General features: G+C 36.7%; 2 protein-coding genes across 2 annotated transcripts; one reads left to right on the top strand and one right to left on the bottom strand.

Moving 5' to 3' along the window:
• Positions 1-30,125: 30,125 nt before the first annotated feature.
• LOC580612 (cytochrome P450 2U1) lies at positions 30,126-43,975 on the bottom strand. The gene is made up of 8 exons (XM_780660.5): positions 43,621-43,975; positions 42,725-42,899; positions 41,084-41,280; positions 39,309-39,457; positions 38,489-38,630; positions 35,474-35,673; positions 31,495-31,960; positions 30,126-30,559 (listed from the first exon to the last, which is right to left on the bottom strand). Exons 2-8 carry the CDS (start codon positions 42,889-42,891, stop codon positions 30,378-30,380), a joined length of 1,503 nt encoding a protein of 500 aa, XP_785753.4. The 5' UTR covers positions 42,892-42,899; positions 43,621-43,975; the 3' UTR covers positions 30,126-30,377.
• An 11,030-nt stretch (positions 43,976-55,005) lies between these two features.
• Positions 55,006-56,352, top strand: LOC580668 (QRFP-like peptide receptor). The gene has a single exon (XM_030980140.1). The coding sequence runs from the start codon at positions 55,201-55,203 to the stop codon at positions 56,350-56,352; it is 1,152 nt and encodes a 383-aa protein (XP_030836000.1). The 5' UTR covers positions 55,006-55,200.
• The last annotated feature ends 15,737 nt before the right edge of the window (positions 56,353-72,089 follow it).

The following is a 72,089-nucleotide window of genomic DNA, read 5'->3' as shown; positions in this document are numbered from 1 at the left end:
TGATGGTACATTATATAAAATGAAGAAATTTATGCCAATTTAGTTTGGGCCACCAGGGCCAAAAACTAAAATCAAATCTATTTGCTTATTGCAAAAGAAAGCCCGTTGTATATGGTTCACCATATTTATCTCACGCAAGTCCATAATTTTAAAAACCGAAAAACCTAACAGTATTCGACATAAATTCGCTACAAAGTTTATGCAGTGCTCATGTGTCAGTATTTCAATAATATGTCCCCTAGCTCTTTCATTTCAAACTTTTACATTACAAACAAAGCCGTTCTCTCTAACCCTACGCATAATGCCTCAAATTGTTCATGTCTACAGTGACAGTCCTCCTTCTGCAAAAAACAATTGTATAATGTTTGATGAAATTTAGTATTTATGATAGTGTATTAACTCGTTTTTTAAATTAACAATTGTTATCTATTTGTGCTTGTTTATAAATCACTGTCATCAAAATGCTTATTGTATTTTATCTTGCAATCTTCATCGAAAAACTATGTACTTATAATAAATGCAGAAGAAAATCAAATCAAATTAAATCGCAAATTCTTCTATTTCCAAAGTTTTATGAAACAGTTAATAATTTTTTGAACCGTATCGTTCATCAAGTAATACCTGATGCATACTCTTACAAAACCCGAGCTTGGGAGAGGCTTGTCAACTACGATTGGCTTCAAATTCGACATATTTATACATTAAGTATTATTGTAAACATGAAATCTTGCTGTTTTACTCCAGGTGTAGTGTCTTACAGGATTATTCCTTAAACTGCAAAGTGCGCTGACAAAATTTACTAGAGATGCATATAAAGAAAAATCAAAAGCTCTCTGAAAGCGCATATATATATATACATATGTGTGTGTATATCTTCGAGCGAATTGCCGGCGAATCTTTCCGCCTCGCTCAGTACAACTTAACTTATCATGATGTGATATACGCTTTACAATAATGGAATTTCATTACTATAATTAAGTACTTTATATTTACATACGCTTTCAACTTACATTATATTGTACCATTTGAATTAAACAATCATGGGTTATAACTCTGTAATAAGTGCATCATAAGTCATCTAATGCATTAACTACGGTACCATAAACATAGATGTATGCCTATACATTCCTTCTTAATCAGCCAATCGAACCCCGGCTTTTGTTATTGAAGCAGAACAGGGAATGTTGAACACCCAATCACAGGATTCACTGGAATACACGCTCAGCTCGGTGGTTTGAATAGGCGACGGATCACGTGCAACCAGGAAAGGTGTGGTGGCACCGGCCAAACCAATCTGGTAGACGCCATTCTTGAAGTCAATCCAGAAGGCATTGCACGAAGAGGACCTGCAGGGAATTCCTCCCTTGGCCATGAGTTTACTTGGCCTTGGTTTAACGTAATCAAATATCCATACGACGCGAGGGTGAATAACTTTAGAGAGAGCGAGAGGGAGAGAAGGGGAAGAAGAAGGAGGAAATACGATAAAGATGTATTTAATTGAATCATTTTCATTGAAAACACAATCGCAAAGACTTTGAATTTTGATAAGCCTTCTCCATCACCTCATTGAATATGCGAACAGACAAACATTACAATGATATATCCATGCTATGAACGATAGCGCATTGACGTGGTTTCTTGAAAGTATATCTGCAGTGTTTGATGAAGCCGTCATACGTACAAGTTCACCGTCAAACCCTTTAACGAGTGTATTATTAAAAGACAGACGTAGATATAGGTGAACAATACTTGTACTTGTTTCATGAAACGATGACTTGGTGTATGAAGGGCATTGGACTCAGGTACTGGAAAAGATGATAGAAATGTACATTTTATACTGTGCTCTAGTTACAGTGTGATTTACTCTACTCTACAACCAATAATTGTAAACGAATGTTAACTAACACACCTAACTAGTTCTTACTACTTTCTGAAACCGTCCTAGGAAATCGGAAAACGGGTTGTGATCGGGGTAGAACGTGTAAAATAATGTCTATAATACGACCCTAGTTCGTCTCTATCCCGTCCACAGTCATTTCATATCAAATTCAGATCGGGTAAATTTGCTATTTCCAGGCAGTCCAAGCCAGTCCGTAGTCAATTTAAACCCGTTATTAAGTAGTTCTTCCTCGTTCCAAATATGTCCAAACCCATTCTAACCAGTTTGCAACTTGCTCTTACTAGCTTGTAACCCGACCAGCTCAATCAAAGAAAGTTTAACTCGTCCTCATCTCGTTCTTAGTGCGTTCGAACGCGCTCCTGGAGCGTGTGCAATACCGTCCTGGCTCGGGGGCTATAAAAGCCCAGCGCGTTCTTGCCATTCCTCATTCAGACATTCAAGATAGGCACCCGTCATACCAAAATAGTTCTCACTACGTTTTTGTAAATGTTGCCGAAAGGGTCCAAACTGTGTGCGAACGGATTTGAACGTAATAGCAAATGTTTACGATCTGTTTAAGAACTTCATGGACGGGCTCAGACTAGATATATGGGAGAGTATTCTGGAACCTAGATCTTGTTCAAAATTGTCTCCTTTTCTGCAATTAGACCGAGTGATAACGTACTTAAAACGATGAAGACGTACTACAAACTGACTGATTGCCGTACGTGTTACAACGTGCTGTGGTCGAGCATATTAGCAGCAGCTAAAGCCCCCATCACACCAAACTAGTTCTCACTACGTTCTGGAACCGTCCTAGAAAATCGTAAAACGGTTTGTGGTTGGGGCAGAATGTGTATATAAAAAAAAGAAGTCTATAATTCGATCCTAGTTCGTTTGTAAACAATCCTCAATACGTCCATCTCGTTTGTTCCCCGTCCACATCCAATTCATATTAAGTTTAGATCGGGTAGATTAGGCAGTCCAAGCCAGTTCGTAGTCAGTTTAAACCCATTATTAACTAGTTCTACCTCGTTCCCAATACGTCCAAACCCATTCTAACTAGTTCGCAACTTGTTCTAACTAGTTTTTAACCCGACCACCCCTTGCAAAGGCAGTTCAACTCTTGCTTATCTCGTTCTAAGTGCGTTCGAACGCGCTCCTAGAGCGTGTGCAATGCCGTCCTGACTCGGGAGTTATAAAAACCCAGAGCGTTCTCGCCATTCATCATTCCCGTTCAGCTTCAACGTTTTAGGCTTTGCAGATCAAGACGTTCAAGTAAAGCACCTATCACACAAAACTAGTTCTCACTACGTTCTGGAAAATGTTGCCAAACGGGCTCAAACTATGTGTGAACGGAGTGATCGTATTAGCAGCTATTTACGATCTGTTTAAGGACTTCATGGGCGGGCTCGGACTGGCTTGGACGGGAAGGGTGGTCTAGAACTTTGAGCCTGTTCAAAATTCTCCCCGTTCTGCAATTGGACGGAGTGACAACGTATTTAAAACGAGATGGACGTACTAAGAACGGAATTGCCGTACTATGAACGGAATTGCCGTAATTCGATCCTTCTAGGAACGTGTTACCACGTAATGTGGTCGAGCATCAATGAAGAAGAACGCGCTGGGTTTGTATAGCCCTCGAACCAGGACGGGATTGCAAAGCACGATAGAAGCGCGCTCGAACGCACTAAGAACAAGATGAGGACGAGTTGAACTGTCTCTGAACGGGGTGGTTGGGTTATAAACTAATTAGGGGACACACAGCGTCTCGCCGACAGCATATCCCACTCATGGATTCGACGTCCGCAGCCCGGTGACTTGAGCTCACGCACGCCAGCTATTCTCAACTCCTGACGACGGATAGTCAACCAGTTCGAAACGACGAGCCACTCCCGCCACTCATCCTCTCCAAGCGCTATATTCTCCTTAGAACTATAGGCTAAGAAAGCTAACCAACGTCTTTTTCAAGACTATACCAAGAGTCCTTTTCCGGACTACAAAACCCTCAAAAAAGATTACCGAGAGTCCTTTTCAGAACTCCTCAATCCTCCCTCTCTCTCACACATGGTGCTCCTGCAAGCATACTGTATAGTTAGAACAAGTTCCGAACTAGTAAAAATGGTTTGGACTGCTTGGAAATATCATATTTATCTGATCTGAACTTGCTATGCAATGACTGAGGACGGGTACAAACGAGTTGGACGTTAATGAACGGACTAGGATCGTATTAGAGACATTACTCCAGTCCGAGCCCGTTCATAAAGTCCTTAAATAGGTCGCAAACAGATGCTATTACGTTCAACTCCGTTCACACACAGCTTGAGCCCGTTTGGCAACATTTCCGAGAACGTAGTGATAACTAGCCCCCATAACTAGCCCCCATTCCGAAGATCCTTTATCCCCAACTCCATTCATCTTTTCAATTCCAAAGCAAAACGTGTTTGATTACTATGAACCTACCATGTAATGTATCAATATAAATGTATATGCCATGAATACTGCATCCAACTATTTACTAACGTTTGAACCAGTAGCTACAATTTTTGTGTCATCAATAAACTTAACAATAATAACGATGCCGGTATTAATTATACTACTGAAAATGGTAATCGATACTAATAATAATAATAATAATAATAACAATAATAATAATAATAATAATAATAATAATAATAATAATAATAATAATAATAATAATAATAATTTATGTATTTATTATCATTTTAAGACTTATTATGGAATAATCAATTAATATTAAATAATTTAGCTTCATATTTTGTAAAAATAGAATATTTTACCTCTATAATACCTCGATATTACCTCTATAACCACCATATATACCCTAGCTTACTGACATATTATCTCATTCATTCTTTATCATAATGTTTATGTTTATCACTGTCCTGTAATATTTCATTTATATATTTGTATTGTAATACTCTGTAACCAGAGGAAAACAAATTTCCTGTAAAGGACAATAAAATTATTATACTTATACTTATACTTAATTCACCGTGTGGTAAATTTCCGGGGGTGATTGCCAAGGGGGTAATTTTCCGAAAACTATACTCACCAAACAACACCCCGTGCGTCCTTTCGTGAAATAAAACATGGAACCAATCAGAAGTTTGAGCTTGGAAAGACAACCAAGTTAAGCCTTTGGGTATCTCTACGGCTCTGTACCAGAGATAGTATGAGCCTTTTGGTGTATGAAACACGCACTCTGCATCATTAGAATTGTACAAACATAAAAGAGAAAGAGAGAGAGAGAGAGAGAGAGAGAGAGAGAGAGAGAGAAAGAGATTAATAGATTAATGACCCCCTAATATACGAGAGGTCTCGGGTTCGGGCATTGCTCGATGCTTTCATTTTTTTGACAAGTTGAATTTTATGCCCACAGTCCTTCCTCTCGACTTGTGTTTCCAGAGGCTAGTAATTCCGAAAAACAAATTTCTCCTACCAGAGTATTAATAATTTCAAAAATGATATAGCGCTTATGATTAAGAAAATGAATTACGGATTAATCCGAAGGTTCGTTATTCCGGGAAAAAATTATACAGGTTCAATGTCGTTTTCAGTAAAAATGAAATCTAGGAAAACATGTACCCATTTGGGAATTACGAACCCTATTTCATTTCCAAAATTTTGAGCCCTATGTTTTCCTTCAGAAATACGAACTTTCGGAAAAACGACATGTAACAGTTGTATGGATATAGAATGTCATGTAACCATACTGAAAAACATAATGGCGTACTTGAGAACTAAAATAATTTACTTAAAGAGGAGATTGATTTCTGGGAAGAGGTGAAAAATAATTTGTGAGCGTTATCATTGTTATTATGCAAGTGTGGAAAAACATCAGATAAAACATGTTCTGTGAAAAGCATGGCTCTTCAAATGCCATCATATTCTAAATATGTCATGTAACATCGTACAAATCGGGACGGATTTTTACGCCACGTGTTCGTGTAGTTCCATATACATCTTTCTGTGTACAGTGTTTGTAACTTTACCGAGACTTTGCCAAATTTCTTATCATTTTGATGATTTCAGAACCTTGCAATACACACGAATACTTATATACTACCAGATGATCAACCGTTTCTGGTCGTTTCCATCCCGTTTCTTTCACAATGCAATCGCATGACCAGAACTCAACTTCATCTTTAAGGCAAGATTTCTGTTCTTCCTATTATTAAAGGGATCCGGTAACTTTGTCTCAGATTCTGAAAAAAAAATCCTGGATTTAGCGCATGTTGCAATGATAATAATAAATCTTTAGGTCAGTCAGGAACCCCATGACTTTTACAGGCCGATCGCTTGTCTGATCAAGATATTTATGATTCGAAATCGAAGCCAAATTTTGCGTTTTCCTAACGGTTTTCATATTTCTACAGTCTATTGGGAAAAACGAGTATTGTAAAACCGGTCACTCAAAGAATATTACTTTTTGGTGGCACTTCTTGTTTATTTTGAAGAGCAATTTGTGTATGGGCTTCAAAATTACACCATATCACATACACTGCTAACACGTAGGGCTGTGCATATCAGATTTAACATTGTTAAACGATGCCTTTAAAGCTCAATACTTTGAGGAGGGGGACCTCTGTTGCTCATGCAGGGTCTTAGCTGTGTAATGCTCTACCTCGAGAGTTTCGTAATAGCAGATCAGCTTAAAGGTATAGACCAGTACTGGTCATGCGATTGCACTGTGAAAGAAACGGTGTGGAATCGATCAGAAAAGGTTGATCATTTAGCATATAGGTATTGGTGTGTACTGCAAGGTTCTGGAATCATCAAAATAATACGAAATTTGGCCCAGTCTTAGTAAAGTTACAAGCACTGTACACAGAAAGATGTATATGGGACTACGGGATATCTATCCAGTCCGGATAGATATGAATATTTACCAAATATATCAATTAGTAGGCGGTTTCCCTGCAAAATCTGTATCATCACGTATTGGTCAAAACATATTCTTTCACATGATTGGTAATTAGAGCTTCCACTTCATTGTTTGAGAGGGCGCGTTTCCAAAACTGGTCTATACCTTTAAGTATTCAAAAATTATCTTAAAACATATCGATTTAATTCAGCATGTAATGAATTTTTCTTTCATTTTCGTACGTTCTTTCTGACTCATGTTCCCTTTTGTTATAATGCATATGCTTTTATTTTTTTCTCCATAAGTGCACCTTGAACATTAAACCCTAATAAGGCAGGGGGCCATAATTGCCCCCCCCCCCCCCTCCACAATTGTTCTGATTGTTCGGGAACGCATATGGATGGCGCCCCGCCGCTCGCGGACTTTTTTCTTTCGAGTCTTGCGCATCTTTTACTACAATTTTTTTTCCAAAATCGGACCTACAGTTACAAGGTCATGTGACCTTTTGTCTTTGCATGTCAGCCCGAAAACCGCTCATTTTCATGATTTGTGTACAAAACATATGGAAATGTCATTTTTCCAAAAAATAGATCAAATATTGGTTATTGGGTCTTGTTTAAAGTTTAGGTGGTTGTTTTGGGAGACAAAATAGTGGAATTGTAGTTAGAAATGAAATAAAACAACAAAAACAATAAAATACATAAGTAATAGACAACGAAATACATAAGAAATTATCAAAACAAGAGATAACATAAGGAATAAGCTGGCTCTTTCAAATTTTGTTGTCGTATTTTTGTTCTCCAGATGGTCTAAATAAATATATGTAGTGAAAAAGAATGCTTAAATATGAACAACATATTATTTATGGGTAAAAATTATCATAGTCTACACTTCACTTGACATGCGTGCAAATTTTCGCGCAGATCGGCTGTTTGACGGCCGAGATCTTAAGGGGGGCATAATGCCCCCCTCCCCCTCCCCTAGCCGTACTAAGACCTCAAATAGCTCGGCCTTTTAAGGTTAAATTCAAGTTGCATCTTATAAAAAGATAACAAATCTGTACGTGTTACTCGCCTGCTGGGACGCAGGCGGTGACCACAGAAGAGCTATCGAGTGGCGTCGCCATACTACGGGGTGATACTGGGGTCACATTTTGCAGAGTGTAGGTTTGAACGCCGCCATGATAACCGATGCCACGTTGACATTCGAATTTCAGTTTACTTGAAGTACATGGGCTGTAAGGGACTTTATGGAAAAAAGACAAAATGAGAGAGCTGGAGGGAGGGGCAGAGATATCAGGGAAGGATTAGCAAAGGGATAAAGCCGTCTTTGACCGTTGGTAAACGGAAAGTATTTCCAGAGAGTGAACAAAAACAATATCTGTCTCTCGAATAAGAATATAAAGATGTATAGCCGACCTGCATTCAGAATATATGTAGTATGTTGTAAGACGTACATGTATCATAATATAGTTTAGGCCAACGTTAGGGTAACAAATTGCAACACATACGCACATCAACCACTTACCTTTTTCCTTAACTGTTTATTTTGGTTTCATTCTGCTCAGTGGCTGCCGGGCTCACGATCAATTGGGCAAAAAGAATTTCCGTTTCGGTTTAATAAAATTTGGAGTGGACTATTAGGCTATTATTATTATTATTATTATTATTATTACTATTATAAAAAAAAACCTAATAATTATACAAAATAAACAAACACGAACTCAATCAAACCCATTCACTCAAAATGACCTACCTATTAGCAGCGTCGATATAATGAAAAGAAATCCCATCATGAAAATCCTGTCAAAAACAAAGATTAGATTCCATCAATTTAAAGCTGAGGATTTCAAAAAAAAGTGTCAAGTTTTAATGCTAAGACAAATTGTCTGATGTGTCATTAAATAGGTTTGCAAAGATAATGTTAATAGTAATAGAAAAAATAATGATTATGATTATACTAGTAATAATCTTAACAATGATTACGATAACACTACTTATAATAACAATAATGGAGGTAATAATAACAATAACTTTATGAGGCATTCACATTAACAAGTATAGCCTGTATGTAAGGACTATGGATAATCACAGTTACAACAACAACCACTATAATGACAATAATGATAATGAAACAAGAACGATGATTACAACAATCATAGAAATAATAAAAATGATAATAAAGATGATAATAATAATACAAATAGCATTAATGATAATAATAATGATGTTAAGAAAAATCACAATATGAATAGGGATGATAGTGATAATATTAATAATAATAACAATAAGAAGGAGAAGAATAAGAAGTGAAATAATTGCTACATTTCTTTTGTACACATATTAATCACAGGGAATTATCAAGGCGCAAACAAAGTACTATTATTACCCTGGCTTTAGCACCGCTGCCCTAACATGCATAAGGTGTTGAAATCATTCAAGCAATAAGTTTCTGCCATTGGTAGAAATGGATTAACGTATTCCCAAAGGTCTTTAGTGTCGCTCCGGGACTCGAAACGCGAAACATGTCATACATTTAATCCACAGCACAGTGACTTATCCACTAGACCACAACAACTCAATATGGAGATATGCAGAGAATATTTCCTTAGAACTTACCTTCATATGAAATTCTATAGCATGACCAGCAACATTGGCAGCTGACTTAATATTAAGACTTGGCTGTCAGACCCGAATCCACTTCAACAATGTTTGAGGATTCATCGTTGTATAAGAAATGAACAAAAAGGAAAAAAAATCCCATATAAAGTAAGAAGTTTTACATCGCTATCAAAATAGTTGCAAGTGGACTATTGGTAAAATTGCCATAAAGTAGAAAGAAGATTATCACTTAGGTCGCCTAATTGCCTTTAAAATTCGCATTTATTGAGAAGTAACCTGAGCTAATGGTAATAACTAAAGCAATAATGGATTTTGCACTTCGGCCTTAAAGTTTAAATGGCAAGTCGAATAGAGGGAAATGCACGTCTTAACGCTCGGTTTTAAATAAGATTATTTGACTAGATTATTGTACAATTTTTCTTATGCGTATCACTTTAATTATTAGTATTATTATCACTATTCTTATTAGTTTCATTATTTTTATTGTTATTATTATTAACATTATTATAATTAAATATTATTTCATGATGTGCCAATGGGTCTATTTTATGGTCAAACTAAAAACTAATCCACGCTATTTTCCAGGCAATGGTTCTTGGAAGATAGGCGGGGAGTAAAGATTAGACTGACTGTTTATGTTAAGAGGGTCCACTGAACATTGTTAAAAAAGTATAGTTTTTATACATTTTATACATTAGTTAAAGGTATTACAAAGTTTTGGTATGGGGTCATGCATTTGATTCAAATGAACATATTGGAAATATGGAACATATATGTGATCCTACAATATTCAGTGGTCGATGTCGCGGTTAAAATCGAGTCTAAAGTAATGAAATTGTAAATAATGAACTCTTTTCGTAGTATAGTTCCCTCTCAAGGTCAAGATTTTAATTTAGCTATAAAACAATGTTTCTTGACTAAAATCGACAGATTGGCTTTTCCGATATGAAAATTACATATCACAACTACATATTCTGATATTTTGATAGTCGCAGCTACCATTTTATGGCCCGTAGACGCTATTTGAAAATGATCGACATTTACCGGGAGCACCAGTAAATTTTGATATTCAATTTTCTCGAAAGCAGAAGTGTTTTAGGGGCTTATTTGTATAATACATCCTCACCGGCATCCAAATATTTCAAAATGGTAAAGAATCTTTACCCAGCCAATTTTCAAAATTTCTCAAAACCTTGTATTACCTTTAATATGATTGACTGTAAGGTGTGGTCATTTTTATAATATTTGTGTATTTCTACACGCCAAAAAAAGTATTGCCCTCACGCAAGCTATGTTTTGAAGACATGTTAAACTAATTTCAATGGCCCCACCTCTTCAAAAATTCAACCTTATACTTCATTATAGTTGCTCGTGATGTAACTGACGTTATTTGTGATTATCTTGGTCAGGAATGGTCTTAGATTAATTGCATGCGGTGCTGATGATGAATTTCCGTCTTTGCTATTAATTGCGTCCTTCTGGAAATGAGGGGAAAAAATCCTCTCGTATGCGCCACTCATACTAATCATCTTTACGCAAAGTATGTTTTGAGACATGTGACCTAATTCCTATGACCTCATCTTTTCAAGAAGTCAACCTTATACTTCTTTATATTTGCTCGTGATGTAACAGACGTTATTTGTGATTATCTTGGTCAAGAATGGTCTTAGATTAATTGCATGCGGCGCTGATGATGAATTAACCGTCTCTCCAATTAATTGCGTCCTTCTGGAAATGGAAGGGAAACAAATCCTCTCGTAACGTCACGCATACCAATATTATCCTCACGGAAGCCATATTTGGGAGAAATGTTGACCTAATTCCTATGGCCTCATCTTTTCTAAAGTTTAACTTTATACTTCATTATATTTGCTCGTGATTTAACAGACGTTATTTGTGATTATCTTGGTCAGGAATGGTCTTAGATTAATTGCATGCGGTGCTGATGATGAATTAACCGTCTGTGATATCAATTGTGTCCTTCTGAACAAGCAACAAAAAATAAATCCTTTCGTAACGTCACTCACACTAAAATATCATCATATATGCTATGTTTAGGAGACGTATTGTTTTTACTGCACTTTTATTTTCTACAGTAGCAAGGTTGTATACATTTCTATCTATCAAAGTATCTTCTCCCGGTTCGGAGGTTGATTACAACATCTTTTGTCATTCTCGTGCACTCTTGCAGTTTTAGTCCACTCCAGTTCTTGACATTCTCTTCCCAGTTGATTCTTGGTCTCCCTCTAGGTCTACTCCCTTTCACTCTTCCTGCCAGTACATCCTTTAAGAGGCTTTGGTGTCTTTTAACATGACCAAAGTATTTGATTTATACATTTCGTGTATGATAAAGGGCACGAAGGAGCTACAGTTCAGATACGGTTCAGTTCTCCTATTTCCGCTTTTTTTGTAATTGAATAGATATGACTTTGTTATCTAAGTACAACCTTTGATATCCCAGTGTGTTTTATAAAAATCATGAGCTGCCGGTCTTTAATAGACTACCAATATCTTGGGCAATTTTTCGTAGTCTGTCAATATTGTGCGCTGATAGTCTCACGAGCTGTCTGTCTCGTGGGCTGTTAATATCCTTGGCTGATAATTTCAATAGATGTCTGTCTCGTGGGCTGTCAATATCCTCGGCTGATCATTTCAGTAGCTAATTGTCTCGTGGGCTGATACTCTGATACGTAGGGAGTGTCGTGGTCGAGTGGTTTAAGGCTCTTGACTGGAGATGCGAAGGTCGAGGGTTCGAATGCCGACACGGCACTAATATTAGGTATAGCACACCAAAAATAAGTACAACAAACACATGTTATTTGACGATTGCAAATGATCAAGCTTAATGAAAGCTTCAAAAAACAAAAAAACAGAATTGAAATCGGTCAATGCGTTGTGATTTTATACCATTTTTTTGATATCGCAAAAGTACCGAAAAACCTGCCAGAAATGATCGAATTGGCAAAAATGGCAAAATTCGACAAAGTTGACAAATTAATTCATCACTTTCTTGGACACAAATAATAAATTAAATTATCAGACAATCAAATCAAAACCGAAAATGATACATCAGTGAAACCTATGTATACCAGACAGGTATTGAAATATATTTTTTTTTAAAGAAAAAAAAATCATGAATATTCATCAAATATGCAAATGAGGTCATTTCAGTTAATTAAATATATAGGAAAGTCAAACTGTATATTTGGTTGGTATTTTTTAAAATCATATTACATCATATTTACACCAAACATTAACATTAAATTCCAAATATTTTTGCAATGCCAATAAAATATGGCGATGGAAATCACTTGGATCACTGTTACAGCTATTTCCTCATATGTTTCACAAATTATTCAGAAAAACCGAACAAATGATAAGAATTCGGACTTTCAGCTACATCACAGTATAGTTTTTTTTTTTTAAATGTCAGATTTGAGGATTTATGACGATTTTCCGAGAAACCATTCAATTCAACAGGCCATAACATTCCATAAAGACTGAATTTCAGAGAAAACCAAAATTTGGTGCCCCAAGAATAGTTGTGGCTTCCTTGAGTGTAAAAAACAAATTGATTCAATGAGTGAAAAATATGAGGATATTGCATTTTTGTAGGGAAGTTTTATACATTGAAGTGCATTTTCACCACGCAGAATAACAGCCAATGGGCGATCAGCGGGCCATGTCACACATGGCTGAAAAGACAATATTCTAATTAATAATTTAACATATTTCCCACATGCCTATAACAATGAAACTACACATAATTGTAGTTAAAGGTATGCTTGAAAGATATGTGAAATAAAAATTAAAAATATTGTTTAGTTTTTGTTTAATAAATTTACGAAAATTGCTATTTCTACCAACTGACTGCTGTTGTGTGTGTGTGTATGTGCATGGGGCAGACTGTGTGCACAGGTAGTGCGATCACCCTACTAATATCCTTTGGCAAGATATTAACCTGCACTTGCTACTCTTCACCCAGGTGTCAAATGAGTACTCGGTAGGATGCGGCCGTCATTGTTGGTCAAACAGCTTGTGAGCGTCAAGTAACGCCCGGCTGGAATGCTCCAGGAAGTGCAGATAGTGCACACCAGTGTGTGTGGGCAGGGACTGAATCAAATGACCGGGGTAATAGTATATTTGTAAAGCGCTTAGAGACATTTCCATTAAGCGCTATCTAAAAATTAAATATTATTATTATTATTATTATTATACTCTCAATGCCGTCAGTCTCAGGGGATGTTGGTCTACTGGGATGTTTATTTCATCGATCGTTTATTCTACCTTCTTCGTCTTCTTCTTTTTCCTCTTCTTCTTCTTCTTCTTCTTCTTCTTCATCTTCTTCTTCTTTTTCTTCTTCACCTTCTTCTTCATCTTCCTGCAAAAAGTGTGTATGAGTGTGGGTGATTTTGTGGGCGTGTGTGTGTGTGTGTGTGCGTGAGTGGGTGTTTGTGTGGGCGTGTGTGTGTATGTGGGAGCATATCCGTCCCTAAAAGTCATGAATTTATAAATTGAAATTGAAGCATCTCAAATCCTTCCTTAATCTGTCTCTATTACACTCATAATAAATATTGCATTTTATCCCATTCATTAGAATTTCATGCGGGTTGAATTCAAGGTCTGGAAAATCATTATCTTGTTTGTTAATACAAGTATATATATATATATACATATCTCTCTCTCTCTCTCTCTCTCTCTCTATTTCTCTCTCTTTATCTCTCTTTCTCTCTTACTCACCCTCCATATCTCTCTCTCTCTCGTTTTTTGTTCACTGTCTCTTATCATAATTTTCTCTACTATCATTATTTATAATTATAAGTTGTATTTGTTGTTATCTTCATTATTATCATCATTTTCTTCTTTTGTTCTCTCTCTTCTCCTTTTTATTTTTCCCGGTCTTTTTTCTTCTTCTTTTTCATAGTTTGTTCTAATCATTATTGTTGTAGTTGTTGTAGTGTTGTTGTTATTATCACCATTATTAATATCATTTTTTTCATTATCATTGTTCGAATCATTATTGTTGTTGTTGTTGTTGTTGTTGTAGTCTTGTTGTTATTATCACCATTATCAATATCATTTTTTCATTATCATTAATAACGTTACAGAGCGGCGGTTGTTGCTTTCATAAAATCGTTCTCTGCAGCACACAGCTCCATTGGCTTTACGTGACAATTTGATCATAGCATAAACTGCTATTAAAAGTTCTTAAATATTTCGAATGTTCCGCTCTCCCTTGCACTGAATTTAACGCACAAAGCCCGTCCAACTATACGAGGCTGACACATCGCGCCTCATAATCGGGTATTGATGCGGCCTATATATTTTTATTTTATATCTGGGCTACATTTTATAAAATCCGTTACCTGCCAAAATTCTATGGCGAATCCCAATCCGATTTTCATCGTTTAAACATATTGAAAATCGATATACTTCCCCCCCCCCCTCGCTGTGTTCACGAGTTCATTGAAGTGCAACCATACTTACACTTTCATTGTTCATTGTAGTTAACATTTTGTTTTGCTTTACTTTTAAAGGGACTTGGTAACATTATTCAGATAAGAGAAAATGGTGCTAAGATAGTAACTTCAAAGCTAGATGTACAGTTACAGATAATTTTGCGAATGATTTTATCGAATATACAACTGTTAAAAAACGTGTCATCAATGATAATAACATTGCCAAATTTTGTGAAATGATAATAGAAATAAATTGGGATATGCATACATATAAAACGGATGTTGACAGTGAATTTTATTGTTTTATGAGTATCTTGAATGACAACTATAATACATTGTTTCCGTTTGTAAATACCCAACGTAAGAATAAATCTATTTCCAAGCCTTGGTTTACCTGCGAACTTAAAAAACTGTGCAAAAAGAAGAATATAATGTATCGGATATATAGCAAAAATCCAAGCATATACCGAAAATCAGTATATATTTCAATAAGAAATAATGTCACCTGTGCAATAAGTAAATGCAAAAGGAATTACTACTGTAAAAAAATTGGGGATGTTCGAAATAATACTAAAGCGACTTGGAAAATCATCAATGAATTACTCTCTTCAGTTCGCGGAAAGGTACAAATGGATTATATTGAAAATCATGTAATATGTATCGATGACGGTCAGGAAATAGTCAATACATTTAATGTATATTTTAGTCGTGTTGCATCTGATATTGTAAGCACTTTACCTGTTACTTCTGCACATTTCTCAAATTTTCTACCTGGTCAAGTTAATTCTCAAACTATGTACATTAATCCGATTAAACCTTTTGAAATTCTATAAATTGTTCATAATATGGATAGCAGTAAAAGTCCCGGTTACGATGATATAATCACACGTGTTTTAAAAAAGATGATTGTTCTTTTGGCACAGCCTTCATGTAATATTTGTAATATGTCTATTCAAGCAGGTTTATTTCCCAGTAGTATGAAAATCGCTAAAATTGTACCAGTTTTTAAGAAAGGGAAGAAAGAGCTTTTGACGAATTATCGACCAATATCAGTACTATCTATTTTCTCCAAAATATTCGAAAAGTTAATGTACAGTCGTTTGGTAAATTTCTTGCATAAACATGATATTTTATATTCCAAGCAATTCGGATTTAGAAAAGGTTTTTCATCATATATGGCTTTACTTGAACTCACAAATAATATCTCTAAAGCTTTTGAAAATGAGAAGTGTATAGGTTTATTCTTGGATTTGTCGAAAGCATTCGATTGTGTTGATCATCAAATTTTAATTCAAAAATGAAACGCTATGGTGTTCGTGGTACAGCTTTAAAATGGTTCGAGAGTTACTCACATGACAGAGTGCAATATGTTTCTATTAATAATAAATCCTCCGTTACCAAGTATGTAAACATCGGTGTTCCACAAGGGTCTGTGTTAGGGCCTTTACTTTTTATTCTATACATAAATGATGTACAGTTTGAGAGCAAAATTTTACATGCAATTATTTACGCCGATGATACTAGCTTATTTTTACCAGGAGATAATGTTGATTATTCATGTAATACTCTGCACACTGAGCTCAAAAAGTTTTCTGGTTGTTTCGCATCTAACAAATTGAAACATGTTGTATGCTTTTTCAACCCAAGAATAAAAATATAAAAATAACTGATATAAATGTACTCATTGGGAATTGCAAAATTCCTTTGGTACATTTTACTAATTTCTTAGGGATTGTTTTGGATGATAATTTAAGTTGGAAAAATCATATTGCTGAGACGGCATGTAAAATTTCAAAAGTCATTGGGGCGTTAAATCGTTTAAAGAAGGTTTAACCTCACCATATTCTAATTGCTATTTATCGGTCTATGATTGTACCTCATTTGACATATTGTAACATTATTTGGGGTAGTTGCGCGTCAACCCATCTTAATAGAATTATAATTTTACAGAAAAGAGCAATACGAATTATGACGTCTCACGTTGTAGTCAAAGCTGTCGACGTGTAAATCTATAAGTCCCTAATGCCGCTCTGGGACTCGAACCGCAAAACATGTCATCCACAGTCTAGTGACTTATCCACTAGACCACGACAACTCAAAATAAAGACAAGCAAATAAATTGTCCTTAAAACCTACCTTCATATGAACGACTATAGCATAACAAGCAACACCACATTGGCAGCTGACTTCATACTGTATTAGTATTACGAAGACTTAGCTGCCAAACCCAAATCCACTCCCAACAATTATTGAGAAATATATAGGAAATGAAAGAAACAAAAGTTATCGATATAACGTAAGAAGTTTAACATCGCGATCAAAATAATTGCAAGAGGAAGGATGGTAAAAAAAAAAAAAAACATTAGCAAGAAAGGAGATGAACACTATGTGTAATTATAAGGCGCCAAAATGTCAAGGAAAGCCGCATTAACTTGAGCTAATGGTAATAACAAAAGCGGTACGTGATTTTGCACTTTGTTCTAACAGTTATAATGGCAAGTCGAATAGAGGAAATTGCAATGCTTAACGATCGGCATTAAATAAGATTTAAAAAGCCATGGAAAGCCGCTTTTAATCAGAAGAAACTTGAACTAATGGTAATAAAAAGCCATACGTGATTTTGCACTTTAGTCTAACAGTTATTTTTGTAACAGGTCTACTTGAAACTTAGTGCCCAAATGCCATAACACTTCACCATAATCAAAATGTGGCATACTTGCGGCGTTATATACAAGCAATTCGAATAGGGGGGGGGGGGATAAAGGTGAGTTCTGCTTTTAAAAAAAAAAAGAATTCTCACAGAATCAAACGAAACTTACAATGAATGTTCAAGATTACAAATAAATGTCATTTGCCAAACAATTTTGGTAGAAAATGTATACTGGCTGAGTAATGAGCATAGAAAGATTAGGAAACCAAGGTTAGAGGTCCCGACACCATTTGTTTAGTCCAATATACATCTTTCTGTGTACAGTGCTTGTTACTTTACCAAGACTGGGCCAAATTTGTATGAGTTTGATGACTCCAGAACTTTGCAGTAGACACCAATACTTACATGCTACATGATCAACTTTTTCTGATCCATTCCACACCTTTTCTTTTACAATGCAATCGGATAACCAGAACTCACCTTTTTTTTTAACAATCGGTATTAAATAAGATTTTAAAAGCCATGGAAATCCGCATTTAATGAGAAGTAACTTGAGCTAATGGTCATAACAAAAGCAATACGTGATTTTGCGCTTCCGTTTAAAAAATGCACGGCTTAACGATCGGTATTAAATAAGATTATAAGACTAAAACTAAAAGCGGTTCAGCACCCTTAGCACACACGGATCCTTTATTTGTAAAAGCTAAACAGTTGAAAGTACAAAATATACACAAGTTACAATTAGCAAGTTTTATGTTCTCATACTTGCACGGTCTGCTGCCAATGTTTTTAAATGATTGTTTTCCCGTAAATTGTTCTCTTGTACCATACTAGACAGTCCAACCACATTCGAATTCCTAAATATACACCCTCTGAGTCTGCAAAGCGGTACGTTTGCCATGTTGTTTTTGTTATGTCTTCCTGTCGTACCACTTAATTTATACTTAATTATTTATATAGTTTTGGGGACAAGCCTTTGATAGGCCTTTGGATTTTTATGTTCTGTTGTGTTATTTGTTTGAATTGACTTTGTATTGTAAATGTTTGTTATTGTGATTTTTATTAGAATGTGAAAATAAAATAAATTGAAGAAAAAAAAAATTGAATCTGAAAGTTTCAGTGAAAACAAACCATTGTTAATGATAAAAATTGGAAAAAAATTATCTGATCGATTCCTTTATTCTTCTAACTATATTATTACAATTCGGTTACATTTTAGGTGAATGTAAATCGTCACAAAGCAATGGATTGGCTGTAAAGATTTTTTAAGGCTGTCTTATGTCAAAATGGTTGGGAAAACTCCGAATGATTGGGATAATTATTTTTAGAGGGTGTCGCACAGTGACGCCTTCAAAGAAAAACATCTATATATTTGTGGTTTGAGAATGTTTTCAAGATTTTTGGCATGTTAAATGGTTAGTGCAATAGAAGGAAAATAATAAGTAACATTTCATACGAAAATTAGGCATTTTTTTCATCAACCTTCAACTATGTTACCGAGTCACTTTGAATGGTACATTCATGATTTTACTTTCATTGGGGTTTTTTAAGAGCAATAATTGATCAGGTAGAAATGACTAATTTGATTATGGTAATGAAGTTAGCTCCCTTCCTCCTCGGCAGCTTATTTATGCACTCACAAGACTACTGATACATTTATGATTTGCGTACCTTTGTACAAAATTGCGGAATTATCCTTGTGAAAAAGTGCCAATCACTAACAATAATATTTTTCAATAATTTCGTCAAACTCGTGGGTGGCGCCTGTTCAAACTGCGTCAAACCACGTGATATGACACGGTGCTTGAACATGTGACGTGAAATGGATCTGCAAGCTTCCTCAACAGATGAAAGGCGCTTTCTGTCTCACGAAGGAAAAAAAAATATATTTTTAGATCTCTCTTTTACCGGGTTCTCCACGTGGCGAACAATACTACCAGGTTTTTGGAAGAAGTGAAAAATAAAATAGTGAAATTCCGCTACACGCATGTATCCTCACGTGATTACATAGCCTCTGTTCAAGAGCCAATGACAGCGCAGTGAATAGACAGGTGCCATTGTAGAGTGATACCCGAATTTCACATGACGTGATAATGACGTCATAATGAAATGTGATATGATTCTTCATTTGAAATTCAACGTCATTAAAAAATACTAATAATATAATTGTTTAGCCTGCATGAACATGAGTATGCATGTGTTTTTTCTCCTCTATCGAACTTTTTCAAACATTCTGTTGTAAAACTTCTGATATCCACTTTAAATCACCGTTTCGTACCCCCCCCCCCCCCCCCTCCCGTTTCTTTTTAATTCCATGGTACCTTGCAGTTGGGTGAAAAATCCCTGCAAAATGAAGATTTGATAGACACTCACTAGGCCTACTCTCTTTAAAGCAAGAAACAAGTCGGCAAGTAACACGAGCGTCTTCTATAATGAAACAAATACTAGAAAGCAATAAGCCTTAGATATTTCAAGTTCCATATTTTAAGTTTATTTGTTCCACATTTTATTTAAAAAATTAGACAGACATATAAAATAGAAATTATATTTATATACATGAGCACTTCTCAATGATCCTTAATTCTAATAATAGATTATGTTGAATTTGAGGAACCTATTGAAAAGCAGTGCTTGTATATTATAGGGTCCTGATAAAATATACATTGTAGATTTTTTTTTTTAATTAAAAAGACCGGAGCAGTAGAGAAAGACTTAATTTAGAGGGGGACTTTAAAATACAATGGAATAAGGAAATGTATATAAAATTACAAATGCATTAGTAGTGAATCCCAGAGTCACCTGGTTAAAGGTATAGAACAATTCTGGTCATGCGATTGCATTTTGAAAGAAACATTGTGGAATCGGTCAGAAAAGGTTGATCATCTAGCATATAAGCATTGGTGTATACTGCAAGGTTCTGGAATCATCAAAATGATAAGAAATTTGGCCCACTCTTGGTAAAGTTGCAAGCACTGTATAAAGAAAAATGTATATGGGACTTGATCAAGTATCATCTACTTAATTTTTTTTTTTTTTTCATTTCAGAAAACAATAAATTGGTTAGATATGAAAACTGTTAATACCATACCCTTCCCGTGAAATATATTCCATTATCATTTGTGTCCAAAAACACATCGAAACACATTTTATTGACGGCAATATGATAAAGAAAGTATGGACACGAATTCGATTTAAAGGAAATTAAAGATGATTGCAATTATTTTAGAAATACGACTTATTTTGCCAGAACGCATTTCCTTAACGAATATTTTAAACAACCAGGAAAATCAAGCAAACGGAGACGATTTCCTCTTTTCACAGTCTTCATAAAAGATTTTCAAAGAGTTGGTCAAAATAATTGTCCAAATAGCAGTTTGAGAAATTTAGAATTGATGAAAAAACACCGGTGTTGGTATCGCCCACTGAAATGATTGTATTCAAGAAATCAGACTCTACTATCGGTGATTACGAGTTAGAGTGATTGGTTTATCTCAAGTCACATGTCATGGCGTATGGCCATGTCACGTGGTTGGAGAGCGTGTGTACTTTATCACCCATGACAACAGCTACAACTAAAAAAAAATGAAACAAATTTCAGAGCAATGGAGAACAACAAGAATTGTCATCCTTTCCGAAGCAATTGCACTTTGACATTTAGGAGATCAATTTTGTGGCTATTTTGCCTTACCGTTCACATAAAAGAAGAGTTTTTTGGACAGAGGGAGAGAGAGAGAGAGAGAGATAGAGAGTGGGGGATAAGGGTAAAATCTTTTAATTAGATTGCAAACAGAAATGATCAGCAGCAAGGAACACGCATGAAACAGAATGACAACACAAAGAAAACTAGAGGCGTTTTATTACGAAATAAGGGAAACATAAAAATCATTTTGATCAATATTCAGAATTAAGCTTCGAAGCAAACAACATTTATCAATCTCGAATTGGCATTACCTGAATAAACGTTATGCTTGATTGAAGAGGGGGCAGGCGCGTACGCAGGGGGGGGGGGGGGGGTTGGGGGTTAACCCCCCCCCCCTTTTGGGTTTTTTTTTATAGAAAAAAAAATATGCCAATGGCTGACCTAAAAAGAAAGTGTCCTCTTACCCCCCACCCTCCCCCCCCCCCCCCCCCCCCGCTTATTCGGCGGCGGGCTAAGTCCTGCGTACGCCACTAAGAGGGGGTATAGGGTTTCAAAGGATTAATCTAAGTTCGAGTGCATTGCCTACTAACTGTACTTATCATCCCGTGAATAAGAAAATCTTAGATTCCTTGATTTTAAAGTACTCGCTCCGAATCGACCCTGGATGGTGTCATTTCATTGCATTAAAAATTCCGTGAACGTTCGACAAAATCATGATCGGCGCATGTAAGCGCAAATCATTAGGGACTTTTAGATTTGCACGACGACAACGTGAACTGCTACTGCTACGTCCTTTTAAGGCACTGCCAGTGCCTTAAAAGGACGGCACACGTGACTGCCAGTGCCTTAAAAGGACGTCACACGTAGCAGTCCATGCAAATCTAAAAGTCCCTAATATTATTTGGTGGACCATAGAGTGGACACACGTCAGTTTCGTCCAATCACGACTAACCTTAGAGGTACAAAATGAAATGACTAGATAAATTTTGAAGAGCGTACATTTATTGGAAAAAGTCTTTAATAAAGTCTTTAATAAAGTCTTTAATAAAGACTTTCGAGAAACTAGATCATTACTAGGCATTTACTCGGCGTAAATATTCACTCCTAAATGATAAACGCCTATAAACCTGAACAACAACAACAACAACATGATGGTAGTTTTTCAAGGATTTCCACTTTTTCTCCTTATCATGTGGCATTTAAAAGCGATCACGGTATGTTAAATAAGCACAGTCTATTTAAAAAAAGTACGTTGATTGGAATGTTGAAAATAAAATAGAGTCAAACCTGTACAAGTTTCCAACTCTCTATGGCGCCTATGTATTTTGCGTCCCTTGAGAAAAAGTGCTTGCTTTAGATCCTGTTTGAAAAGCCGCCTGTCTACAGAGCTACTCTTTCTATTTCCTTCGGGTGACCTTAAAAGACAGGTTTGACTGTAAGTACGTTTTTGTATTTTTTGTATTTTTTGTATTTTTTGTATTTTTTTTTTTTTTTTAGTGATGTTTGCTTTGTATGTTTTGTTTGTTGCTTTTGCAAAAATCTGTTTGGTATACGCGACGCTTATGCAGTGGTATTTTTTAAATTTAATTGGTACATGCCCTTACGTTCATCACCTCCAAATGCAAAACAAATAACAAAAACAAGAATAAAAACGAGGGAGAAATCGCAAAGGAATGAGATCGAGGAAAGAAAAAAGATGGAGAAAAATAGAATACGAAAGGGAAATAAGACCAAGGGTTGTCTCATTCTCTACGGGGCAAACCCATCCTCTAATGAAAAGTGGACGGGTTCGATGAAGAGATATCTCGGGATGAGAGTAAACACTTGATGTGCTCCGCGAGCCAGGAAAAACCGCCTCTTGCTTTCAAGTGTAGGCCATTGAGGAATGAAAGGGCGTCCCCAGTGGTTTTAAAGGCATCGTTTAACAATGTTTCCAGTTTAAAAAATCTGAGATGCATGGCCCTACGTGTTATCAGTGTCTGTAATCGTAATATTGAAGCCCTCAAAAAAATTGTGATTCAACATGATCATGAAGTGCCTCCAAAAAGTTTTTAAATATTTAGTGACCGGTTTTACCATACTCCTCTCCCCCGATAGACTGTAGTGTTATAAAAACCGTTAGAAATTGGTTTTAAAATTTTGATTTCCAATCATAAATATCTTGATAATCAGACATGCCACCGGCTTGTAAAAGTCAAGGGATTCCTGACTGACTTACAGGTTTATAATTATGATTGGAGCATGAGCTAAATTCAGGATTTTGTTTAGAATCTGAGTTAAAGATACCCCATCCCTTTAACAGGGGGGGGGGTTAAAATATTAATATCCCCCACGATTAATCGTGTTTCTCTTTCAATTACCCCCTCCCCCTCAAAAAAGACTAATAAGATTTTTTCTTTTCTTTTTTTTGTATTAATTATGATTTTGATTATAATTATTATGATGATGATAATAATATATACTGTTATTATTATCATTATTATTATCTTATTATCACTATGATTGTCATCATCATTATCATGATCATGATCATCAACATCATTATCGGCATCACCATCATTTCTTTTTTTGTATTAATTATGATTTTGATTATAATTATTATTATGATGATGATAATAATATATACTGTTATTATTATCATTATTATTATCTTATTATCACTATGATTATCATCATCATTATCATGATCATGATCATCAACATCATTATCGGCATCACCATCATTACCATAACTATTTGTCTTAATTGCATTCTTACTTTTTTGGCGAACAGTACCGATTCAATTCTACGTTCACAGAACGATGCCACCCCCTCCCCTCCCCCACCCCCCCCCCCCCCCCCCTCCCCCGCTCTAGGCTTGAGTGTAGGGATTACGTATCATTCGTTGGGATTTTCAGATGGGTATTTTTAGATGGGGTTCGTCTCATCTTCCTGATCAACAAAGGAAGTGGTGAGCTAGGAGATCATTTCCATGCAAACGCATTCGGTTATCAACAGAGGGGAACAGAAATAGAGACAGGGGGAAATGAGATAAGAATGGATTAACATAAAGTGGGGAAATACTATAGAGCTGAAGAGAAAAAGAACAAGACAGGGGATGGAGATGGAGAGAGAGATATATACACATGTAAGTATGGTGAGGATAGAGAGAGAGAGAGAGAGCATTGGGGAGAGAGCCCAAAAAACAGAGATATAGAGAGGGGGAAAGAGAGACATAGAGACACGTGGAGACAGAGAAGCGGAGAGAGCTAGAGAGCTGTTAGAGAGGGGTTTATAGTGTGATAGCGTGAAATAATATTAATCCAGAATGCTTAGAGGGCTGACAGACAAAGATAGATTTTTGATACTCATATGGTTTCGCTTTTTTTCTTCCTTCAATTTTCATGAAAATTGGCTGGTTTTTTGTTCTACAGGCGAGACGAAGTCGTACAAAAAAAATTACATTGCAATTAGCGTATACCACACCTACCCACCCATTGTCGCACTTCCATATATTGACACACACACATAACCAACCACGCTCAATGATTACAAAGTAGAATATGGCATCAGACCTGCTTTAAGAGTTTTTCTGAGATTTTCTCCTTGTAGACATTAAAATAAACCTATAATCCTGAACTTTTCTTATGCGCAGTAATCTTTATCATCGTTGATGGTCACGATTAAAGATTTGAGGGGTTTCATTCGTCGCCTTGAAGGAAGATCAAGGATTCGTGGAAATTGGTCGTTAATTGCCCTTAACACGATCGTGCAGACGGTCAGATAACAATCAAAAGGTAATTTCAGTAGCATTGTGCGTCACTTTATGAAATGTGTAAATGTGTCAATGACATAAGGGCTCTATTTTATTTTATTATTATTTTAAATTTATCTCAGTTTTATTCAGTTTGCAGACGACACCAGCGTTATCATGTCAGACAAAGACCCCTAGGTACCCAATGAGAAATTGTGAAGTAGAGACAATAAATCTCTTCTTACTATACCAATTTCTTTCACTTACTCTTTCAATAACTCCTTCGTTAATACTTACACACTTTCTTTCACTTACTCTTTCAATTACTCCTTCTGTAATACTTACACACTTTCTTTCACTTACTCTTTCAATTACTTTCTTCGTAAATATATACTTCCTTCACTCACTATTTCAATTACTTTCCTCTTAAAAATATATTTCCTTCACTCACTCTTTCAATTACTTTCTTCTTAAATATGTATTTCCTTCACTAACTCTTTCAATTACTTTCTTGTTAAGTACATACTTCCTTCACTCACTCTTTCAATTATTTTCTTCTTACTTACATACTTTCTTCAATTAGATGCTGCTTGTAAGTTACTTTTTCACAACGCGAGATATGCGTGCTCTGTGAATGAGACGATGTGATTTGGCAACAAAATGGGCCGGGGCCAGTTTCCGACACAACAAAAATGTCGAACTTCAACAGCTGATGAGGATTTCCCCTGGTTACACACAATTTTTCATATTATTATAATCATCATCACTATTATTATTATTACTGTCATTATTAAAATAATTTTATTGTTAATATCATTGTTACTATTATTGTTATCATTATTATTATTTTTAAACTATAGCCTAACCCTAAACCAAACGTAAATGAAAACTTCGTGTGGCAACAAACACCTTGGCAACTTAATAGTTAATTATTTACATCTTGTTGATGTAGAGTGTGGGGTATCCATGGTTTCCTTGCGTGAAGGATTAAAGCCTCGACAAGTAAAATGTGAAGGCCCTCATCGAGGAAATTGTAGGTAGTAGCAATTCGGAATAATAATTGCCATATTAAATGAGAACTCCAAGCGTCGAAACCCCCGGCAACTACTGGTATAAAGAGTGTAAGCCTATTTTAAGGGGGTGGGGAGGGGGGATTTTTCCATAGAACAAGACCCGGAATAAGGAAATTGTCGAAGATTTTCTTCACTATGAAAAAGAAGTATCCTTCACGTACATTTTTCTCAAATCTTGAAGTCGACATAACTATACTTTGTGATAATGAAGACTGAAACAATCATCCTCATTATATGGCTGCATTTTGGCATTCATACGTTCAAATGAACGGCATACTCGTGATATAGGCCCCGCAACTGTTTTGAATCGATTATAATTTTATACTAGGCTTCTAACTTCAGCCAACTCACTATATATACTCGTGATCTAAGCCCCGCGCAACGGCATCGCGCGCACTTCAACACAGCAGCGGGGCCTGTATCACGACTATACTTATATACTCGTTATATAGGCCCCGCGCTACGGCATAGCGCACAATTCAACACAGCAGCGGGGCCTGTATAACGAGTATATATTAGCGAGTCTGCTATTCAACTCGCTATATATACTCGTGATAAAGGCCCCGCACAACGGCGTTGCATGTTCTACAACACGGACATGGGGCCTGTATCACGACTATACTGTATACTCGTGAACAAGGCCCCATCCTATGCATTTTCAAGACGGACAGCACGGTAGTGGGGCTTCTTTCACCGAAGTATAATTTAAGGGGTGTTTTGAGGTTTAATAAATAGAGCTAGCAAATGATTAAAAAGGGTTACATTTAAATGATTAAATTTATCTTTTAGACCCTAGACCTATTTTAATATTTTTCCTTTTTTAATATTTTACCTTCTTAAATATTTTTCCTTTTTTAATATTTTTCCTTTTTTAATATTTAAAAAAAAAAAAATATTATGGCCCCCTCTCTTTGAATTTATCTTTTATTTTTTTATTTTTTTATTTATTTATTTTTTTTTTTTTGGGGGGGGGCCCCCCCCCCCCCCCCCCCCCTCTCTTTAAATTTATCTAGTTTTAGTTAAATATTTTTCCTTTTTAATTTTTTTTTGGGGGGCCCGCCCCCCCCCCCCCCCCCCCTCCTCCTAGAATCTAATTATTATTTAAAAAAACCCCTTTTCAACCCCCTTTTTAACTCACTTTTATCTCCCTTTTATTGCTGTCCGTCATAAAAATGTTGGCTGAAGACTGATTAGAAGTCTAAGATGATTTGTAATCGATTACAAGACGGGAAAGTTGCGGGGCCTATTTCACGATATTGCCAAATGAACTTATTTACAAGTTTAGATGGCCTTTTTACCTTTAATCGAAGATGGAAGTCCATAATTTGGTTTCGAAGCTAAAAAATATTATATCTTCGTGGTCGCCATTCAACCATGGTATTCAGGCGTTACCTTGGAAGAAGTCGGAAAATGTTCGATTCTGATTGACAAAAGAAATGGCCGCCATATTGAATAGGAACGTAACACATAAATAACAATAATTAAACAAATTACATTATTTTGCAACATTTTCGTGTTCTGTGTTGGCTATAAGAAATAAAACGTCTTACGTCAGTTATAAAAATCAGTTTGACCACTTTTTTCACATGGGTATTTGGTTATTGATTATCTTTCGTTTTTCAATGTACAACAGCCAAATACATATATTCTTTATAAATGTATCATTTCCACTCGAGAGTTCTTGGTTCCCCTTAAAACCCTCCACCCTACCCCCCCCCCCATCCCCCTCTCGCTTCTCCTCTCTCTCTCTCTCTCTCTCTCTCTATTTTTCTCTCTTGTTGATACATGAATTGTCATGAATCATCCAAACAGGAAAATGCTTTAAACACTGACCTTTAAAAAATCACATATAAATCAAATAACTTAAATTCCTCAGTAAGAAAAAGGGGCGGGGATAAAATTTACTAACAATACGATGATTTCTTTGATATTAAAATAAACGGGGAAGCCAACAAAAGAGGAAGGCGCTGATGAGAAAATAATTTATCATTGATATTTGAGTACACGTCAAACGGAAAATGTTGACCATTAGTACGTCACAATCCACTAAATAAATTTCAAACTTTCATAATGTTCATATTATTTGCCCCATTACTTCAACTTAAGTCATTCTGTTTCGCTCATTTTCTGCTTTCACAAAATATGAAAATTACAAAGGCTGGAATGCCCTTTAATACATGTACTGTGCTTTGTTTAAATTTAAAAAATGTATTGGTTACATGTAAACATTAATCTGTTTATTGACCTCTGGGAGATATGGAGCGGTAAGAACATAATAAATAATACTTTTTTTCATCCTCAGAGGTCTCATCAACATCAATTCCCAGTAAGTGCCACATCCCCATTTAAACGGGTTGAGAGTGGTACGTGTTGTGAACGAATGCCTTGTCAATGGGGCACTAGTGCCGGGCTGGGATTCGAACCGTAAACCTTCGATTTAGAGTCACGTGAACGAACCACTATACCCCGACAACTCTCAGAATCAGTCTGGGAAATATAGAGCGAGAAAGTGAAATTCGTTAAGGAGTTGACTGGTACACGAGGAAAACATACCTATAATCTGTTTTCATAACTATATAGCATAATAAGGCTGGCCTGGTAAAAGAAAACATATGAGTAGTAGAACAATGTGGTAGTGTTAGGTATAGCACACCAAAAATAAGTACAACAAACACATGTTATTTGATGATTGCAAATGATCAAGCTTTATGACAGCTTCAAAAAACAAAAAACAGAATTGAAATCGGTCAATGCGTTGTGATTTTATACCATTTTTTTGATATTGCAAAATTACCGAAATACCTGCCAGAAATGGTCAAATTGGCAAATATGGCAAAATTCGACAAAGTTGACAACTTAATTCATCACTTTCTCGGACACAAATAATAAATTAAATTATCAGACACTAAAATATCATCTTTGTGGTAAAAAATACAAAAAAGAAAATTCATATATATATTACCGTTTTGAAAACAGAAGCCAACAAAATGAGTCATTTTTGCCATTTTTGCGAATCTGCAGATATGAAAAAGTTGTGAAAATAACTAAGTCCGTCTAATTAATATGCGCATATGTAATCAAATCAAAACTGAACATGATACATCAATGAAACCTATGTATATTAGACAGGTATGGAATTTTTTTATTTTTTTTTGAAGAAAAAAAATATGAATATTCATCAAATATGCAAATTAGGTTATTTCAGCTAATTATATATATAGGAAAGTCAAACTGGTCATTTTGTTGGCATTTTTTTGAAATCATATATTTATAGATCATATTTACACCAAATATTAACATTAAATTCCAAATATTTTTTGCAATGCCAATAAAATATGGCGATGGAAATTACTTGGATCTCCGTTACAGCTATTTCCTCATATGTTTCACAATTATTCAGAAAAATCGAACAAATGATAAGAATCTGCAGACTTTCAGCTACATCACAGTATAGTTTCTTTTAAAAAAATAGACAATATTCTAATTAATAATTTAACACATTTCCCACATGCCTATAACAATGAAACTACACAGCATTGTAGTTAAAGGTATGCTTAAAAGATATGTGAAATACAAATTTAAAAATATTGTTCATTTATGAAAATTGCTATTTCTACCAAGTGACTGCTGTTGTGTGTGTGCATGTGCATGGGGCAGACTGTGTGCACAGGCAGTGTGATCACCCTAGTAGTATTAGAAGTTGTATTTATTAGGTGGTATGTACTGATGTACGATATGAAAATTTATCACATAATGTTGGGGTTAGACATTTTAAATTGGAATACAGGTATGAACATAAATATAAATATGCAATGTGTTACCGATAAACAAAAATGAATAGAAAGAAATAGGAGTAGTAGTATTAGTTGTAGTAGCAGAAGTAGTAGTAATAGTAGTAGTAGTAATAGTAGTAGTAGTAGTAATAGAAGTAGAAGAAGTAGTATTAGAAGCAGTAGTAGTAGTAGTTGTTGTTGTTGTTGTAGTAGAATGTAGAATGCTAGAAAGTCAAAATGAATTCGAAGTTACTTCTACACGTCGCTGCAATTTTATCTAGCGATCATTAACTATACAAATAATGAATATGTATCATTGAAATAGAAGCAGGAGTCACGTTCCAGATGTATATATGACGAACACCCTCCCCCCCCCCCCCCCCCCCCCCCCCCCCCCCCCCCTCCCTCCCCTCCCACCCCCATCTACAAAGGTCGTTGCAGTATATGTGTAAAGACCTAATTAGGGTATGTTCGAATCGACGTATTTCCGGCGTTTAGCGATCATTAGCGGAATAATTATAATAGCGCTTTCGGAAGACGCTAAAAGGTCACACGAAGTAGGCAGCGAGGTGAAACGTCGCCCAGGAGGTCAAGCCAATCTGATTACATGACAGACAAAAGGAAATTAAAATTCTTCCTCTTGTACTGTTTCATCAGACATCTACGTTCTCGGAGACGCACATGTTATGTAATCCTGTGTGTCATAGACAAGTCCAAGCCGACCCTGGAGCGACGGAGGACGGCCGCCTGCGGGGATAGAGAAGTGGAATCGGTGGAGAAGGCTTGAGAAGAAGACAAAAATCTCTTTTCTCGCGATGGACTCTCCAATGCACACTCTCTTTCCTGTAAACAACAACAAAATAATAATTGTTTAAAAGAAATACGAGAAAGGAATAAATATCGTGTGGAATTGTAATAGTCAGAAGACAAAGAAGTTATGAATAATTAAATAAAGGGTATTAAAATAAATTTCTATTACACTTTCATTTATTTTATTTTATTTTTTTCAGTTCCGAATACATGACACAATCAGTAAACATTAAAACAAACATGCAGAAATATAAACTTAATTTCTAACAGAAATCGCCAGGGCTCCAGGCCATGCGAAGCTTGATGCGTTGTGAACCCTGACAATTAAGTACAGGCAAAAGACATAAAATTGGGGGTTCCGGGTTATGCAAAAGTACAGCAAAGACATGAGAAGAATGAAAGGTACAGACTGAAGAGAGATTGGGAGAGAAAGTTAAATAGGAAGAGAGAAAGATAGAGTGTGGATGAAGTGACAACAAGTTACAGATTAATAAATATATTGTTGCTAAGCAGACATAAAAATTCATGATTAAATAGTAGTACTTTTCACTGTTGCTTCGAATGCAAAATCTGAATGAATATTTATTTATCTTAAGGCAGGGGAGTCCATATTATTTCAAGGCCACTACGTACAATTTATTTATTGAAATTAAACAAATCCTATTTATTGAAATTAAACAATTCCTATTTATTGAAATTAAACACATCCTATTTATTGAAATTAAACAAATCCTATTTATTAATACATTGCTGCCATGACAATGAGTCACGCATCACACATAGTGACCGTAGTATTGCTCATAGGAAAATTCAGATATCATTAGTGATCTTAATACCTTTTTACAAATCTTTAATTTCTCATTCTTTGTCGGACCCGAAACTTGCACTGAATATTTGTTGTGATTTACATTTACTCCCAAGTAAGGAAGTCTTCTACTATACTACAGTACTTAAAAATGGCGTCTTACCAATACTAAATGGGATGAGTGCTTCTGGCTTAATACAATCACCACTCTCATTCAGAAACCGATCTGGCCTAAATTCATCCGGATCAGACCAGAGTCTGCTGTCCCGTGACAACCGCCAAAGGTTCGACACGACCAATGTGCCTTCTGGAATATCGTAGTCAGCCAATCTCATATCAGCGGTGCACGCATGCGGAATACTAAGCGGAAACACGTGTCCCATGCGTTGGATTTCGTGTAGCGTTGCCAAAGTGAAGGGAAGACTAGCACGATCATCTAGTTCTGGGAGCCGGTCTCGTCCCACGACACGGTCTAGTTCCTCTTGCACCTTAGTCTGGACCTCGGGGTGTATCATCATGTAGAGGATGGACCATTTGAGGGAGGCGTTTGTTGTTTCGGTGCTGGCCCCGAAAAGATCTCCGCACAACACATGAAGGTTTGTCTCGTCGAATGAAGATTCAATGCCTCCCTTGAAGGAGAAAAAAGAAGCAGAGAAATGACATGATAAAACGGTCTGGCATTGGCATTGCGTAGACACTTGGTGGTGCAATTTTTTAACGACTAATTAAACTGGTTCACACTGTAGAAATGTTCTGATTATGTTCAAAGCTGTTTTAGCAATTTCCAATCAGCTCTTAAATATGAAAATGGCAAAATTAGTCCAGGCCAAGACCGACTATCCACTACCTCAAAACAGCGTTCTATTGTTATTGCCAACGGAGCGCAATAGCATGAAACACCATGTGTATCACCAAACAAAATACGTTTTTAAGTAAATATTTTGGCCTATATTGCCTTCATATTACACATTAAATAACGAAACTGTGAACTATCTAGCCTGACGGTTTTTGTTTGTGTATTGTGCAATGTGCAATGTGCCCCCATTTTTTCAGTTATCCTCCAAAAGCCCCTTTTTACATAAGACAATTGCCCCTTTTCTTTCTAATAACTGTCCTTTGCCTCTCTTTTCATCTCTGGTGAGTACGTCTGTTTACGTGCGATAAATTCCCCTTAGTTTACACCCATGATATTTTTCCCCTTTTTTTATTTTGACCCGAGCTCCTTTTCCTTTTTAATAAGTGTATTTTTTCCTTATTAATAAGAACCCCCTTCACTTTTTCTTAAACGCCACGTTTCATCCCTGATAAGTGCCACTTTTCGACTCTGATAAGTGCAGCTTTTATTTTGTTACGTGCCACTTTTCCTTTCTAATAAGTACCATATTTCCTTCAGATAAGGTGCCCCTTTTCCTTTGTTATATGAGCCCCTCCCCCTCCCCTAAACGCCCTATCAACATCTGATAAATGCCCCTATTAAAATCTGATAGGTGCCTTTCTCCTTCAACAGATTCCTCATTTACGGTCTGACAAGTGCCTTTCCCGGTGAAAAAAGTGCCATTTTCAGGCTCTGATAATTGCCTTTTTTACCTTGACACAAGCACCTTTTCTTTTCTAATAACTGTCCTTTTCCCTTTTGATAAGTGCCTACTTTTCCTTTCTCCATAACATGAACCCCTAGTTCAAGGCGACTTAGAGCCCTTTTTCCCTAGAGCGAGCTCGCTGTGCTCGCTCGCATTTATAGATGTTATAATTATGTTACTTATAAAATAACTTTTCAGTCTTTCTTCATTAGATTGTGCTTAATACTCATCAGGTTTTTTTTTTTTTTTTTTTTTTTTTTTTTTTGGGGGGGGGGGGTTCTTTATAAGATTTTCGTTCGAAAATTAATATTCAGACCATCACACCTAACTGCAAAGTATGTTTCTTAATGATAAAACAGTATCTTGTACCACGTAAAGAAAAAAACTAATATTGATATCATCCCTGGTAGTTTAATCACAATCATAAAGATGTAGGGGTATATGTCTAAAATGGTGAAGGTTTTGTTGATGTTTCCTTTTGTAGGTGCCCCTGCTTTCCAGAACGTGCCCTTGTTTGTTGGTGACCCCTCCCTATTTTGGAAGACGCTCTGCCGCCCCTGTATTATGCTACTTAGTGGTGATAAGGATTTTGTTCTGACCCCCAAAAGCCCAAAAGTTTTTGCTCATTACGCCACTGACACTACGTCAGCGAGTGGCGCAGCCTATGATGCTAATTGTGATAGGAACGTTGTGTAGACAGCGAATGCGAAATGAGCAGAAAAAGGCATAGTGTTGAATTACCATCAACTGCACAAATTTACTTTATATCCTAGATTCATGGATTAGCGCAAGTAAAACAGCAGCCGAAGCCGAAATGAGCCCCCGGGCATTAGCTATTACTACCTAGTTGTATAATACCATGCTTTCATTTGATACATTCAATCCATTCTCTCACTCCGCTAATCCCAACATAATACATACTGAAGGCATCATTTTGGCGCAAGTCGATTTTTGCACTCTCGCAAACAATGCCACCTGTTCATCCAAGCATGAACACATACCACACAAAAATGATTTGGGATAAAACACCCTTTCATAAGATGTAATAATAATAATAATAATAACATTTATAGGGCGCTTTATACAGATGTTTCTAAGCGCACAGGTGGTACTGTCTAACTTTTAATTATTCAACATGTTTAATACCTTAAAAGCAACAAAGTAAAATGAAATATTACTAATACAATGCAATACAATACAATTGAGTTGAATGGAATTAACTACTTGTGTGCGCCTCCAGTAAACTATAACTGATTAAAAAGGTGGGTTTTGAGAAGATGTATAATAATTTACTGTTCATAGATGATTTTAAAAATAATTAGCAATTTTCTAGGTGTAAACTTTTTTTTGACTCACACGGTACAAGTAATCTTTTGGGACACAAATTAAGGCGCCCTTTACATTATTTATTAACAAATATTAAATATCTTTTTAAAGGTATAATGTCCCATTTGCAGGCCAAAAAATGAAAAGTTAAATTCCAACGGCATTTGAAAGATAATACTAATTTAGAACTTCCCTAAAAAGGTGGGGCTTGAAAATGTCTTAAAGTGGGGAAAATGACGACTATTAGTTGTCAAATCGACTTAGGAGCTATAGAGCCAATAGGAAATAGTCTTGATTTTCAGACCATTGTACCGAATGGTCATACGTTTTATGCTGCGCAAAGATTCAATCAGTTTAATTTTGGCCATCACAAGAAGTGGGTTAATTGATGTAGACAAATGCTCATGTACCCTTTACAGCTCATTTTATGTATGTTATTACCAAAGAAGAAAAAAGCCAGTCAGTCCCTCAATAGTGTCTGACAGTGAAGTCTAGCAAGTAAACGGGTTTCCTTGCATAATTTGAATATTAGGACACTGCTAATGTTTAAATTTCACAGATAGGACATACATGACGTATTCATAATTCATGCAAAGTTCTACAGAATTTGAGGTTGGCTGCAAAAGTGGCATAGTACCTTTAAACCCACTGTTATTTTAAAATATGAAAGGATACTTTCAATGCTCTCAAAAATTTACTCTGTGAACAAATTTATGCTTCTTTTGTAAAGATTAAATCTCAAAAACATGTTTTATGCCTAATTTGTTGCTTTTGTCCGCCCTGTCACGATAATTTCGCCAAGCCACCCTTCGATATAGATCTGACGAAATATAGCCCTTAGCAAACGTTAACGGAAGTACATCCGTGAGAGCTCACAGCGCTGTCTGCCGCAAGGAGAGAAGGGGTTATGACAAAGATGCACAAAAGACCCTTGTACCTCACTGAAAAAGATCAGTGGATCAGCGGATTGCATACCCCTGTCACACGCCAAAAGCAGCACCAAACGGCAATAGCCAATATATTGGCCATCGGGAAAAGGATTTTTGTTTGGTCGCACTCCGACCATTATTTTCTGGCGACGATTGCTTTAAATCATATCTATAGACTGCGGGTTAGTTATTACTATGGGTTTTCATCGTTTATGTTCGGCTTAGGGTTGGGATTCGGTTTGGTGTTTGCTCTGGTGTCTGTCCGATCAGTTTGACTGGGGGTATGCGATAAGATCAATATACGAACCTCATGATCTTCTTGTATTTTCTTCAGGTACAAATCGATGATGTCACGCGGATGATCGGGCTCGAAAACGTGTCGGTGTTCATTGACGATCTTCTTCGTGAAGTCGGTAAATCTCTTAATCCCTTGCTTGATTTTGTTGGCCGGGCTGAATGGAACCTTCGCCAAGAAAGGAATGAAGAGATAAATCCCTCCCGAGGCAGCTACGAAAAAGAACAATTGAAAGAATAAATAATATTGATAATAATAACAATAAGATTATTGCCAATAACAGAAAAAATGAACTAGGAAAGATCCAGGATTTCACAAAACTCCAGGTTTGCAAAAATTACCTATCGTCGACAATTGTAATGGGGGCCGAACATTGTTTATATTGATAATGGCTTTTTTTGTTATCCCTCTGACAATGTGTAATGTTCTTTCGGCTTCATTTCACATTATTAAACATCAAAACATATATATATATATATATATATATATATATATATATAGTATGCATATTTATAGGCCTATATATATATATTAATATATGAGCAAATGTAATAATGAATAAATAAATGGATAAATAATTAAACAAATAAATTTGGTTCACTCTTTCTATAAATTGTGCCAGAACGTTGGAATCTTCATTAATCAATTATTCAAAAGGTTGTGTCCGACCGGATCTGCAACTTTAGATCAGGTGCGAAGTTTGGTCACAAAGCCATACTTTAAACTCAAGGTAAACTTGTAAACAATATAGGAAGATAACCTTGTTGATCAAAGTTCCTGGCATAGCAAAATTGTGAGGACACAATTATATAAATATTTCAAAATGTTTACGTCTGCAGAAAAGACATGTTTTCTCATGTGACTTTACAACTCCACCTACTAAATCTTTTATGGTTTCGAAATCTTAAAAGAACACCGTGAAAGCCAATCATTTAAAGGCTCACTGCCCTACTTGTAGCTACTTGCGCCCTCTATATAACAAACCATGCCTAATCGGTGACCGTTTTTCTTATGTTAACTGAAAGCTGAGTTGATGAGATAACCACCTGTCCAGTGACCTTGCAGGGCAGTCTAATCCCTCCTGTAAACTATGGCAGATACGCTTTAAAGATATTGAACAAATGTCTAGGTTAAGCAGACATCCGGTATATAGAGAAATTTTCAGCATTTTGAGGTAAAAAAAAACCATATAGTTTATGCTTTAATAAGAGTTACTAGTCAAGCTTTCATCCATCACTCTCTATAGTCAGGGAATAGGTTACCTTGTGAATTACCTTGTGAGTTACCTTGTGAATTACGCTGTAGTATGTCAGTTGAGGTTTTTAAGAAGCATCTAAATACATACCTATTTACATTGTATTTAACTGCATTAGATTTTGTATCATAATTCATTGATTTTTTTGCTTTGAAAAGCGCTTTGATCATTTTTAAATTGGATATAGCGCTATAAAAAAAATATATTATTATATTATTATTATTATAGTCAAGTGTTTTATTTCTCGATCTGCTGCATCGAGATCACTCGATAGCATATGTCCCGGAAAATGAAAACCGAAAACAAACAGTTTATTTTGACCGTCCGTGATCTGCGGACACCCGTGAAGTTTGGTCACACCGCCATACTGCAAACTCAGAAAATCATGTTGATATACATACAGAATAATCTGATACGATGATCAAATTATCCCACGGTCAGAAATCGTTAGAACATGAAATTTCGACTAACTTTGATCTGCTTTTTGGGAAAGTTTATGTCTTCAGATTCAATGGTTTCGACAATTATCAGGATTAACGGTTAGCAATTAGAAGAATAATTGTAAGAGTTTGAGGGCGTGTAGTGCTTAAAAGGTTTCATTCAACGAGGTATTCAATGTATACTCCTCCAAGCCTTGCATGGTTTCATTGTTTCTTACACAAGAAGAAACCATAAGATTTTGACCTACTTTCAAGCGAAGACACTTTGACCCACTCCCGTGAGAAAAGGATTAAATACTTGCGCGATATGCTAAAGATAGTGGTGATGTAATTAAAAAATATCATTTATTAGAGGTTTAAAGTCATCAATGTATTAACAAATCTTTAAAAATAAGATGCATCCCTGTACGAATGTCTTTATGTTGCTGAAAATGAGATTTAATCTTTTTTTAAATAGATTTTTGGATAGATTTAATCTATCCCGAGCTCCTCTGCAAAGGTATTATGTAGTGTTCTCGCAGTGAAATTCTTAGAAATTGGCTTAATTCTGTATACGCTCGCATGTGCGTGTTCATTGTGTTTTTAACAGAAATTTTGTATTTTTCCTCGGTGAAAAGGTAGTGGTTATGTACTGTGTTTTTAGTGAAATATTGGCAAACACCGGGTAATGGAATTCGCATTTCACATTATCTACATATATAGGTGACATCGGTTGGTTAAAAAAAAGATAGTAACAAAAGTGTTTGCCAGGCTGGATCCATCACAGCTAAAACTCTGTTTTTTACGGAAATTATACGTTATGAAATGTACATTTCATACTAAATGATGCTCGGACAAAACTTCTGTCTCTAACAATTGATACAAAATAATATAATTACGGATCGGAGTGGTTCAGGAAATGTCTTTTCCAGGTGCAGATCCAAACTGGTTATTATCATTCCGAATGGTGCTACATCGGGGTCCCAGCGTCTCAGAAAAGACCGGAATAGATCTGTAAGGTTAGGTCAGTGCTAAGTCGGAAGACATGGCATTAAGGACAACTCGGACGAGGCGACAAATCAAGGATGAGTTTCCCAAGCGATTTTTAATTGAATGCATTTACTTGCATGAATTTTGCATCGAGTAATGTTTTAAAACACCCATTTTCGAGAGTATAGAATAATTATTGAAATTTTGACATTTCAAGAGGTGGAAGTGAGCAAGAAATTTTAGTTATGAGGATTATTTAGATCCCGGATGTGGCTAGCACTGACTTTTACCATTGAAACCTTCGCGCCAAGTGCCTACTGGTAACGTGAAAGGGTGTATTACTTATCTTATTAGTTATCTTACCCTCCTGAAGGTTGGTGTTGATGATTTCCTGCAACTGATTAAAGTCGTCATCAGCGTAGTTGTAGGCCTTTCCAAAGAGCATAACAGCAATGACGTTTGAAACAGCATTGTTCAAAACCTTGTGTGGATTGAATGGCTTCCGCTGTGGTAAAGGTAAAAAAAAAGTCATCACAGATTCCACAACCAATGATAAATGAGAGAGATTCGTATCGATGAATAAATTGTCTCAATAGCACAACAAATAACAATACAGTATATAGCGGGAAGACTTTCCATCTTGTTTATTTCTCCTTGAAAGAGATCGCTTCATGTAGGATGATCAACATATCTTCAAGGTACTGTATTTATGGAACGATTAGAATTCATCAACTGAAATACGTATCGTTTCTGTCAACATCTATCCAGTGTCATCAATGTAAAATCAACTGAAAAGTGTTTGTTTAATAATAGGCCTTCCATTTGTCACACATCTATTTAATGCTATCAATGTAAAATCAACTGAAAAGTGTTTGTTTAATAATAGGCCTTCCATTTGTCACACATCTATTTAATGCCCTCAATGTCAAATAGACTGAAAAGTGTTTGTTTCAATATAGATCTTCCCTTTGTCACACATCTATTTAATGCCCTAAATGTCAAATAGACTGAAAAGTGTTTGTTTCAATATAGATCTTCCCTTTGTCACACATCTATCTAATGCCCTCAATGTCAAATAGACATGACGCACAATCGACTGCGATCCCATTGAGGACAAATTGCAATATAATTATACTGTGACCTGATTGATTTACAAACTAATTTCGTAAAAAATTCTCCTTACCGACAACGTAGAGACTTCTGAAACTAGCGTCCTGGCTTCAACATGAATGATGTGATCTATGTTCTGCGGTCCGGTAGAAAAATGTCTGAACGCTGAGAAGACAAATTGCCTGTGCTCTCGCCAGACAGGCCCCGACGAACCCGCCACTCCTGCATTCAAACATTGATGATAAAAAGGCAGACATTCGTTATGAACATGGACCATAAGCGACATTGATATTATCATTGATTATCAATTGTATATTGCCCGTTGCACGCGAAGTCCGATTCAACTGATGAAGGAGCCCTGCGTCAGAGATTGTCGCGGTCCTGCCTCAGAGATTGTCACGGTCCTGTGTCAGATATTGTCGCGGTCCTGCTTCAGAGATTGTCGCAGTCCTGCGTCAGAGATTGTTGCAGTCCTTGAGGCGTCAGGAGAGTGTACAAATGGAATGCAAAATGTAGAGAGCAAACACAGCGTGGAATTATTGCCGTTTTTTCCTTCTAATCGATGTCAAATATTTGATTACTGCAGGTTACAACGCAAGTGATATGAGGTTTAGTGTGCAGCAGCCTGCCCGTTGGAGTGAAGCCCGGACATCCAACCCCCGGATAACCACCCCAGTCAACTACTCCCTAGGACACCTACTCTCTAGGGCAACCACCCTCTAGGACGACTACTCCTAGGACAACTACCCCCGAACAACTACCCCTAGACAAATACCCCCTAGGACAACCACCCCTAGGACAACTACCCACGGACAACTAACCCCTTGTCAACTACCTCCCCAACAACTACCCCCGGTTACTTCCCCATACGGCGACCATCCTCTAGGACAAGTACCCCCGGGAGAACTATCCGGTCGGGTTCTAGTGGATACGTCACGGGAATGTGGATCTCATGGTTCGCGGTTCGAGTTCCGTCTCGGCACTAATGTATATTGGCAAGATATTAATATACACTCCATACAGGTGAGGTAAATTGGTACCCGGTAGGAAGAATAATGTGATTGCAGGGCACTTAGGCAGGACAGTATTAATACTGATGATGCATACCCTGGGTAAACAAAACGTATTATTATTATCATAATTATCTCTTTTATTACTCAATAATATGTTAACCCAATGTTTGTTTCAGCGACATTTCAGCAAGATAAATTTCTTCAGAGATATATAGAGTTGGACCTTAATAAGGCAGTTTGCTTAGGTATGGTTAAGTATGGTTAGGACTAGGGTTAGGGTTAGGTATAGCTAGGGTTAGGTATAGCTGGCGTTAGAGTTGATATGCGATTGAAAGCTGTCTTTCAGCATTTTAAAGTTGAGACATCGGGTTATGAACGATATTACCCACGACTACAGGACGCGATGTACCTGCTTCAAGCCTGAATGTATTCATCTATATTAATTTATAATTTATTTAGAAAATTGCTATATTAGGTTTGATATATCTAAAACCTCTGATATATTATGGTACATTATACTATATTTACTTAATGCATTATGTGTCATGTTATTACAAGAAGAAAAAGGATTTTGTCTGCTGAATATATTTTTCTTTCTGCTTTGCTTCACTTCATTGTAAATTGATTTATATGATATATTTTTACAAACAGAATTTTGATTTGTCACATTGCATTGTAAATTGATTATAATATGATTTATATGTTTATAAACATATTATTGATGCACATCAATGAAGTTTAATAAATGTAATACATACAATACATCTGGTGTGGCTAGTTGCATGTGTTTTTGTTCGTTTGTTTGTTTGTTTTTTTGTCGGGAAATATACCGCACCTATGTTTCGACGACCAATGTAGTCTTCAATCGGTACTATCCTGGGACGGCCTTGGAGGTTGGGATGATTGTAAGCCTCTTTGATGATGTCGTAACTGCTCAGTATGACCACCTCCGTGGTCATGATACGAAGGCGCAGAATGTCCCCGTGGTCGTCGGCCAGAGCGGTCAGAAGATCGAGGGGCGGTAACTTCGACCTCCAGATGGTTAACAGAAAGGAAAGGAGATTAAATAAACTGAATATATGTACTGATAAGTAATTGGTAAAATATATCTCAAACAACTGCTGAAACAACTACTGCAAACAACATTCTGCTGCTGTTAATACTACTGTGCTGCTGATACTGCTACTAATGCGACTCTAATTACTTCTGCTACTTCTACTACAGCTGCCACTACTACTATTGAAATCATTTATATCGCTCGTACCACTCATACTTCTACTACTACTACTACTACTACTACTACTACTTCTACTACTACTACTACTACTACTACTACTACGTTCTTAAACCTCATTATATATAACAAGAGAGGGCGCTAAAGGAAATCATTTAATTATTTGAAGAGAAAACCGAAAATAAATAAATGAATATAGATTTATACACATATATATTTGTTCTTGATATTGTTCATTTTGTGTATCCCTGCTGTGTGTCATTTCATTCTTTTTATTCAATTATATTCTAAAAATATATGTAGTACTGTTAAATAACTATGTTCAAGGCTGGTATCGTCCTTCATATTAAGTAGTGCAGCTATAACAGCATCCATCCGCATTATTTTCCAATCGAGACTGTTTACGGCGGCGAACCACATTGCTTTGTAGTATTTCCTTCTCTCCACAGATTTAATATTTCAACTTTCCATGGCATATCCGCAAACGTATTTGAAACAAATTAAACGTAATGATCGTAGATGACGTATCATAGCATCAAACACAATTCCATGATTTTTTTCTTTCTTTCTGGTTAGATTTCGGTTGGTTAGAGAAAAACAATGTACAAGATCATAATAGTTTGCAAAAGAAATTACCGTCACAGAGTCACCAGTGACAGGGTCTTTATACTATCATATGCAAAGGACAGATCTAGCTAATAGTTCGTCGACTGCACATACCGACATGGAACAGATGTTCCTCATACATAATTCGTTTGCCTGTCATCATCGATCTGGCATGCTCTCAGTTGATACCCCTTTCATAACGATATCAGATGCATTGCGTTTCTAAGAAATAAGACGAAAACGGGGTGAACAGCTATAATATTTCGGACTCCGAAATACTTTCCCTCGCTCCCGAAATGCCATTATGGCTTTCTCTCCGATGACTTGGTCGAAATAGCATTCGCTTTTCAATCGCAATCATTGCTGTCAACGGTTTGACAAAAGGAGTTGGAGGAGCTTATTTCCCTTACCTTTTTCAAACATCAGGCGTTCCCCTTCTGCGACAAAAAGGTAAGCCTCACAAATGGAAAAAGATGCCCTCCCGCGAGAGATACAATGCCTCTCATTAGGTCAAATTGGTTGGTTATTACCCGATGTTCACTTGGTTTTTACCCTTTAATGCAAAAAACTCAGATGCCCTTAAAGTGCTTTTGTAAGGTTATTGACCCGTTGGTATTTCTTCTTGAGTACCCTTACCTGATCAGAAACGGTATACTCCCAACTAGAGGCCATGCAGTTGGGCCAGGAGGTAGCTTTATTTTCTTCCCATCTCTGATCCAAGAAATTAAGAACCGCAGTCCTACCATACACAGTAGCGTCACAATGAGAAGAGTACCAAGTCGATCTAGTGGAACACTGTCCATGGCAACACCTATGGTAAGAGGGGGTGGGATTAAAGTAAATAAAACTTGCAAATCACACTATATTCACTGAGGGCTCGTACTGTTCAGATAAATATGTTCTGCATCAAACAAACTTTTCCAGCTAGAATATGTATTCTAGAATGCATTAAATTACTGGTGGGTCCCTAAAGCATAAAATGTGGGCACTTTAGGCACCGATTCCCTAAAAATAAATCGGTGGCATCGTTTTCAGCATTAAATTTTACCATGGAATCCGCAATAAAATTAATGTGAACACCATTTCCATGTTGGAGCCGTTTGTGTATACGTATCTAACTATATGTATTACCAGGGAGGTGTTTTAATACCCTGGTATTTACCCTCGTCATGTTTCGCGGCGCCTCGTACATTTCTTAGCTCTGACCCGCGCTTTTCAAAATGCTCACTCATCCTTGTTAGGGCTTTAGTTCTGAGGAAGCATAGTCTATATCACAGACCCTATATTGCATAACCCCCCAAATTAATTGTTATCGCAAAATAGGGGTTTCTTCGTATTACTGGTGTCTAATATACTTACAATACATTACTGAGATAGCACAGGCACAACTAATGATCGATATTTCACTCAGGTAAGAAAAACAAATGCCTCTACAAACGCATACACAAAGGACGCTCGCTCTTGAACAGGTCAATCGCGTTTTTCAGACAAAGTTAAATAACCATAGACCTACTACAAATGATAATACGTACCCAATTCATCAACTGTGGCGGCACCGAGAAAACACTTTACAAGGACACAAACGGACACCGTAACTTGTAAACCCTGCCGTACACTACTCTGCTACTTAAAGTAGTGTTCGCATTTCTTACAACAGGTGCATGGGTGTGAATAAATATGGTGGTCACGATGAATACGATGATGATGACGATGATGATGCCGACGACAATGAAGTAGCTATGACAGTGGTTCTGACAGGAGAGAGAGAGAGAGAGAGAGCTAGAGAGAGGAAGACATGACCCGGGACATGACAGACGCCAAAATCGTATCAGCGGAGAGTGTGTAGAAAACAGGGCTCTACTAACGCCGTAGATTCCATAGTTCAGCGCATTATATTCTTCCTTAGTCTTTACTCGCAGACTCTGTATAATTCTTTTTTTGTTTTAAAAAAATACTGCGTTTAAAGAAAAATTTAAAAAAAACAATTCATTAGTCCTTTATTTCTTTCAGAGCCAAAAGGCCTTTAAAAGAAGGAGCACACTGTGTATATGCAATGGAATTTAACGATTATTAATATAAACCCTAAATATAAAAATTAGCCGTTTTACTCAGATATATATTTTTCGAAGGAACAAACTACTAGGTATTTTGTTGTTCCTTCAGCACTGTATTATGCGACACTATATGCCCTGCTCAATAAGATGGCATTTTGATCGAGTAAGCGAAGCAAGCTAATACATATATAGGTATATATATATTAGGAAAATTGAACACTGTGCCAATGGAAATTGGATTTCTTTAAGTAAGTAATATGACTAAAAAATTCCAAAGCTGAACAAAATGATATATAACATAGTATGATAAATAATTACGATATATAGCCTTTATAAGAAATTAATTTCTGCCTGTAAAATCGTAATAGTGCACTTCAAAAAAGAAGAAGATGAAACGGGGTATCATCTGAATCAACAGCAAGGTCTATAGACCACCTATATTGCATTGTTAGCTTAAGGGAAGGAAGCGAGAGCAAGTAAAATATTTTTTAAATGGGTATATCAATTTGGAAATAATGGTTTATTATTTAATTATTATTTATTATGTCAGGGAGGTTAAACTTGTGTTAATTACGCTCGTCATTAAATCTCTAATGGTTAAGTACTATATACATTTTAATTGATGAAGGTAATCGCAAATCTATCAAAAGAGTCCGTAAATACTTAATAGGGGGGTCATTTCCCCCCCCCCTCCTACGCTTATTTAGAGGGTTTGGAGATGCAAAAAGACAACCAGCAAATGGACATACACTTGAAACGATAAATGTATGTATGTATGTATGATAAACATCATAGGTACACTTAGCCGATAGAGGGGGTAATTCTACAAAGCATAGAGCACAGTCAAATCCATGAAATAGAAACGTGAGAAATAGTTTCCAGACATTAACCCCCAAAAAAGGAGCAGATCGATAACCAACAATAAGCAAACGACCACCAGAGGGGGAATTGTAGATAGCACATAAGAACAAAAGAAATCGATATTTGAGGAAATAATGTTTATCCCGTCATAATCGCTGGAGGGGGAGGAGGGCTTCGTCAACATCTGTGAATAAATGTTTATTCTTTTTTAATTATAACGAAAAGCTATAGCCTGAAACAGTATAAAAACATTGCCTTCTAAATCCATATCCATGACAGATTACATTTTTTCTTTTCTAAAATGCATTTTGAATTTTTTGAGAAGTTAGGGAAAAAGTGTTTGCCTAAAGTTAAAATCAAACTGATGTCTTACGCATGATTTATAAGCAAACTGAAAAGAAATCCGCCAACTGTGTCCCAACAAAGTGGAAGAACAGGAGAGAAGGAGAGAAAGGCAGAATTACAGAGAAAAAGAGAGAGAGGGGGAAGAGAGCACGAGTGAGAGAATGAGAGAGAGGGAGAATGGGGGAGAAAGTAGAAAGAAAGTCAGAGGCAGAAAGACAAAAGATAGAGTAAAGAGAGATAATAAAATGGAAACGGACAAATGTAATGAAAATGTAGAGTGCGGATAGAATTTGCAAAGCCTAACTATGTTCTGTATGAATATTCCATTATAATTCCACCACTAAGTTACAATTTGTAGGGGGGTGTTTTAAAGGAAGGAATTACCGGTTTGTGGAATTTAATAAATATGAGTATTCTCTTTACGACTGAATTATTGCGCCCACATCTGAAGCAGAGGCAAAGAGGGACTGCAAAAGAGGGGAGAGACAGATATAGAGATAAAGAGAGAAATTAAGGGATTCTTGTGTCACGCCTTAATCTAAAGCCTCGGGCACAAATGCCATTACGAACTGCTACGAACGCCGTTCGAACGATTTTCAGATAATGGAAATTCGGGAAGACAATGGAAAAACAGGGAGATTCGTACGAAATTATCGTTCGTACGAACGTTTGTGACCGTAGCTTAATTAGATTGTTCCCGCTTATTTGGTAAAGAATGTGATTGCATATATTTACTGAAAAAAGGCGAATGTAGGCAAGAGGAAAATGCTGAAACTATGTTAAGAGCAAGAGAGAGAGAGAGGGGGAGATAGAGAGAGAGAAAGGGGAGGGAAGAGAGAGAGAGAGAGAGAGAGAGAGAGAGAGAGAGGGGGGGAGAAGGAGAGATGGCCGGGGATAAAGAAATAAATATAAAACACGTGACAAGATGTTACGAACTGCCCTGACTCATTGTAAGACAGATCGCCCCCGCCCTTTTACCCGGACCCCCTTCATTGCTTGATCCAATGTTTTTGTCGTGACGCGAGTGATCATGAAGCCATCGAATCAATCCAGCTTGTGTTGTTGAATTACAAGTGGGTATAAAAACATCACGTGAAGTCCTTTTTTCTCAACAGGTCAATATCCGAAGATCCTCATAATATCGCTGTTCCCCATTTTAAAATTTTTAAGGACTTTACCACTCTAGAACGATCATCGAAAGCGATGAAGAAACTCAGAAAGGAAATAAATTGTATACAAATACAGAAACTAATGGACTTCAAGCATGCTAGATTTCCTCCATGTTATGCCTTGGTTTCCCCTAGGTTTTGTTTAACCTCTTTTCACCACTCAACGCCCACAGTTATCATTTTGCCTCCCAGAGCCCTTTGAACTGATTTTTCCAAACCAACTTTTCCGACAAGTTAGAGAACATCTGCAATATGGTTGTATATTTAACCCAGAAATATATGTGTTTTTGCTCTGGGTGTTTCCCCCATTGTTTCCCGTTTTCTGAATAAACGATTATCATTATTATGATCATTGTCACTGTTATCGCGATCTGTTTTCCTTCTCTTGCAGCGGTTAAAACCGGTGCGAGTGCAACTCATTAGTTTTCTTCTTCTAACGTTCATAGATTTTTAAATATAAATTTCCAAGGACGTATCTAGAGGGGACAAAGGGGGTATGTGGAGCACGAACATCCCCCTCCCCCCACCCCCCCCCCCTCCCCATCTTCACCTCCATTATCATTTAATAGTGAGGGGGTAAAGAGAGACAGGGAGGGGAAGTCAAATGGAAATGAGATTATACCCCACCCCCCCCCCCACTCGATGGCGATTGCCTTATTCTCTCGCATTCATTTAGCCCTACCGAGTAAGACGTACAAAATACTGTTGATGCATGTCTTCAATCAAACACTAAGTAGCTTGCTGTGGTAGATCAATCATCAACTAATGGGAAGTGAAAGGAGACTAATGCATAAAAGAAACGATCCGAAATTGCATGCATTTGCACAAATTACAAACAATTAGACTAATCTCACTGAGCGGCGAATACTTGCAAATGTAGCAAATTTGGGGTTTCGCCAGGGTTCGTAAAAGGTTGTACAGGTTCGTAAAAGGTTGCAATAAAGCTTGCAAACAGTTTTAATAGGTCGCAAACAGGTTTTCTTTGCGAATTTTTTTTCTTTCAAACAGTTGCAAGCGTTTGCAAAACAGTCATAAGCCTTTGCAAAACAGTCGTAAGCCTTTGCAAAACAGTCGTAAGCATTTCCAAACGGTTGTAAGACGGTGTCGCTGAAGTTCCTTTTGATTCTCCAATGCTAACTACTACGTTACCTTAAGGTTCATATATAAAATCGACCAATTGAGTACCAGGAGTTAGCAAAAGGTCCCAAACATTCACAAATAGGGGCAAAGGATTGGCAAATAGTTGCTAATCTTCGCAAAAACTGTCGCTAGCATTTGTTTACAGTCGCTGTAATAAAAACAGTCGCCAACTGCCTTTAGCAAAAAAATTGTAAACAATCGCTCAAATGTTGATAATTGTCGCTAAACGTCGTTAAAAGTAGCTAAATGTCGCAAAGGCGAACCCTGATTTTCGTCAACGTTCGTCAGAAAAGATGGCTCCTTTAATAATTGTTCATGTTTGGTCATTCCTTCAAATTGAAGACAAACCACACATACACAGATACCCATCTGATATATTTTATGATTTCCAGTTATCTCCTTGTGTTGTTTGTTGTGCACGCGTATGGTCGTAATGGCGAGGAAAATGAAATATACAATCATGATATTCATCCCGGCAAATCGTGTAATAGATTGAAAAAATTGCCTATGTAGCTGTCATTAAATAGATGGAGACTAAATCAGTTTATCATGTAAAAGTCACGCGAGATTTGATTTAATGCTAAATGTCAAGAATCATGTCTCTCAGAAGATTGATCATCTCTTAAAATGAGGGAACAACAATTTTGTATTCAGTCTGAGATGTAGATGATTGTATAAAATCTGGAACGAAAAGATCTAATGAGTCTTTAGTTTGAAATAGAAAATTAAAGAGGAAACTGTTTGCGAGTGTTTTATATTGCCATTTCTACCTAATCCATGTCTTTAGTGTTCCCTTCAATTGTATTTATAGTATTATTACTATTATTTTGTTTTGCTTAGGGGGTAGGGGAGTTGGAATTAAAACTATTTCGGAAAATTGAACAGAAAAAATAAACATGGGGATAAGACTATAACGATTCAATCCCCCCTTTATCCCCCACCCCCCCCCCTCCCCCGGCGCTCACCATTTGTTACGCTTGATTAATCTTTCTCGACACTCCATGATATGGAAGACGGAAATTGCTGTCCATACGGTGTTATTTTTTTCTCTATCAAACATTAGGGATAGTCAGTGACGTTTAACTATGCTTTTGTCTCTCCGCCACACCGACTCAAGACCAATTATAATAAAAAATATTCTGGAGTTTTATAGCGCTTTACATATATCATTACCCCGGTCATCGGATTCATTCACGCACAATGTACACCATCTCCACTCCCTGGGGAGTACTTCTACCATATGGTCACCGTGAGGGCATAAGCAATTACTAACACGAATGCTTTCGTCATACCGGGTCCCCATTTCTCTCTTGGGCATTGAGTGGCACATCTACATTAATGCCTTGCCAAATGACATTATATTATTAATCACTGGGCATGTTTGGGGTATTCATTTGTTGTTGTTTTTGTGGGAAAGGAGGATCTTAAGTCGTTTTTGTATCGGGATCATTGTTGTGACCATGGTGACTCTGGTGTAATAACTCAGTCACACTGCTAAATCAACCGTGTCTAAAACGTCTCCTCAAGGAGCGATCCTTCGCAATTCTGGGTAATGTCATCATTTGATCGGTTTATTCTCGGTCTGGTGTCGGATAATTTGGCGTGACAGGGGCATTATACCTTAGTCACACCGATAAGACTGATAACAGATCGAACGCAAATATTACATTACGTCTATGGCCACGAGTCGGTCGGTATGCAGTCGGTTCAAAGTCGGTTTGGCGGTATGAATGAATCATTAGAAATACAGTATAGCATGATATAGGACTCACATGAAACATGGTACAGATAGAGAACGAGATAGATTTCGGGGACCCCAGGTTCATGACAATGTGCATTCATGAATATTGAATCCCTTCAAACATAGACCACTGACATAAATCTTCCTGTCTGAATAAAAAGGGATTCTGTTACCCTAGATATTTTGACTATTTTTTAAAGAGAAGGTTGAGTTCTGAGAAAGGCGAAAAATCATTTGTGACTTCCTTTTATCTCTTTACGTTAGAGTGGAAGAGAATCGTAGAAAACAACTTGTTCCCTGTAAGGATGGCTCTTAAAATGTACTAATATTCTAAATTATGACAAGAAACTATACTCTATTATATCCTGCATCAAAAATGTATTGGCTTTTGATTGGTTGAGAGCTCGTCACATGACCAGAAATATATCAACTATTTTAAGGTAGCTCTAAAAAGTACTATTTGGGAGTTTTATTATATTCATTTGATTTTTTTGTCTAATCTTAATTCAATAATTTGTTTATATTTTTAATTCTTTTTTAATAAAAACTGTCATTTTTGACATTTGAAGATTTCTAAATTTCAATGAAAAAGTGTTTGGGGGTGTTTTAAATAAAATGTTGATGCAGAATATAAAACAAATATGCCATGCCTTCTTTTTGAGGTACTGGTTATTGCGCATAGTTTTAACCAGAACCTCTCAAGACAGTGTATAATGTGTATACTATACTGCTACTTCTGCTTCTACTGCATTAAACACCATAAAGTAACGGCATTTCAACTCCTCATTCTGTCGAAATTCTACAAATCTGAAGGCGTACATATTCGACAAGAAATTCATCGAAGTTTCACATAATTCTAAAATATAAATGTGCTCAAAGAACCTTGTCTTTACAATTGTATTTGTATGAATTATTTGAATGATTCTTAAAAAAAAAACGTTAAAGGCCACTATTTGACAAGGGATTTTTCCTCCTACGCATGGTTATTCTATATTCATTTTGTTTGGGGGGCAAATTGAGGAGAAAATATTAAGTTCATCTTTGGGCGAGAATTTGCTTTAATAGTATTGTGTGATGGTGTATTGATTGCGAAGGAGATGGATGAGTGATGGACTCAAGGGAGTTTGCTTCTTCTCCTTTTCGGCAAACTTGATGGAGACCGCGGGTTTGAAATGATAATTGAAATTCTAGCTGTACATAGATTTAATGAGAAAGTTTGAGATCTGGCGAAGATGATAACAAAATAATGTGACCTGCTTTTCTCATAAAATTCTTTTAAATCCCCATATGGAGAAATATCGTAGCAGCAAAGCCGCACGTAAAGGTCTTGAAACACCCTGCTTAAAAGGAGATGATTGTCAGTTTCCATGTGCAGGAGTTCATAATTCGCTGACATCAAACGTGATGAAACTTAATTGGTGTACGAAAGTCTTGCATACAGCAAAGCCGTGGCACCATCATACCCCCTAAAGTCTCTCGGAGAGTACTCGGTGAGGGAAACGTAAGATAATCCTTTTCCTATATAGGGCGATTGGTGGAAAATGCAGAGCTTTACGCAAGGCCTGTTAGTCGTGAAACCAATGGCTCATCCTGGTGACTGACAACACCTGTCATTTGGTAAACACCCGAATGGTGTCGAATTTCCCCTGAGATCCCTCTACTATACCTTTATAAATGTCACCATGTACACATGTTTGGAAGCAATTAAGAACATTGGACAAACTTTTGGTGCCACCGAATTCCCATTTTCCTATAAGCTCTATGCATTTTTCCAATCTTTGTCATTTTCGGGAGCACTCGGTAGGTACGGTACTTGTCCTCCTTTTTTATGATTCCGAAGCGTCAAAATACACGATTATTCTAAAGCCTATCAACTACTGTTCCTTTTGCAATGCAACCATGTGCCTTTATTGACCACTACTCCTAATCGTTTTGTCACTTTCTAGTAATATTTTTTTATATTGATAAACAGAAATACAGTAACATTCTAGGTTACATGTTTATCTCTTTTTCATCAGTGAAATATTAAATGAAAGATTTAAAGCATTTCAGATGAACACCAGGATTGTTTCATCGACCGCATTAAAAAATGTACCCTTTTTTAAAATTTATCTTTGTATTCTTATTACAGATCCATGTGATTCATATTTAAAATAAGAGGGTCCCATTTCAGTTTAGCATGAAGGATGTAGATATATACACCGATGACATGTGTTTACATCTACCTACGATCGTAATACCAAGAAAACACCCAGGCAAGAATATATATACGACAGTCACATGATCCAAACCAAATTGCTCTCTCCGGACAAACTTTATGTAAATCACCTCGGGCAAGATTGCTAAAACATAAGACGTTTGCTTTTTTTCATTTTGCTGTGCTCACGATGGCCCGATGATATAACTGTTTGATAAACAGATGTATTGTGAACAATTAAAGCAATATTCAAAGCTGCGTACTGAATAATACTTTACAGAATCTATTGGGAAACGTTGTTCCCTAAACGAAGGAAACGCATCATAATTTACGTTTACAGCCTTGAAAGGCATGTGGATTTCATGATAATTGCGCCATAGGCCCAGAAGGTTTTTTGCAAAAAAGATGGAAAGGCTTTGACGGCGGTAAGAGGTCATTAAATGCATAAAGTCATTCAAACTTACGGAACAACGTTCACGCAAGCCAAAATATTCATGTAAATAAGGTATTGTATGCGTGGCCTGTTGAAGAAATAATTAAATCTATATGAAGAAAGTCTAGATTCTCAATTGAACGCGTTTCAATTAAATTATATTCTTACTGAATGCCGTTTATTAGTATTCAATGAATCTCTGAAAAATCTGTATATACTCCATGACAGTGGTGTGGCTACTGGTATAACAGGAGTTATATTCCCCCTATTGAAGTGCAACCGAATAAAAATTAAGAATAAAGGGGGAGGCAACATGAAATGAAGATCATACGTATTGACACCTCTCAGACCCGCCCCTTTTACCCGATCGCCCCTTTTCACGCAACTCATCCACCAGAAAGACCGGATGCAGCACTTCAAAAGCATTATTCTTCAAGGGATATTGTTAAGGTGTTCTACCTAGGTAGAATAGAATGACAAAACTCACATCCTTTATTTTCAACCTGAAATAACATCTATTAAAAGAATTTGTCGTCAACTATAATATCTAACGCCTCGGGAATCGGCAATGTCGCCGCGATTTCTCCGAGATAAATTGCTCTCTTGTTAGTCATTGCCCCTGGGCTCAACAAATCATCCCTGCCGAAGCTGCGGATGGGTGGAGGCACCTGAACTTAAGATAAGCTAAAATATATTAATGTTACAAACATAATTAAGAAGGAATAAACATCTAAAGAAGTGGCTGATCCAGGATTTTCTAGCCAGTTAGGAGGGTTGGGGGGGGGGGGGGGAGAGTTACTAACCCATATTTTTTGTTCTCTCTGACAAGCGATAAACAACGAAATGAACACCTTTTTGAGTATCCCTTTTGGGATTGTAAAATGCTGCCGGACGCACTATTTGGGCACATTCTTATCTTATATTTGATGATGATAAAGCTGCTGAAGAAAAAAACACGGGGAAAGGGAACGGCAGCAGCAGAGAGAAAAACGGATAAAAAGTGAAATGATTCACGACACTCAAAGATACCTAGTTACACCACCCACTGTCCGAGAAGGATTTCCTTCCTTTTCCCTATATATCAATGTTTCCATTCTGCTCGGCTAATTCAATTATTATTTAACAGATTAAGGAAGTATGATGCCCTAATAACTTCCTAGTATTCTTTGCCTGAATCGATGCTTCTCTAGCCCATGTCATACGAATTAATGACAAATACGTTCACATCTTCGTACGAAAGCACTCGAAACAGCATAAGGCCCACACCACTAAAGGATTACTTTCGATTTTTGCATTTCTTTCTCTTGCAAACTCGGGAGTTTTGAGATGCATAGGCTGAGCTTCCCGGTGTCTGAAGATTATGAAGAAAACACGTTTCGACAAATTATTATGCCTTTATCCTATACACTTTAAGAAATAAGGTTGCGATTGGGGAGCAGATTTGCATCCACCTACGCCTATTTGGTAGAGGTTACTTCTATTGTAGCAGAATCGCACTCTTAACTTTTTAGTGTGTAGCCGTTTTGAAAACAAATTTTCGAAAGCTTTGTCAAATATTGCCCGCCATCCTCTCTTCTCCCATGTAAAATGTTCTATGAATTCTCAAGTTGTTACTCTTTAGTGCATGGAGTTTCTGCATTATGATGTCTTCCTTCTCATAAAATAATTTGAGGATAGTTTTGAATTATCTTGTGCCCAATTTTCTTCGTGATCACTTCAACTCTTAAAATATATAAAATCAAAACTTAAAGTCTATTGAGAGACCTACTACTGCAATCAGCCCCTTTTAATTCTCTCTGTCTTTCTTTGTCTCCCGTTTTTCTGTCTTATTTCTCTATCTTAATTGCTCACCAAAATTCCTGTCTCTTACATTTTATAACAAAGTATTTTCCGGCACAGCCATACACATCTGCACATTGCCATTTATCAAGAACATCTTAATCCAACCATAATGCAGTCGACCTATCACGAACATGGCTTAAGCTGACGTCATAAGTCAACCTGCCAATCACGGGTCAGTAATGAATTATGCAAAAATGGATCAACAATGCGATGGCCCGCAGACGACAAAGTTTTCAGGTTACGCACTATCGAATGGAGCATCGAGGGAAGACGGTTGTGTGCAAAATTCATCGCGCCTTTTGGAATCGTCGTTAGAGCTCCTAATCGCTCGCAGGGCTCAGGAAAATAACCTACGTCCTTCGCATTTTACTGGATTTATGCTTGGCTGTCGGATAATTCCATCATACGAATGGGATTGCCACTGGTAAGGTAACGTCCATTATTCATCATCGATTAATTCAAAGCCCATGGAAGCAGATGTACATTATCGAGAAAATTAAGGGGAGTCTAACTTGAAGAAGTCTTTCGTAAAAGAAGTTTCTTGCCTATGCACGATGGAGGAATGTCGGTGAAATAACCCCCAAAACATGGTTATAAGATAAGAAGGCGCGTGAACACTTCTGCTTGGATAAAACGTTTGATACTTGTGGAAACATGTAAAAACAAATTGTAAACGTGGAATCTATCCCTGTCCTATTTACGTCGTTTGCTCCTCTTCCTAACGTTAAGTGATTTATATTCAAACGATGAGTCGTAACCGCGATATATGTAGGAGTGTCGTAGTCGAGTGGTTTAAGGCGCTTGACTTGGAGATGCGAAGGTCGAGGGTTCGACTCCCGACACGGCACTAATATCCTTTGGCAAGATATTAACCTGCACTTGCTACTCTCCACCCAGGTGTTAAATGGGTACCCGGTAGGATGCGACCGTCATTGTTGGTCAAACAGTTTTTGAGCGTCATGTAACGCCTGGCTGGAATGCTCCCCAGGGAGTGGAGATTGTGCACACATTGTGTGCGGGTAAGCACTGAATCCAATGACCGGGGTAATAATATCTTTGTAAAGCGCTTAGAGACATTTGTATTAAGCGCTATATAAATTAAATTTATTATTATATATTATTATTATATATCAAGTGGAGAGATAACACGAATCTAGAACTCGATCACTATTTACGGTATGCTGTCACATTCAAGTGCAACATTAAAACGTTTTAGAGGAGCCTAAGCGGTCAGTCCATTTCCTCGCGCTTTAGATCGTCTTCTTGTTTCACTTGAAACATTAGTTTATTTACTTCAGATCGAGAAGAAAAGGGGGAGATTTATGTGAAGATGGAAGGAGTGGAAGATCCTTTCGTTTACTCGTTCCATGGTGAATTAAAAAACAAAAGCCTTGACTACCTTCTTGCTCTTCTAAACTTGAGCGATGCTAAAGATTTTCTAGACTACTATGACTACGATTTCCATTACATCGCGCACGATCTATCAACCACAGCTGATATTTTGTTAATCACGTGCTATACAATCATATTTGTGCTTGCTTTAAGTGGGAATCTCCTTGTAATTTTCGTGGTAGCCCGCAAGAGGTACATGCAGACAGCCATCAACATTTTCTTCGCCTCGCTAGCCATCTCGGACCTGCTGATCGCTGTCTTCTGCATTCCATTCACGTTGATTGAGGCGACCACGGTGGATTGGGTGCTCGGGCCCTTCATGTGCAAGGCTCTTAACTACGTCACTTCAGTCGGTGTTGTCTCAAGTATCCTGGCTATGATGTCCATCGCGGTAGAGCGCCACCAAGCTATCTGTCATCCTCTGCGCTCCAGGGTGATCCAGACACCTCGTCGTGCTGTCTTCCTTTTAACCTTCCTCTGGATTATGTCTATGACCTTTGTGTCGCCGTTCCTCTTCGTACTCCAACTGGAGACCAAGATCGACCCTATGACGGGGTCACGTTACCGATTCTGCAGGGAACGCTGGTATAATCCTCAACAGCAGAAGAACTACACCTTGTTACTAGTCCTTCTTCTCTACGTCTCACCCTTGTTCGTCATGATAGTTCTGTACATGCAGGTTGTCCACAAGCTCTGGATCCGCAAACCCATCGCGCCTGCTGATTCCGTCGTGACACATAATCCAGGCATCAACACGGCAACTTCACTTCGTTACAAGAAGCGCGCCATCAAGATGATCCTCATGGTGGTCGGTCTCTTCTCCGTCTGCTGGCTTCCCTATCACGTCGTCGTTCTCATGCGCGACTTCTCCTTCATGCAAGACGGTGAGAGAAACCGACTCCTGTTCGCGGCTGTTCAGTTGGTGGGGCTCAGCAACAGTTGTAACAACCCCATCGTATACGCGTTCCTCAATGACAACTTCAAACGGAACTTCGTGAAAGTACTTTGTCGTCACCGACAATTTGCTAAAATGAAGGGTTCTTCAAACAATAATGTTATTGTCAAACCATTTGCGATGGCCACCATATAAAATGACCTAATTAAATTGACCTAATTAATTTAACCGGATTAAGTTACGACTCATCGAATAATTTATTTATGGGATCGACTTATTTATTGTCGCTCCTGCAAACACACAGATTCCTAGAGATTGAGTACATTTCGTATCTAACCTTTAAAAAATGAGCAATCGAGGTAAGCCTGATATATTTTATGTGTATACAATATATTTCAACACATTTGCAGTTATTGAGCATTGTGATAATTATTCAGGAGCATTCTACATTCGGTTTGTACATTCGGTTTATTTCAGATCATTTTGTCAAACTAGTTCTTGTAAAGATTTTTTTTCCATTGAGTTATCTTCAGATCTTACTATCGACAGTTTCAAGAAAAGTAGCGCTCGTCTTTAAGATACTTGTATTTTCTCGAAAATGTCAATACTTCAATATTCCTATTCCCATTTCTCTCCAAGAAGGCTTTCCTAGAGGCTAAATTCAACATTTTCTAAATTAAACATGATGGCTAGCATGATGCTCCCCAAAAACAAGACATTTTAAATTCCTGTATAAGCGTCCAAAAATATAGTTTTGTCATTTTATGTTAGGATCGGTCAGACTGTTACAGTGACATGAATACTGCCCGTCAAATCAAAGTCCCGGCATGATTTAATTTATTTTAAAAATCTTTATTCTCTTATTGCACAGTCGATTTCATTCACACTTTGACTATAATCCATTTCTCTTTTTTGGTTTGGTCTTTCATTAAGACTAATATGCTATCAACATGATGAAGCATATAAAGGTCATATGTTCGGTCAACAATTACCTCTCATTCGTAAAGCGAGGTGCCCAAATATTATCATGTTTTGAAAGCGAGGTGCCCGAATATTTATTTTTTCAAATCTTATGACGAACATTTGAAGAATAATTAGTAGAAGGATGATTCATGGCAAAGAGCTGCCAGAATTTATCATTCATATCATACTCAAAATCTTACATTTTGAGGACTAAGATATTCTATCAGCATGATCAGAAAGGTGTTTTTGTGATAATTTAGGAAACAGGATGGCAAACATTCGGGCATCCCCCTCTACGAAATGTGCCAGTACGCCATGTTGCTATCAAAGTTAAGTACTTTCTAAGCTTTTGCCTACTTTCAGATGGAATGTTCTTCTACTGAATAATACTGTTTTTCTGAATCTTGAATAGCTTTGGTCTGCCTTCAGATGGAGTGTTCCTCTACTCAATGATACTGTTATACTCAGTCTCGAATAGCTTTGGCCTGCTTTCAGACAGAGGGTTCTTCCGAATCTTGAAAAGCTTTGGTTAAGGTGACAGGCCATTGCTCGATCGAGTTACGCAATACAGACTTAAGTTTCACATTGTGTATCCCAGTTGCTCATGCTATACAAAACAATTTGAACTCGATAATCATTCTACTGTCATCTGAAGAAATGTAAGTAGGTAATGATTGCAAGTTATATTGTATCCAATTGTAATGTGAAATATATTTCGGACGCTCTATCATATCTATGACATATCCCTAAGGTGTAGTGTCCAATAACAAAGTTTTGATTACTCTTTAGAAGAAAGAAAAAATCATTAGAGAAAGGCGCTAGTCGCTCTTGGGTACTTGAAGAACAGCCAATCATCAAATGCCAAGTAACGTCCCGGTCACATCGGCGGAATCGATACCAGACCGAGAACAGACTGAACACGAAAAAAAGATTTTGGATGTATACAATTCTTTTTTCCAAAGTAACGAATTGTTGTATGAATAAACATGTAGGTTGTATTAAAGGGAGGTGGTGAGCTATATGTATTGAGGAAAATTATTATATAGATCCCTTGTATATGACTTTTGCCGCATAACTTGATATTTATCGTTCTTAGAATTCCAAAATTCGGAAATGTACCGAATAATAAAACCATTCATTTATGTAATGTAAATCTCGGCCATTTGTTTTTGCACACAATGATCAGGCACGGTCTTTTGTTTGGAGGGAGGGATACAAGTGTTGATGACCTTCGTGGCGAGAGAGAAATCGGTGTAATTTTGTTTCGTTTCAGGAAATTTGATTACCTTTAGTTTTGGGTGATGTTAGATAAAGGCTATGGCTTTATTCATGTTGATGTTGTTGGTGGTGGTGATGGTGGTGATGGGGGTACTGATGACGATAGTGGTGGTGTTGGTGGTGGTGGTGGTGGTGTGGAGAAGGTGATGGAGGTGGTGATGGTAGTAATGGTCATGATGGTAGTGGTTTTGGTGCTTATGGTGCTTGTAGTGGTGATGGTGTTTGTGACGGGGGTGTTGGTGGTTGTGAAGGTTGTGGTGGTTGTGAAGGTTGTGGTGATTGTGATGGTGGTGTTGTTGTTGGTGGTGGTAGTGATGAGGTTGGTGGTGATTGTGGTAATAATGGTGGTGATGGTGCTGAGATCGGTTGTTTGTGGTGCTGATAGTGTTCATATGGGTAGTGATGGTGGTTGTTGTTATGGGAGTGGTAATCGTGATTACAGATGCTATATGTTGTTTTTGATGTATGTTAAGTGTAGAGATATAAAGAAAATATGTAGCATTTATTGTTCTGCAGTTATCCTAGAAAATATCGTTACGCTGCTGATGAAGATGATTGCAATTACAATTGCAAGAAGACTATTAGTATGATTACTACTTGATAAGGGGTATGATGAGGATAAGGATTGTTCCTTTTCATTTCTATTCATGTTTACTCAAAATAATACATTACTCATTTTATTTCTGCGTAGTTCTTTCGTTTTCTGGATATTTGATATAATAGTCACTGCAGAGAACTCTTGATCAAAACTAGATCGGGATGATAACAGTCTGACGTTGGTATATAAATCAGGTTTAAATTCATAGTTTTAAAAAGCAAACATACAGGATGTGACTGCAGGGGTTTTCTCTTTACCTGAACAGGATCACAAAGACTTTCGAGAAAAATCATCCTAAGCATTTATAATAGCGTTAGCCGTCACAAATTCAAACGAGAGAACATGACAACGGCGCGGCGCGGTATGAACATGATTGCTATGGGATGTAGATATTGGATATTAAATCGCCCTGGAGATGTTTTTCCTTAATTATTTCGAAATTCTTTGCGTTTTCGTTCCCGCTGCATAGCATGTATGTCTATCATTCCGTTATATAAACATCATTATTTCATGATAGACTCGATTGCCTTCGGAAAAATTGAGGTCGTATTTGTCAGCAGTCTTCAATTCCATTAATGAAATTAGATCCTTTTGGTATCGATCTAGTCGGGTTCTATTTCTGACTGACGACTGGTGACGGAAAAGGTTGATCAACTTACCAGTGATGTATTATAGTATACAGGATGAAATTGGGTGTACACCCCCTCCCCTCTACTTGAGAGCACAGAAAAAAGTCGACACAATTTGCACGCACATATTTATATTACCTACACCCTCTCTTTTCTCTCCTGTCTTACAAGGATCAAACCCTTTTAATCTGACACAAATGACAGTCAAAATACACCCGGGGTGTTTCACAAAGATCCTTAGTCGAACTCAACTCTATAAAGTTGGACTTAAACATTATGGGGAGCCAGTTTTAGCCTTTAAAAAAATAAATATTCAAAAGCCTAAATTCAAATATTTTAGACTTTTCATAAACTCAACATCAAGAACATGAAATCTACTTGATAATAGAAAATATGAATGATTTGAATCAACATTTTATGCATTTTAAGATAAGTTTTACATAATATTTTCGATGATGCTAACGGCTTTCCATAATTGTTAAGTCCAACCTAGAGATAAGTTCAGCTTAGGATCTTTGTGAAACATCTCCCTAAAGATGTAAATCGAAACCGCTAGTAAGAAAAGGGGAATAAATTAGATGTCTGTTGATGTGCATAAAATGGCTCAAAAGTATCTGGAATATCAATGCAAGATGTCATACTATACCACCATAAATGTCACTAAGAGGGCGTGACCAGGTCGATAAAGGTGGTATCTCCTAACAAAGATGGGGGGGGGGGTCTTGTACAACCATGATCATGATGAAGGAGTTCTATAGATGGTCATCAGTGCAGTTAAACAAATAGTTATAATAACAATAATTGTAATAATAATAGTAATAATAATAATAACACGCCAAAATAGGCGTAGTGCTACTACGCTCCCTCTCTCTCTTTCTCTTTCTCTCTTTCTCTCTTTTACATATATGTAAATATATAAATAATATCTATACCCCACTACCCCCATCTCTCTCTCTCTCTCTCTCTCTCCCTCTTTCATGCAGCCAATAAGTTAGCCATTTTATAATTGTCCACTCCTCTGCTTAATCATATAGTCCTCATGTTACACCCTCCATTCTTATCTGTCACGAGAGAGAGAGAGAGAGAGAGAGAGAGGAAAAAGAAAGTTACAGAATGAAGTGAGGGGGGCGATGAAGGAGGATTTCGGCAATTTCAATTTATTTGTTGTAAAGCCTTCACCTCAATATTAAAATTAACATCAAATTGACGCTGTTCTTAAAGGTCATCACACTGAAGTTATGGAAAGGCTCTCAACTTTATACAATCACCAACATAAGATATATTAAAAACCTTTGACCAGGCCGCTCTTACGTATGGCCCAGAATACTCTTGATGTGCCCACAAAACATATTCCGTAAACAGGGTTATGTTGTATCTGTTATTCAAATTATACTCGAGCGAGGCTCGTCAACTGACAACCTGTATTCGCCTTGAAGAGTACTTTATGCTTGTTTGTCGGGTCCACATTTGTATTTTTTGCCATCGTGAAGGAGATTTTCACGGGAGACTTCAAGACATTCGCATAATAACTTCGGTGACATTGCATAATGTTTGCAAGAGGCAATAAAAACATCAACGTGAAGGAGCCAATTTTCGATTCACCGCTTTAGATAGATTGCGACTTTAAGAAGAATTCTACTCCAGCGTTTTTTCAACCAGGTTAATCAGGTTGAAAGCCTGGAAAAGGAATCCTGGAATTACGTCAACATCATGAAAACGCAATATCAGACAGGCGCGTACGCAGGGGGGGGGGGGGGGAGGTATTTTTATGTGTATAAACCCCCCTAAAAAAAAAATTAAAAAATGTCCTCTTACCCCCCCCCCCCTCGTTTATTCAGCGGCTGGCTGAGTCGATGCGAAATTTTCGGCCCGATTTTAAAATGTTAAACCCCCCCCCCCCCTTGAAAAAAATCCTGCGTACGCGCCTGATATCAGAAACCGCAATATTTCCCGAAATATATCAGCTATTGTTTTGATAAGGAAATAACATTTTAAATAAAATAAAGCCTCTTCCTCACTCGCTCGCAAAAATAGTTTCAGGCAGGAAGTTGCATATTAATGCAACTTGCTGCCTGAGATCATTATGTGTTTTTATTGCAAAGATCAGCAAATATCCTGGCGAAAAGATGAACGAATATCTTCATATTCAGCCGGGTATTGCGGTGCCCGAATACATAATCCTATATATTTATAATAAATTATATTGATAAAAAAATAACATTTTTACAATATGTTTTCCTCGCTCGTTTCGCTTGGTCGCAAAAACTAGATAGCATATGTTTGGGATAGAGTTGTAGGCCTCTATGTGAAAATCGATCGACGATCGGCGTAAAAACAAATCTTCTGAAATGACTTTTGACTCGGGGTGATGCACAATTTTTTCTTTCCTAAAACTAAGGGTGTCGTGGCTTAGAAAAAGGTTCAAAATGCTTTATATGCCTCTATACATTACTTGCCCTTGATAGGAAGTCTCGAAATGTTTTTTTTTTTGTTATCGGCGATCAACGGGCCATTTCATCTTTTAACAGGCAGTACACGGTGTATTCTCGTCAGCGATGGATTTTTGTTTCTGTTTGTCATTTCAACTTTCTACGCACTCCGATCAATCCTGAAATTTGAGTGGAGTTGAGAGATGAGATTTAATGGTATCGATTCGAATAGGCAAGCTAGAACCCTTCGAGTTCGATATTTCGTTGATACTTGGAAAGGTTGGGGGTGTGAATTAGATAGCGTATTATTCTTGGGAGCATACGGGCACACTTTTAGTGGGGGTTACTGGGATCTCTTGACTAATTTATTTCTACCTATTCTGAGCTTCATGCTTAGGCTCAGTGCGACTCTATTATTTAATTAATATAAATTATGTATTCAGTGTATCACTTATTTTCTTCCATTTTGTATATATATATATATATATGCGGTAATGATACATGTATGTTCATTTATATACCATAGCTACTTGTAGGCCTATATGAATATACTCTGCTGTGCTTAATGCAAAGTATCACATCATTACTCCAGCTGTAGATGAACCACCTTGATATGAATTCAGGGAATTTCATCCTACCGGGTATCCATTTACTTCACCTGGGTGGAGAGTGGCAAATTTAGATGAATGTCTCGCGAGAGGACATTATATGGCGGCGGGATTCGAATCGCGAACCAAGTGATTTACAAAATTGTGTTAATGCTACGTTAATGAGAATTCTTGTATATGTTTGTAAACAGTACATAAAAAGGCAATAAATCAAATCAATTCTTTTTTTTCCAGATTTTGATACTTTTTCGTAATAACATTGCAATTTTGTAGGAAAAAAACAGACTCGATCCCTCGGTTCACAGATAAGTAATGACAAGTACCTACGGAAACCTTTTTCAAACCCTTCTCATGGAGAAGAAAATGGGCCTAGCTCTTGTGTCTCCGTTTTCATTCATACGATATGGGAAAAGACTCCCTGAAATGAAATGAATGTGTTTATTGTGTTTCATGTGACACTCACGTATTCATCTTATAAAAACGCCATGAATAAAACCGAGAATGACGTAGAGTGAAACTATTTACAACCAAACCCCTATTCTTTATACACAATAATGCACACAGTCAAAATTACACCTTCCAACTCCCACCCTATAGCCGCTTGCACAAACGCCCGCCCACACACACACAAAGTTGTTGCTGTCCTGTGGTTTCAACACACACTCATACCCCCACGCACACACACTCATATAAATATACATATATATTTGTATATGAATATGATTAAAACAGTATAAATATAGATTTAATTATTGTATATACCATGTATATTTTACCTTTGTATGTATGTTTTGAATTCATGTTATTATTGTACATGTTTTTATGTGAATACAGGGCTCTCTGGGAGAGCAGGCTCAGAAATGAACTTGAATGAGACCACCCTGTTAAAATAAAACTATAATAAAAAAAATATTTAAAAAAAAAAAAAATAATAATACAAATTCTTGAGAGTTCAATTCTTCACTATTACCGGTTTCAATTTATTTTATTCGGTTTGTTTTCAATTTTTCACTTTGGTCTCATTCCGTTTCTATTACATTGAAACCTGTATTATAGTTTTGGTGTTTATTAATTGAGGTATCTTGCTTTATTCCTTTGTCACCTAGTCCTGTATCACCGCAAAACCAATTCTAACTGACCGGATCTCGAATATGCAGGGTAATGTCGTTGTTTTTATCAACAACACTTGTTTTTAGCAACCGTTGGGTTTATTTACTTATTTAGCATTATTTCCACGTTCTAATTTCCACAATGTCAGTTTTATTTACAAGAAATATAATACTTTAAGTAACAAAGATATTTCCAGTAAAAGTTCATAAATAAAAAGTATTCAATTACTTTGGTTCACTTGTACTTATTTGGCTAAGTATAATTGGAAATGAGGATATGAAAGAGTCAAATGTAAAAGCAAAGGTAGGATATTATCCCTTGCCGCCAGAATTCAACAAGCTTTGGGGTGGGGTGACGTTCGCTCGAGGTGGGTGTTCTGACCAACCAGGGAGATGTGAGTTGGTCCCGCCCCCCCCCCCCCCCCCCCACCCAGTGTTATTTAGGGTACGTGTAAACACGTTTCCTCCCTTTCAAAGCATCCCCTAGGTCCGGTGTGTAAAGTCAATACAGGCCGATTTGTGTGTGTGTGTGTGTGTGTTACGAGCTGGACTTTGTTGCGTGAAAAGTACCCCTTTACCGGAGATTTTGGGAACATGAATGCCGTCCCTCTGTTTCCGGAGTGGGGGTGGGGGCCGATGAGTTGGTCTAGCGGTTCGTTCACTTGATCAGCTCTCTGTCTTCGCCTACAGGCTGGCTCAGGCAATGCCAGACGTTAATGATCATATCTGATTGATACATGTCCGTAACACCCCCAATTACACACATATGAGCACGCGCACGCACGCAAATTCTTTCTCTCTGTCATTCCTCTTTTTCTATTTTCTTCTTTTCCTTCCTCTCCCTTAAATGTCCATGTTCTTGTTGTTTTTCTTTTCCTCGCTTCTTTTCTTCTACTTGTTTGTCTTTTGAGAAAGATTAAATATGAGAGAGAGGCTAAAAGATCAAGAAAGCTCGGTGTCAAGTGATAGAGCAATTTTTGTAATTCTTATCAAATAACGTGTTATCAGTTATAAAAAGACTAGGTGGGAAACCCCAAGGAAATGCGATAAAAAAAACCGTCTAGGTTTGGTTTTGCAGAGATGTCGTGATTTCTTGGCGGTTTGTACTTCAAAACCTTTCGATAGACATCAGTCATATTAAACGCTGCATGGTTTTAGCTTCAGTAAAGGCGCTGAAAGAAGACATTGTTTTTCGTCAACTCCTGAACAAGCTTTAGAAGCCCTGGATCGGTGATACTGACTTTAGTCTGAAGCTTAACAAGACAAACAAGAGCACGCAATGGCAGGTAAGATTCACTTGTACTAATAATTTTAGAGGATTAAAAAAAAATGTTTAACTATTTTTTTTAAATCTCTTCTTCATTCAAGAAAACTGGAATACATACCAAGTATACATAGCATGAATAAATCAAACATTGTTTGATAAAAGAAAAATAAATCATTAACAAAAGTAGTGATATAAAAATGATAAAGGGAAAGATGCAATTCTACCAGGTCCATTGCTCATACAGGGAGATCACAGGTTTGCTTGATCGTTACCATATAATCATACACATACATCAAATGCATGAACAGGTTGATACTCTGAAAGCTGTACTGTGACACAATGAAATGTAGAGTTTTTTATTTTATGTTATCATTTATGTTCTTGCGAAGTTTAATTTGCGATCAATTAATTTTAGTTTAAGAATGCCAGACTTAAGCTATGGACACGTTCCTTAACCACAATAATAATTTTGATAATAATCAGTTCTTGTATAGCGCATAATACGTAATGAAATAACATCTCTGTGCGCGTAACAAAGTAAAAAGATTTTGTATTGTGTATTGCCCTTTGCGATCGACCCCAAATCTTAAAATCTACGTTCGGCTTTGTGATAATATCTATTTTAAAACCGATTTTTAGAAGAAAAAAATGTGTTTCTGTTTGTTTAAATGGGATATAAATGCAAAAAATTATCAGATTATTCCCCAATTCTCACTCGTCTTCTGCCCTACTTTCGAAATCTTGCTAGCGTAAACAAGTAGACCCCGGCCGCGTGTTCGTGTATAAACCATGCACTGCACTAGCTAGAAACCAGCGAGATTATGGCGACGTTCCCGGTTTTAATTTTGGGGGCGACGGTCGCTGTTTTCGAGAAGGAGGCGGCGGGGAGGGGAGGGGGAAGAAAAAGAAATCAAAATCCGACCGACCGACCGACCCAGGTTCTGGCACCTAAAGGACAATACAACGGTTCGATGGTTTTTCATTGCGGCCGTGTTAACTTAAAAAATACAATCATAAACGTTGCAAATCTGATAACAAAAAGAACAAGCGTCGAAACAGCATCACTTTAGGAAGATTGTGAGTTAATTATAATTTAACAGTAATTTGGTTTCTAGTTAAGATTTAACGTCATATAAAGTTGCTTTTGTTTATGGCAGGTCTATGTTCAACGGGCGTCAGTTTATTATTTCAAATTATTGATCTTTAAAGTTTGTTAATAATTATTACTAATGACCAAGTGTCATCTGTAGTTTTTCTGACACAGTAAATCTTCTAATGACTGTATTATACTGTACATATAAGTGACATATCGCTGTCCCCCCTCCCCGCCCCTTCTTTTTCTTCCTTTATCTCTATCTCTCCCCCCCCCCTCTCTCTCTCTCTCTCTCTCTTTCTCTCTCTCTCTCTCCACTCCCTGCATTTCCTTTTGTTTCCTTCTCTCTTTCTCTCTCTCTCTGTATCTCCATGTCCCTTCACCGCCTCTTCTCTTCCCATCTCTCTCTCTCTCCATATATATATATTCCTCCCCTCTCTCCTAACCCCCTTCCCTCCGCCCCATCGTTTTCTCTCCCCCTCTTCCCTCATTCTCACTCTTTTTACTCTCCCTCTCTCACTCTACCTCTTTGTCTCTCTCTTTCTCTTTTTTTACTCTTACTCTCACCTTTATGCCCTATATAAATCGTTACTTCTTCCTATAACAGATAAGAGTTGCCTAGTGGACGCAACAAACAACGCTGCATACGACACATCCTACACACCAAGCCCTTATGATGGGTCAGTAGATTGGGGTGCACCCCCATTCAGGAACGTGGACTACTCTACACAGGGCCAGGGGATGTTTTCGAATGGTCCAGTGACTATGCAATCAACAGGAGTGGACATAGACAGTTCGGTAAGTCTAAATTCTTCTGCTTGAATCCGGGGGGAGGGGGCGGCAGTTTTAGATGGGAGGCTTGGGGCTCAAGCACCTCGCATCCCCCCCCCCCCCGTAAAAATAAAAATTAATGATTGTAAATCAATTTAAGCACATTGAGCTTGCTTTCCTAATTGGAAAGGGAGTCTTTATCTTGTGGCGTACAGTGCACCCATTCATTAGGGGCCCTCTGATACTTTCCCTTAAATCTATAAAGAAAATCTAAATTTCAAGGGGGGAGCATTACACTTATAAAAGGGGGAATGTTATCTATTTGTTTTTCTTTGCAATAGTTTTTTCAATTCATTCAGTATTTATTCGATTCCATAATAAAAAACAGTAACATCAAAATACTACTTATACATAATTATTATTAACATAGTAAAATATTGACAGTAAAAAATAGGAATTCGGTTTCTGTAAAAAAAAAAAAAACCTATGGGGTTGTCTGGACAGCCACCATAAACAGTAAAACGAGTAAAAAAAATATACAAAATGATATATGATATTTAAATAAACAATAATTTACTCTTCCTAAATATTATTTATACTGTAACATTTAATTGAAACTTCTTTCGGCATGCAAAATAAGTTTTTACAACCGATATTGAGTCATGATGTGTGTAAACCCTTTCTTGTTTTAAGTTTTCTTTTTCCTCTTCTTCATTCATCAAATTGAAAAAGGAAGCTAAGGATGGTAATTCATTTAGCTATTCTAGTTAGCTTTTTATTGAATTGAATTGAACTAAATTGAATAGAATTAAATTGAATTGAATTGAAGTGAATGATATTGAATGGAATGAATGGAATTGAATTAAATTCAATTGAATGGAACAGAATACAATTGAATAGAATTAAATTAAATTGTATTTATTTTAATGAAATTTAATTGATTTGAATTTAATTTAATTAAATTTCATGGAATGGAATATTTAACAACAACATAACACAATTAAGACAGAATATGAATGATCATACAATGCAAAAAATAATAATGATACACAAATAAGTAAAGGAAGAGTAATGCTGTTTGAACACTAATGGTTTTAAAAGATATAGAGATATAGATCCGCATCCCATTTCATGTACAAGATATACACATAACTTTGTGTATTAATTATATCAATGTGAAGTTGTTAATGGAAACTAGAAGTTGCACAAGTGCTAGTAGAACCTAGTTCAAACATCTTAGGCAAGATCTATATTTTTTTAATATATGAATGTAGACTTATTTGTTTTGTATTTACATAAATAAAATAACTTATTCAATATCATATAGTTTTCTTACATTTCTTGAATAAATAAAATAGAAAGTTAAACTGCTAAAGCATTAAAATGAAAGATAACAAATCTTTAAACAAATACTGAAGATTTTAGCCTAATTTCATCTGGGAAATCATTCAACAGTTTTGTTCCTACAAAAACTTTCTTGCGTTCTCTCACATTTTGGTTGATAGGGTGGGCCACTTTCTTTTCTCCTTGTTGTATAAGAGTGCAGTTATTTAGCTTTTCCGAAATCATATATAAATTTTGATACAAGAATATGAAGTGCATTTAATATGTCTATGCTTTGAACAAGAGTTTTGAGTCTGTTCTAAGTGGACTGAGATAATTGCTCTCATTGCATCTAAAAATGTAATGTATAAAAGCCTTACATGACGACACACAACGATTCTTAATAACAACTGTCTCAGTTTAAACAGAATTCCTGCTTTCTTCTTTTTTTTTTTATTAGTTATACGATTTTGCCTTAACTTTTTTGTCATTGGTTTGTCTGATTTTTCTGCTTAAGCCTATGGGAATTTGATAATTCAGTAATCAGCGTATTAAGGTAGTCACAATGGAAATGGAACGGGTTGGTTCCTGAGTTAAGCCTAAAGGAATAAGATAAGTCAGTAATCAGCGGATAAAGGTAGTCACAATGGCAAAAGAATGGGATGGTTCCTGTGTTAAGCCTAAGGGAATAAGATAATTCAGTAATGAAAGCAGAACATTAGAAAAACAGACCGGTGAAAGTTTGAACGAATTCAGATTTAAATTAAGCACATATGGGTAGCTCTGTAAATAGATCTTGAAAACTCCTCTTCAATTTGCTCTGTACCAGAAATTTCATAAACTTTCATCTTCTTTGCTATTGATAACGGAATAGATCTTTTACCATCGAAAATTTAAAACGTAATCGCTGTAGTCATTTCATTTCTTTCTAGAGAACTGGATATCGTTGTTCCAAAGAATTTAAAACCTGTCAGTTTGTTATTTTTTATACGAATGTTGATCATGGTTATCATACCCTTGAAATAAACACAATATATAATGTGTGCTGAAACAAATATGTTATACGGAGAATGGTTTAACTTGATTTTATACAAATAATGCACTGTTGCGAGTGTGTTAGGGCAGGGCAAGTCCCGGGGGCAAGTGCACGAAGTTTAGTCAGTGCCAATAGTGATAATGCACGCGCCCGCAAGGCAAGTGCATTATCGAGTGCACTGGAACTGCCCAAACACACGAGCGAAACAGTGCACTATTCGTGTTATAATACGGGTCGGCATATAGTTTAGATCTAGATAATCGATATATATTAGATCTAGATCTAGGCCTAGAATATTCTAACGTAATCATGTTTTGATGGGAAATGTCAATCACGGTGGGAAAAATAAATACACGCCCACGTGATGTCAAATGGCCTATCCCATTGCATAGATTATCGAAACCGTCTTATACATCATGATTATATGATGTATATACTAAGTTCCGAACTGTTTATTCATATTGGAACTACGTCAAGATTATATTGTCAAAGATAAATAAATGTTGATATTAATCAACTTTCTTGATAACAACAATACAAAGAGCGTAATTTTTTTTATAATACTGTGTGTCATTTATCAGCAAATATTTCTTGTTTTTAGTTTTATCAAGCAGTACAGTTATTGGGATCCATTGTTTATCCGAAGGTCAAGTAGCTTTTAAAGAGGACTCGATACGAGCAAGAAGAAAATGGGGGGAGGGGTAGATCAGAGAACATGTATCTGGAATGCTACATGTAACATTCCAGATAAATCTTCTTCAAATGAAAGCCCAATTGATACAAGGATCAAATACAAGAATCACGATCCCAACTTTTTTTCGAAAAAATAATCAAATGTGATTTCAATACTGTGTGGTGCATTTTATTGCACACTTCGAAATCATGAGTCACCGAGGCCCATAGTTTTAACCATTACCTCAAATAGAAGGCATAGTTTATTTGTTTTATATCCTGCATATTTTGGGGGGTAAAATTTAAATTTAAAAAAATGTCAATTTTTATCAAAAAAGATTTAAATTATTTAGTTTTCATTAAATTAAGATTTGAAATAGTACTCCCAAATAGTATTCTGATATAGCTATTACTTTTTCAAAGCAACCTAAAAAAATGTACATTTCTGGTCACGTGACGAGCTCTCAACCAATCAAAAACCAATAAATTTATGATGCATGATATAATATTGCATATACGATTAATCAACGAATACACCTTCATAGGGCAATCTAACCATGGACCTACATGACCAAACCCTTGTACCAAGTTGTTTTCGTATGCAAGCAGAAAATAGGAAAACCGAATGGCGAAAGTTTGAAATAAATCGGACCAGTAACAAGAAAGTTATTTTTGTTTTCGCCCTTGGGGCACGAATCAAAGATATTATGGATAGCAATATGTTCTCTAGAGATAATAGACCCTCCTACGTCATAGTTTTTGAAAAATTTGAATTTGAGTTATTTCGTGTTTTGGAACAAGCGGGGAAGTTGTCCGCCACTACACCATAGTGACATTAGCGATTCAGCCAATTTGAATAGTCAATACCTATAATGATATGGTGAGAGAAACATCAGTATGTTACTCCATTTTCATGGACACATATCATAGTAGAATATATCGTGCCGAGAGCGATCTGGAAATGTACTGTAATACCAAGGACCTACTATCCAGTTAAACATTAATCTTTACCCGTGTTAGAAGGGTCATCATGGAGGCTATCAAGACCAACATGCTATAATTTTTCAAAGTCACTGTGTTGCACAAAGCAATCCCTCCGTCAATATTTGCCTATTGGTTTGTGCAAAGTGGCACGTGTGGCAAACGTGTAAAGAAATTATACTGATTGTATTCGACAATTGTGCTTGTGGGTAATAGACCTAAACACTGCATAATATAATAGTCTTACATCATCTTTAAACGAAATAGTTTTTTTTTCATTATCTACACGTCTCAAAAATCTAAAAAGATAGCTGTTACTTAACAATGAGGAACCTTACACCACCTCAAGAAAAGAAAGAAAGAAAAAAAAAATATATATATATATATATATATATATATATATAACAGTAGTGAATAATTCAGAAGCGGCATCTGTGCATTGTACATGAAAGTTAATTTGAAGAATTAAGACATAAATTTACCCTTTCATTCCTTTATTTGCAAGCCGGTAATAATATAAAAAATCACATAACATATTTTACTGTTTCTATAACATTTTGAAAGTAGCAAGTTTTGTTATAAATTATTGTAATAATTGAAATAGATTATTACCGTAGTATGAGCATTAATAAGGAAGTACGAGCATCATGATAAATATTGCAAACTCTGTTAATTGCACAACATATTCGTTATTGTTGATCTAGTATCATGCTGGCACCATAAACCTCTGCCTCGCTTGATTTGCCTCTATATTTCTTCGTAAATGTCTCTCGGATCTGATGTTATGGCTTTTAGATAGGTAACGTCGGTGTTGGGTTTCTTTAGATCTTGATAAGTATGGGGCTCGATAAGATTCTTGTAGTTTGGTGTATCTGTATTAAGATCTTGGTATATATTGGTATCAGTATTAATGTCTTCGTAAGTATTGGGGTCTTGGTTGGAGTCGTCAAATACAGGGTTCTCATACTTTGATGAGGTCTCACGTGCATTGTTTGGTGGGGACGCGGCTGGTTCGGCCTTTAAACGTCTTTGTTTCATCCTAGAAGTGACATTCAATCAGAAAAAACACATGTACTTCCTTCTTCTTTGTTACAACATTGCGATTACACATTCACACACAAACGCACGCACACACTCTCGAAGTTCAGATGCAAGTAAAGGAGGAATGGTCCCTT

Source organism: Strongylocentrotus purpuratus, unplaced genomic scaffold (genome assembly GCF_000002235.5).
Source record: "Strongylocentrotus purpuratus isolate Spur 01 unplaced genomic scaffold, Spur_5.0 spur5_scaffold_10, whole genome shotgun sequence".
NCBI lineage: Eukaryota > Metazoa > Echinodermata > Echinoidea > Camarodonta > Strongylocentrotidae > Strongylocentrotus > Strongylocentrotus purpuratus.
This window is presented reverse-complemented; position numbering and strand designations above follow the sequence as displayed.

Excerpts from the sequence above, each read along its gene's own strand:
- LOC580612 (XM_780660.5), bottom strand. The coding sequence starts at position 42,891 with ATGGACAGTGTTCCACTAGATCGACTTGGTACTCTTCTCATTGTGACG. Across the intron at positions 38,631-39,308 it reads CAGAAGTCTCTACGTTGTCG|CGGAAGCCATTCAATCCACA; the intron begins GTAAGGAGAATT and ends CCTTTACCACAG. Across the intron at positions 31,961-35,473 it reads AAATACAAGAAGATCATGAG|GGAGGCATTGAATCTTCATT; the intron begins GTTCGTATATTG and ends TTCTCCTTCAAG.
- LOC580668 (XM_030980140.1), top strand. The coding sequence starts at position 55,201 with ATGGAAGGAGTGGAAGATCCTTTCGTTTACTCGTTCCATGGTGAATTA.